The sequence below is a fragment of the Rhea pennata genome, chromosome 8 (genome assembly GCF_028389875.1).
Source record: "Rhea pennata isolate bPtePen1 chromosome 8, bPtePen1.pri, whole genome shotgun sequence".
NCBI lineage: Eukaryota > Metazoa > Chordata > Aves > Rheiformes > Rheidae > Rhea > Rhea pennata.
The window spans coordinates 1895919-1965805 of NC_084670.1; the positions used below are offsets into that span (position 1 = coordinate 1895919).

General features: G+C 42.3%; 1 protein-coding gene across 2 annotated transcripts; it reads left to right on the top strand.

The window, feature by feature from the left end:
- Positions 1-19488: 19488 nt before the first annotated feature.
- Positions 19489-59180, top strand: WLS (Wnt ligand secretion mediator). 2 transcript variants are annotated; one of them, XM_062581717.1, is made up of 12 exons: positions 19489-19731; positions 36888-37160; positions 46481-46605; positions 47818-47979; positions 49115-49251; positions 49893-50061; positions 50250-50347; positions 51152-51215; positions 52157-52300; positions 54006-54092; positions 55603-55756; positions 56446-59180. In XM_062581717.1, the coding sequence occupies exons 1-12, from the start codon at positions 19626-19628 to the stop codon at positions 56553-56555; spliced, it is 1629 nt and encodes a 542-aa protein (XP_062437701.1). In that variant the 5' UTR covers positions 19489-19625; the 3' UTR covers positions 56556-59180. The 2 variants fall into 2 exon arrangements, with proteins under 2 accessions (XP_062437701.1, XP_062437702.1); XM_062581718.1 differs by having other exon boundaries at positions 54009-54092.
- Positions 59181-69887: the final 10707 nt, after the last annotated feature.

Below are 69887 nucleotides of genomic sequence, written 5' to 3' on the forward strand. Positions count from 1 at the left end.
TTATGTTTTAATGCTGAGTGTTGGGCTTTTGTACGTATTCACGTAGTGCTTAGGTATCTGTTTAATCACTAAGATTTCCTATTTGACTCTGTTCTAAGATTTGTTAGTTTCTTACACTAACAGAGTATTCCTACCATGCTACCTATATTTTTTCATCATTTTAAAAATGACTTTTTAATTTAATATCTAATTGTTACCCAGCCTTGGAAGAAGACGGATATTCTTTGCCTTGGTGATCCTGAATTACCCAATAGGAGCTAATTACTGTTTTTGTCCAGTAAGTAAAGTGGTAACTCATATGGCAGAGGATCACAATGATCTTTTTCTGCTTTTATGACTTTGTCCTACAGGATGTGAGGCTGGGGGGCTCCTGCTGTGAAGCGCAGGTTGTGTCCCATCAGGAGCTGCGGTGGGCTGTGGCCTTCACCGGAAGGCACTGGTTGTGCTTGTCGTGGGGCCTCACAGGCCTTATTTTTATATGCTTGCCTATTTTTGTTCTCAGATTTAATTATATCGGTTAGCAACTACGTTGTCTTTGTGTTACCAAGATCTTAGTTTAAATATTATTTGTATCTTACCTTGTAACTTAACTGATCTGCATAAAACCCCCAGCTAGGAAGTCTAAGAATGCTTTTTAAATTGTCTGTAAAGCTAGAGTATCCGGAAGTACAGTGAAGTTTTTCTTTGTATCCAATTCCAGTGACATACAGAGAAAAGCACAGTAAGTGTGGGTATAGCAGAGGTAAGCGTTTTGCATACCCTTGTTCATTACATCACTTCAGTACTGCATGCTGGTTATTTGCTCTCTATATCACTTCCCCCCAGGGGGTTCAAAGAAATCGGCAAATCTCCCACAGCAGAGCTACGAATACCTAGCACAATTCATTCACACGCAGCAGGAAGGCTAGGGATTAATCGGAGGGGGGAATGTTGTGAATTCCAGAGAGTCCTTTCTTTCTGTTGCACAGCTGGTGGCAGGGATATTGCTACATGAAAGCAGCACTGTCAGTATCAATCACCGTTACTTGTGCGGCTACATTCCAGAGAATGAATTGGCCTCATTTGGTAACTCTGGTGCTGTTTCCTTCTGCCAGATTATACACAGGAAGAATCCAAATTCAACTGCACCTCTGTGTTTCAATCTTTTATCTTTTTTTAGGAATTGCAAAACTTCTCTTGAGTCAAAAATACATCACTTCTAATTTTGTGTGTTAGACCATAGCTTCACAGAAACCGGAGAACAGGAAAATGTATTATCAGTCCATTTCTTGCCATTGCAGAGTTGTTCTCTTTCTAGTCTTAAATTTCCCAAATGAGATTCCTGTGATGTAACAGAAAAGCTATTCTTAAGGAGCTTTTTGTGTTTTTAAATAGTACTTTCTTTGTTTAGCTTGGTGAGGTAAAACTGAAAGATGTAACTCATTTCTTTAATATGATGGAAACATGGGAAATTCTGTTTTCTATAAGAAAACATTCTTCAGTTATGATTTATTTTTGTAGTTCCTAACAGTGATAAAATACCATCTGATACAGTTGAAATTTTCCTCTTCTCTTCATAGAATTCTGATATACGTAATAATCGCTTTCTGTTCCCCAGTCCGTACAGCGTAGTCCATGTATATTGTTGTTAAGTATTTGTGCTGTGATCAGATGGAACCCCATGTTGCTAGATGATCTGTTTTGTACCATATTTATCACAAGAATGCTCTATCGGAATGCAAAGAGTAAACAAGTATCAGAATTTTAAGCCTGTCCATACTGAATTGAATTGTTAACACATGTTTTATCCAAATATATCTTGAACCACTGACTACAGTTCCTTATTACTTTTTAGGAACCAAAGACAGTCAAGCACAGTGTGTGACTGCAAGTGTTTCAGATTACGGATGACATTTGGTTATACATATATCAATACCTGTTAGAAATAAGCATCAGTTGGATCAAGTTTCTGTAGTTTTATCATACCAAGAACAAGTAAAAATAATTTTCTTTCACATGCTTAGCTGTATTTATACCTCACTGGCTGTGGGTAGAACTTACGTGCTTGAGATCAGTCTTTAGATCATTTTCTGTCAGGACCAATAATTCATTCCTAAGGTAAGATTAGATTATTTAATTTAATAGTAGTGCTAGTATAAGTAGCATAGCTCCTTCCTCTTGTACACATTGTCTTCACATTCTGCCTTGGATTATGCCAGCACAACTCTTTGTAGGTTCACACAGTGTAATGGATCAAGGAATTGATCTGGGTTAACTGGAGTCCTGCAAAAAAATGTTTGAGGTTTCTGTAGTTGAATGAGTTCCTGGATTTAGCTAACCACATGGCCATACAAACAGTTGCATCAGCATGGCTTAGTACCTTGTGGCAGGAGGGTAGGGAAAAGAGCTGGAGATGACAAAAGGATTATACCTTAAGGCAGTGTTGCCTGTCTCATGAAACCACAACCAAGGCTGGAACAGTGAGCATGGGGATGAGGATGAATGACAGCAGGAAAGAACTTCTTAATTCAGCGTTGCCACTGGAAAAATTGTATTTCCATGTATTTCTACTATAGCCTCAGTGTCCTCAGGCTTCTGTACTGCAGATATAAAGAGCTGAACAGGCCTATGGCTATTCAGTACCCTTTCATGCTTTTCTGTGATTCTCTGAATGTACTTTTCTTGGATATGCATAACTTTTATTTTAGTTATGTTTTTTTTTTCCAACCTAAACTTTGCATTCCTACTAGCAAAGATTTGCTTGGGACTAAGTAGGCATTATTTAAGTGCTTGCTGTCTAGCCTTGCCATAATATTTCAATATTGTCTCGCTAAAGAGAAAAAAAAGGTTATTCATTCTTGGGTTTTTTAGAATACTTTATTCTGACGGTGAAAGCAATTTGTGTGGCTTAACTGTGATGTACTCTCCTTCTCTTATTTGAGTCATACTATCTTATTTTATCCACGTTCTTAGAAACAACCTTCTGAAAAGTTAATCTTAGTTTTGTAATTGGAATTTTGGGCGTTCTTGTAGAAACAGTCTAGTTCCAGATAATCAGCTTGGATAGCATGCCATTCAAGGAAGAAAGACTAACTCCTCCATTTCTGTCCATTTCTCTTAAATCTCTACACAAGTTGCCAGGGCCAACATCTCTGTACAACAGTAAAGTTAATTTGCTCACCTATTTACATTTTTTATGAGGCAAGGGATGAGCAGAATTTGTCTTAATTCTTTCTGCACAAGATAGTTGAACTGGGGGTAATAATTTACTGCAGATACAGACCAACAATAAATTACTACACCCCCAAGAGTCTGGAAGAAGCAGAGGAGGAACAGTGACTCAGAAATGAGTCATGGAGCCTCCCCGGATTTATCCTGGGATGATGTACTGTGTACACCACTCCTTGATCTGGTTTGTCTCGAAAGGACAACCAAGCCCTGAACAGCCCTGAATATAACTGTGGAAAAATAAATGCTAGCTAGCAGCAATCATTCCTTGGCAGCAACAAACTTTGTTTTGTAAGATCTTCCCTGTATTTGGTCAGTATTTTGATAAGAAACTGTGAAAAAAATCCAAGGTAGTGTGCAAGGCAGATTGGTTTGGCTGCTCAGTCAGTCTGCAGTCAGGAATTCTTAGATCACACCTCTGTAGCTCATGGCACTAGTTACCAGAGCTGCTTTGGAGTGTACCAGGGTTTGGTGAGAGATCCCCAAATTTTTCAAGTGCAGGGCAGCAATGCAACAAAGGAACAAAGGTCTGTCGCGCTGTTTCACTGACTTGGGTTTCTTTTAAAGATTCGTACTGCTGAGAGCATTTTCATTGTTCAGCATTGTTGGATGCCAGAGGCTCTGTCAGTCTCCTACCCAACCCCAGTATCTGTGGCTGCTGGCCAGCCAGCTGCCATGCTACAGGACCTATCCTTCTTCTCAGTGTCACTTCCTAATGGCAGAGGAGGATGCCGTTTCAGACTTCTGGCACAAACAAGGCTTACTCTAATCAAAACCATCTGGGTTTGTATGGGTCCTTTTAAATTGGGTGGAAACCACCACAGGAGAATACCAATTGTACTGGAAGCTTTCTCAGTTAAATAAAATTTATCTGAGGGATTTAGACCAGTTCTGTACTGGGGTGTACTGGAACACTGAAGGGGAGATAGCTAGAATGCCCTGCAATATTCTGTGGTTTTGGCTATAGGAGACAGAGTACAGTTATAGCAACCACAGATCTTTGTATGGCACAACATATGGGAATATTAAAGCTACTTCAATGTCATGATCCCTATCCTTTGCCAAAGCACAGGAACAGAGTAGCTGAAAATCTGGAGCTACAACTTTGTCTGTGACAAAATCTTTTCTGAAACTGGAGCAATTCTGATTCAGCATAACCCTGTCAGGACTGAGTAAGCCATGATTCCTTCATAGAGCTGTGGCCTCATTTTGTGTTACTGGGCACCAAAATCAAATGAAGTATTTTCATTGAAAGAACTTTAGTCTCTTTGCAGTGCTGGTCACTCCTACCTGTCAGAATAACTGTACTAGTTGGACTGTGGACAGTATTTGTTGTAAATTTTTACAGATTTTTCCTTGTATGGATCATGAGCATAGAGAGACTGTATGTGTGATTTGATGAGCAATTTAAAAGTGGAAGGTTGTATGCCCTCTTTTTTCTACCTTTTCCTTAGTCTAAGCTTTATGATTCTGCTAGATTCTACTATTCAAAGTCTAGCATTTGCTAGATGTTTTAGTGGGCTGATTTATATTCTCATCTGGCAAGAAACTGTTAGCTCAGCAAGATAAAACTTGTATTTTCTGTTTGGTTCACAATTTGAGGGGCCCAACAAGCATCAGAGCCAGTGCATGATAAGCTTCAGGAATGCATGGCTGTAAGAAGGAATGGTAACTCCTCCTTTCAGTATCAGTAAGCTGTCAGGTCAGCTTACATCATCTCCTCTAACTTCACCCTGAACTTCCCACCATGTATCAAGTCAACAGGTTAGGAAAAAGAGCTCTCAGATGCAGATGTTGGTGCAGGATGAAGGAGTAAGCTAACAACAGAATCTCAATGTCAATGATGAAAATGGATCAGGAGTCCTTATTTCTCCTTTTCTAACAGATACCTTTTTGCTTGTTGTATCTATTTCCTTGTGAAAGTTCCATGATTAAAATATCCTAAGTGCATTAAAATTCAGATATTTTGGCAGGCATGCTTGATTATTAGTTGGGTTTTTTTTAAAGGATGAATGTTCACTTCAAAAATTTCAATTTCCTTCTTTCTGTTGCCTGAGGTAGCTATTGATAACAGCCTCAGAAGATAAAGCCTTCAGTCATGAAATAGTCAGAAATACTAACAAAACAAATGTAAAGAAATAAATTTCTCTTATTCCTATTTGTTTTGCATACATAAAATAACAGTATGCAATGAGAAGTTTGGGCTAAAAATTTCTGCTAAGTTTGATTTGAAAAAGTCTAACAAAGTAACTGTAATAGCCATTGTACTGAACCATAAACTGCGAACAAAAGTAAGTATACCTGGACAGAAATGCAAAATGTATAAGAAACAATTGCACAAGAAAAAATATGTCTCTCATTGTACCAGATGGAGTTCGGTTTCAAGGACAGTCTGCATTCCTTGTTGTAGATATTAGGAAGTTCTAATTGTTGTAACAGTGTGAGATGGTGACAAGCTCTCTGAAACAGTACAAGAATGTAACTCTATATTACTTACATATAAATTACAAAAATTCAAATAATTATATGGAGCAAAGTTTAAGAAGGCTGATTGCTATTTTTAAAATAACTAAATGCAAAATAAGTTGCTACACTCATTAGAAATAGCAATTACAGACAAACCTCCAAATCAGAATGTTATCTGCAGCATGAGACTTGTGACCAGTATCTGTGCAGAGAATGCTACTACACATAGTCATGTCATGGTAAAAGTATGTGGTGTTTGCTTCTTCTGAGCTAGTGCTCAGAATAGTTAGTGCCTCGGTCATTATGCTGAAGTTTCTGTTGGATTTTATTTTCAAATACATACAGAAGAAGCAAAGTCACCCAACTCAATGAAGAAATAATAATAAAAAAAAGCTCTTAACTTCTTAGGTTACATAGCTGTATCATTTACTCATTTAAAGGAAATGACTTCTAACTTGAACACATGAGACTTTATTTTCATTCCAGAAATACTTGCATTTATGCAACAATAAGTTAGCAGATCCAAAAAAAAAAAAAAAAAAAAAAAAAAGAGGAGGAAAAATATGCCTGTATGAATACATGGGTTTATTATTATTATTATTATTGCAAGTCAACAAACAAATATCCCAGATACAAATATTTTTGAACTCAATTGTTTCTATCTGGATCTAATGCTGCCACCTGGTGTCTAGGTGATGTTTTTGGCTGACCTAAACAGGTATGTGAGGGCCATCACCAGATATATAGCTATTTCCATATCTCTGTCATGTAAGAGCCTTTGGAAGAGTGGTCTCGGTAAAAGGAAGAGGGATGGAAAAAGCCTGGCCTTGCAAGCCGAAAGAGCACCTATTTTATATTGAAATGCACAGAAAGCTGATGCCCATCCATCATCCTGTGTCTGAAGCAGTCAGTGAGGAGGCTGTGTTATGAAAGTACTCATGCACTAGCTTTTGTCTGGGTGAACCAGAGTTTTTGTGCTTAGATTCTCGTTTCATCCTCACAGCATAAGCAGGCAGGAAGCGACCCTTGGGGCAGAATGGTACTTAACTGCTGTCGTCTGAGGCCGGTGCAAATCCCAGCAGCAGGGACCTGCTGCCTTAGGATGGGCAAGTGCCAAGCTTCAGAGTTGAAAGGTGTCTGTTAGGAAGCAGAACTGCAGCACTTCACAGTAGCTTGGCAGCTTTCTGCTTACCAACATGGCAGCACAAATGGGTGGGACAAGGGAGAACCAAACTGTCAAGGGCGGGAGGGTTTGTTTGGCCGAGCTTGCTCCTAGCTGTGGTTCTGCAGACGTTTCCCTCTGCAGGCGCTGCAGCAGAGGCCACGTTGGAGGGGCATTTCCTTTGCTAACAGTGATTGATTTAGCAGCCCTCCTGCTTTTCCTTGTGTCATAGTGTGACATTGGTAAAACTGTTTGTGGTGCTATCCTGTGAATTGGGTTAGAAGAGTTAAATAACTTAGCTTTCCCTCCCCCTGTTTATTTTTAACCTCAGTGAATTCCTCACCAAGTTCACCACACAGAAACATTTGTACAAGCGTTTGCACAGCCTCATGATAAACCAGATGGGGAATTAATCCAGCTGGAAAAAACAAAAATCTACATCCCCATCCCAGCAGAACATTATCTTCCAGCCAGATCAATTCCTCAGCCTGTTTCACACTTAGTTTCTAGGAAAGCTGTGCCCTGCTATGCAGAGAATAGTACAGAGCCTGGAAGAAGTAGCTAAATGAGTTACACTTTTAAGTAACCCAATCAGTGAATGTGAAAAACAGCCTAAGGCTACTGCATCCGGAAACAATTTCCTCCTCCTTCCCTCTCCCCCTCCCCCTTTTTTTTCTTCCTCTGCAGTATTCTTTTTAACCTGGATTCATTATGTGGTACTACAAACTGCTTTAACAAGTAATAAGGTAAAATACTTTCTTTCTGCTTATGCCAAGCACTGTCTTTTGCTGTTCTCCAAATATTTAGGTATTTGCAAAATATGTAAACATTTCAACAGTGGTCTCTTTAGCCCTTATTTTCAGCACTTAATGTGAAGTTGCTGTGTTCTATACTCCTAACCTCCTTAAACAGGACTAATTTGCACAGGGTAAGTTCCTGACTTGCCCATACAGAAGCACATAGCCCAATAATATGAGAAACAAACTCACGTGTAGAAATGACCAGAAATATTGACAGCGTCCACTTTACTGCCGCATGTTTGCATATCTGCAATTGAAGCTCACTTACTTATTTCTCTTTTTTCTTTTCTTTTTTTTTTTCCTATTTCTTCCTTTTTCATGGTGGTTAGCATAAGAATTTGAGGTTTAAATGCTGCCTGTCTCTGAATTTTCAAAATATAACAAAAATTTAAGAGTAGTCTGAGAAGGCTGAATATTCATGGTGTGGTTCAGAAAAGGCTTTGTAAGCCTCTTCTCTCCTTGTCAGACACATACTCATGGGTGAGTCCACCTAGTCCTTTCCCCTCTTACCTGTGCTCATCCGACTGGACAGTGGTACAGGACTATCTGACCCTCATGCATATCAGTTTTAACTGCTCTACACATGCATCCTAATAGCAAAGTTAATGTTAAAAACTATACTCAGTTGGTATGTTAAATACTGAGTTCAGTGTTTCCTATACTACTGATGAATCGTTTATACTTTTTAGTACATCTTCTCATCTTAAAATTCTGACCTACTCATTAATGAGCACTAGTGAACACTCGGTTGCATAAGACTTTTCACAGTCAAGGATGAGTAATCGAGGGATTGAATTAACCAACGTTATGTGGTCTATGGCAGCCAGAAGATAGAATTTCCAAGTCCCTGTTACTTCTTCTGGTTCCTGTAAAAAGCTTTCCTCTTATGTATTTTACAGCTCAGTTGATGGCATGTACATAACATGTTACATCTAAACAATATACTATCCAGAAAGTTTGCTATTTTATAAATGTTCATGAATATTTCAGGAACTCATGCTAAGAGGTTTCAGTGCATTCCAGGACAATGACTTCAGTTTTCTTTTTTTTCTCTTAAGAGGAAACTTGGTCGACTGTGACACATTCTAAATGGTTTGCATTATTCTTGTAGGCAGGGATTATTACTGTTACAGGATCAAATGTCCTGAAAATATATATATATTTTTTTGTAAGAAGGAGTATATGGTATTACAGCTTTCTGCCTGTTTTTCCATTCTTGTGATCTTTACATGAGAGGTGGGCATCTTATTTGTCTGCTGTGAGAGTTCTCTGATAGAAATCCGTTCATTCTTTTAAATCATTATCAGCACTGGAGTTGAGGAACTGAGATTGCTTTTCTCATCTTTTGATCTCACTGTATTCCATGAGTCCCTACAGCCAACTTTTAGTTAAAAAGATGTGTTTTTAGTCTTCAGTGTTTTACGAGTTTCAAAGCATTTCTTTGTTTTGGGGAACTGTTTTCTCTAAATATTTACTTCAGAAAAGGTCTAAGCATACTCCTAATTCTAACATGCTAAACATTGTCAAAATGGATGCTTATATCACTTGAACTAGTATATACACACTTGCCTAAAATTCTTCAGTGACAGCAATGCACAAGATAACCAAATCAGTCTTTTCCAGATGAAATGTTTGTGATTCTATTGTAAAATAATTAAAATGTTTTCTTTTATCAGCATATACTATATCATTTGGTAGTGTTAGCTTAATTACGGTATAAATTACACTGAAATATTTAAATGCATCATTTCACTAGTAATCTGCTTCCTTTGCTTATATTGATGCAATTTTATATATCGTAAGATCTCTTAAAAATAATAGCTAGTTTAACAAATATATTTATTCCCTGCAAAGTATATTCTCAGAAAACTGTTTTGTCAATTAAATAACACACAAAATCCATGTCAAGATATGGGCTTGTACTGATAAACACTTGATAGCAAACTAAGGAGATTATTCTAGTTAAAATATAGAATGTGAGAGAAGTTGATATTAAAAAGTATCTAGATAATTTTGTCTTGTAGTTAGAACAGAGATCTCAAAGAATACTGATAGACAAGCTCTAGCTAATCTATCTATGGTAATGTAACATGATATTGCTCTACAGTTGATCTAGGTAGGTTCACCAAAAGTACTGGACTGCTAACTGGGACAGCTGAGATGCAGCCATTTTGCCAGCTTTGCGTTTGGGAACAGAAGGACAGAGCAGACTGTTGGGGTCACTAATAATTCAAGCTACTGCTGCATATGAACGTGAATCATTACATTGATAAATCCTGCTGTCCTCATTCTAGTCAGTCTAGAATAGTTGCTGAAAGACACAGTTAACTTAAGCCTCTAATTTTAATGCAAAGTCCTTTGACCCTCTTGCTTATATGCACATGAAATATTTTTGTTATTTATCTCAGCGAAAAGATGGTACAATAAGCAGTGACACAGAGACAGTGATTTACTACTCTAGTTACAAGGCATTTGGCCAGGAACATAGAGCCCTAACTCAATTACAGGTGGATTAATCTGTGACAACTGAGGCAGTTATTACTGCCAGCTGTATGCTATACTCTTCTGCCATGGATCATCTCCTAGCAGGATTGGGATCTTGAGTTGTGCTTCTTGAATGACTTCATATATAACCCAATATAGTGAAGTAGCTTGGAATCAGTGGCAGTTAACATAAATATGCTAAGGCTGTGAACTGGGATAGTTGAGGAACAGGTTTCTTGAATGGGACGTGCATCTACCATGGCAGAAACCTCTAACGAACACAGCTAGAAGCAATAATAGGCTTAGCCACCCCACCTTTAATCATCTGCTCTTGGAATAAGTTGAGCTCAAATGAAAAATAACAAGAAAACCATTTTTTCTTTTTACATTTTCCTTATAGAATACACACTCTCTATTTTAAGAGGACAAAAAAAAATCTTCCTTTAATTCAGTCCCTACTCCGTGGGGCAGCTTGTCTTGATTACACTGTGCTAAATTACTCATCTTGGATATATTCTTCTCTTTATTTTCTATGCCAAAAGCAAAAATATGATATTATTTGGCAGGAGGAATGTGTATCTAAAACGAAATGTCAAATTACAGCTCATAACTATTACGGGATAGTTTTGGAAATAGTCCTTTGTGATTTCTTCAAAACAGATGTCTCTTTCTAGGAGATCTTTAAAACTAATACATGCTTTATGTTTGTTTTCAGGCTATATTTTGAGAATGTCTCACAAGGAATCTAGCTGGGTATATAGAGAGGTTTGGTTTAACTTTAATTTCTCAAAACTTTGAAGTATGAAATGGTAAAGCTAGATTATATTTATCTTTCTTTTTTTTTCATCTAATGTTACAATACTGTTACAACTGGAACTTAATCAAACTTCTCCTGCCTCTGCCTTCTTAATTAACTAATATCATTGGCTTTTACTAAAATTGAATTACAGCATGTTCCTTCATGTTGCAGTTCTGAAGCAGGTACCACAATCGCAAGTGCTCAACATATGCGCATTTGTTCATTTTTATGAAAAATAGCTGTGGTTTAAATTTAGTTGCATCTGTTAATTCAGTCTTCAGGGCTAAACTTAAAATAGGTTGAATTCATGGGAATATGAAAGTATATGTAAGTATATGAAATGTATATGGAAGTATAACAGGCCAAGTTAAATGGTAAAAGGCTTTCACAAGAAACCCCTCTAAAATGATTATTCATATTCTGAACACTAATAGAACTGTAAAAATTTTAGTATAAACAGCTGTACAATTAGCTGTGACAAGGAATTCGTTTCTTTTAATCTCACTGTCTTGGGGTAGCAGACTTGACATAATTTTTAATATTGAAATGCCCATATCTATTAGTAAAGTTACTGGGTTTTTTTGGTTTTTTTTGGGTTTTTTGTTTTTTTTTTTGTTTTGTTTTTTTTTTTGAGGAGGAGGAGGAGGAGGAGGAGGATACAAACCCAGGGGAAAGGCAGCCTCCCAAGCTGAATGTATGCTTCAAGCCATTTTGATCTTTAACTGCTCCTGCACATGGTGCCTACTTGGATGCAGATTTCCTTAGAGGCCCTTTAGCCAATGGCACCATTTTGGAACAGATACCAGTAATTTCCATCACTGGTGTGAAAGAAAACACAGGCATGTAGATAAAGAAATTGCAGACTGGAATGGTCTCTATGAAGAAAAGTTAGCTCTGGTGATTCCTGGATTCTGACAGCTGAATTTGTTAGTATTACATATTTTTATTTTTTGTGAGGGGCTGATTTTGACTCAAGGTGTGTGGAATTATCTGTGCACTATTGGATCAAGTGCCTGCTAAGGCAGAAGGGGAGTCAGAGGAAAGCAAATAATGCACATACTGCTTGAGGGAGTCTGATTCTGGCTTAGGGCTTGATTCTAGCTATATAACACCAGAGTATCACAGGAGATTCCAGCAAAGACAAGTCTTTGAAAGAGTTTGATGTAGAAGTTCAACATAAGATAAGAAATCCTAGGAGACATTGAGTGACTGAGGGAAAAAAATGCTGCAGAAGCTTGATGTAAGGTAGGAGATTCTGTGGGAGGGAAGGTGGCTGAGGCTAGGACCTCATGCAGCAGATAGAAAGGCCCATCTGGAGTGATAGTCCTAAGAAAAAGAGCAGCAGTCCAGGTTTGCATTTATGAGTCCAGGTCTGAGAAGGAGGCAAGAACAACTAGCAAAATGGTCTGTAATAAAGCCATGAGAGGCTAAGGAGAACTTGCTGGTGATGACTGGTTCACTCCAAAGTCTGACAGCACAGAATTAATTTGTCAGAAATACAATAATGCCATTTGAATTGGTACAGTGTATTTAGACCAGCTCAGCATTGTATATTGTCAAGCCCCAATTTAATATTAGCAAAACCTTCCAAGTGACCTGAATTATGTGGCTTTGAGCTTGGATTAGGTAGAGCTGGGAAGTAAAACTGTGGGAGAGGAGGGGAAGCAAGGAGTGCTTTTCATGAGAAAAACCTTTTCGGACTTTGGATGATCAGTTAATCAAACAGAAGAATTCAAATGGAGCTGTACTTACTACTAGATGATCATTATGCCATGAAAGAGGTTTGGATGGAAGAAATTGGAAATTTAGTGATGGACTAATGATTAATCTGCCCCAGAGTTGTTCAGATATCCTCTTACAGAAACTTTGCACCTTGGTAATTGGATTAATGGTCAAAAGAGGCAGCTTTTTAAGCTTAATTAAAAGGATGAAAATTTAGGCTTTCCACAGTATTGCTTTTGAGGTCTTGAGCGTTTTGACCATAAGGTAATTGTAGAGACTATAAATAAAACTTAAAAATCAAATTGAAACAACCCTTAATGGAAACAAAATAAAATATAAATTATTTTGTTGCACTATTATAGTCTTCTCTTTCAGGACATCACAAGTCTCCACTTTCAGTCTGACAGGCTAAAATGTGTTCTCTGTCAAATTATGAGCTCTGTTTTGTCTTACGTACTGAATGGAAGCCTTAATGCCCCTATTGAAAGTTTATTCTAATGCATTTCAGGCTTTACATTATGTGACAAAGGCTTTGTCATCTGATTGAAGGCATATCACAGGAAAGCTATCAAGAAAGCTATCTAGGGCTGTTCTCTTTGAATGTTTTTCAAATGCTGGTCCACACCCAATGAATAATGGCTTTTCTGACATAGTTAAGCTGCAGCAAGCAGGAATTGGTGAGGAAGAATAGAACGGAGCATTTGACAGAGCCATAGTCAGTGAAGATAGTGGCTCTAAAGATCTTAAAGGAGATGGATACCACCCAACCAGTACTAACTCTTGACAAGTTTTGTGTGTATGCACTGGGTAAGAACAGGCCTGTGGAAATGTATGGTTATGGGTGTTTTGCTGTCCTCAGGTATTTGTGGTTGTGGTGTACTTTAAGATTAAAATCATGGTGGTTAGACAGTTCCTTTGCTGAGTTTGTGTTCCTTTTTTTCTTGCCATATTGTCGTGAAAGAACTTATACTAGGAGTCCACAGTGCCTGGCAGAGATGGAGCTTTGAGTCACACAGGTGAAGGACTGAAGGACACGGAATACTTCCTCCAGTGATAGGACCTGACATTTAGCAGGCTAGATGGCATTTATTGTAAAAGATGTCATATATATATATATATATATACATACATATACATATATATATATATAAAAAAATCTGAGCCTAAGTGTGGATCTAGCTGTAAATTCCCAGAGCTGGAAATAGGAGCAAAATTCAACTTAAAACTGAATGGCCTGAGAAAAATAGAGCTTAGAAATTAGGTACACAACTGCCTGGTGCTCACATAGAGAAATAGTAGAACAGGTGACTGCATTCCCTTTCTGCAGCTTACGTGGAGGAGAAATAGCAAGAAATACAGTGCATCTGTTACGTTTTATTTCTCTAGCATGTTTGACCTGTGTCTGTGTAAATTTGGGACATGAATGAAGGACAGCTGTAGTCAAGTCGGGAGTGAGATAACTGTGATGAGTTACAAAAAATATTCAAATGAGATTGTGTTGATGTCTCAGTTTAGGGGTTGCCTAAAATGGAAGAATCTTTGGTGCTGTGACTGTGTTGGCTGAGCCTCCTCGTGGAGGTGCATCATATACCTAGGTGTTTTCTTGCCAGCTTGGTGATACCGTTTCCTTAAATGGCACACACCAAGCTGACAAAAACTGTCCATTGTGCTGCTACAGCTCTGTCAGTAAGTGTGATATTTTTTTCATGTTCCTAACAGACTAAGTTGTGCTGAAAAACTCTGTAGTGTAGACTTGGTCCTAATTAATGTTGCATATACCCCAATTAGTTAGGCTGTGAAAGACTTGCTTCGTCATACCTGAGTTTCTGTGGCACTTGCTGGTTTGTGCTTACTCTGCAGACACATTTGCAGGGCTTTGAATTCTGTATGGCCTTCTCCTAGCGGAGCAGGAAATAGCAGAATATTTCACAAAATGGAAGATAAATGTGGAATATATGTATTACAATACTTCTTTGTCAGATTGTTGTAAAAGCATTTGGTGTTTACCTGAATTTTCAATATGTTTTCCAGTTCACTGTTAATATAAACCTTTTCATTGAAAAGAAGAAAAGTCAGGAAACAGGAATTTATTTTTCAATCATTTGTGTATAAAATGTATTCCCGGGAAGTTAATTCCTCATTCGTATTAAGTGTGTAAATGTTTAGGTTTGAACTACAGTGGAGCTTGGAAATGCTCAAGATACTTACATTGATTAGGGTTTGCTTGAATGAAATACTGCAACTCTGACAATTTCTTTCTTCCTAATCCTAACTGTAATGGGCAGTTCCAAGTTGTAGATCTCTGCCTACTCACCGATCTGGACCCTTTTTAGGGGTTGGGTGCTGCACTAAATTTTACCTTTGAGTATCTTTACAAACCATGGAAAAGGATTATTTTACACAGAGAAAAATTTTCCCACCTTTTGTGTACTGGAAATAATGCAAAACACCCTTTTCCTGTTCTATGAGAAAATTTTCCATTTTAGCAGTATTTGTAAAGGCAATGTTTAATCAACTATGAAATCAGTCAATACTAATAGTAAGTAGTGTTTTTAAATGTTTACATCGTCCTTCCCCCGTGAGAGCAAACTCCACATTATTTATTACAAGAAGCAAGTTTGTAATTTGTTAGGTGTATTCCAAACTGTGCTTGGTGTTTTCCAAACAAAACAAGAAGCTGCAGTCACGGCATCAGACAAGGCCTCCACGGAAAGAAATAATAGCCTACAAACTGAAGATCAGAGCCAAAAGTGTAGTCAGCTAGCTAATTTCTGTAACCTTTCTGGTTGGATGGACATTTAATCTCTCTAGGTCTGTTGGTGTTATGTTGTATACTGCATTGTACATACAGTAGACAAGTACAAGGAAGAGATCAGAAGTGTATATCTGGTTGTAGATGACCGTAGTTTAATCAGCTTTTTGTCTACTATTACTTGGTATTTTACATTTGGGGTCAGAGCCCACTATTGTGCTGGTATAAACAACAATGCTACTGATAGTGAGAGACTTGTCTTTGTAAAGCAGGAACGACAAAGTTCAATACTAGACTTACATGCAGCAACATAAGTCCAAATAATTTTGGGGTTTTTTTTGTTTTGTTTTTTTTTAAAGATAAAAATCATCACTATAGTCTTGTCATTTTACATCGTACTCCAGGCCATAGGTATTTCTCTGTCAAGCCTTTATGTTGTGTTTGCAGTGTATGTCCTTCTTTTACAGATGTGTGTTTGAAAATTACCTCTGAAGCTAGCATTTTTTCCTAATGATTTCTAATAACTGCCCAAATGAAATGAGACAGCATGTGAAAAAGTAGAAAATGTTGAAACTTCAGAGAGTTTGAGCTCTGTGCAAACTGAGCATCCAGAGAGATTTTCTAAAAGTTTTGCAGTAACTTACTGAATTAGCAAAAATTAATAGATATGTAGCACCAAAAATTAGGAGCTTGTGAAAATCCCCCTAAACCCTTATCTGCCTCTTTAAGCAGCTAAAATCATTTGAAAATCTGGGCTGTAGGCCCAATGCTGCAAAGTGTTCTCTGTGGAAAGCCTCCTGCCTGGAGCTGATTGCAAGATCGGTATTTTAATAGATGAGGCTTTCAAAACAGCCTAAGGCAGTCTGGAAAAAATTATTAAGCAGCAAAGACGTGAGTTCTCAGGTGAATGGTTTTGGAGACTTTGTAGAGACAGAAATTCTGATTTGTAAACAGCTGAAAAGGAAAAGTGATGGCCAGAGATTTACATTTTAACAAACTGTAGGTCAGTTTTGTGAGATTTTGAACATGGTCAACTCTCTGCAAAAAAGAGGTCCCAACTCTCTACGCTGTTGCTCTGTAACCCGTTTCGACAGGTGTTGCAATGCACATGTGATGGAGGTCTCTAAGTTTTGTGGTATTGAAGCTGTAGGAGTGTGGTAGGGATAGAAAGTACTCTAAAAATGCAAAGTATTGTTTTTCACCGTCTTCTCTTCTTTTTCCTTTTTTTTTTTTTTTTTTTTTTTTTGATTATGGTGGGATCTTAGCAGAAGAATGCACTGTGTAACATTTGTAAAGTCATTAAGCCAGATTGATTTTACTGGGAGGAAAAACAGCTCCAGCACTGCAGTATGTGGTGCCTAGTGCTGTGACTACTCCCACAGTTGCTCTCTCAAGGGCTTGACTTTCTGCTGCGGTGTGAGAGCTTCATCTGCCCTGCTGAAACGCTGCCCCTGCGTTTGTGTGGCACAGGGCAGGGCTGAGTGCGCCCCGGGAGCCGAGTGCTGCCCCGAGGTGGGGAAGGGACGGCCTATGCCTGCGTGGCCCCCCAGAGAGACTAAGGGTGTTCTTTACCAGCAGAAGATCTGGCCATGTAGTCACTATAAAGGACAGGCTCCAAAGGATGCTCAGACACAGGGGTCCTTGTATTTGGATAACTGTGGGAGCTTGAATGGTAGCCCGGACCTCTGAGACTTTCTTCTAATCTTCCAGACTGAAAGTAAGGGAACCCATGTAATTCAAAAGTTTTGTTTCAAACATAGAAAATAGTGATAGAAGTCACTCATAAAATCAAAATTGTTAGACACCCTAAAAATTAGTATTAGGTTAGTTATTTCAAAATAAGCATTTTTAATAGCAATTGTTCTCTGTGGGATCTTTTTTTAAAAAAAATCAATATAAAAAAGCTACTTGGCAAAAAGCTATTAACAGGGTTTGATCTTGCAAGCACATCTGTGTACATGATTCTAGAGGATTCATTATGAGTGCAAGTGCAAGGAATCTGTTCATGAGATGTTATTTTTAAGTCATAACATAAAAGTAAAGCTAACAGTAAGCTAAAAAAAGGGTTAAACCTCATATATTCTAGAAGATTGGACTATCTCACCATCACAAACTATCTAGAGTTATTCTGAACTTTTTTTAGCTTTGCAGCTCAAGAAAAGATCACATGTGGAAAAAAAAAGAAGCACATCAGCTTGATTCACTTACTTTTTCAGAATGACTTTGGAAGCCAAAGACTCAGTGCTGTCTAGTGCTTGAAGACCAGCTTAGTCATCTTGGATCACTTGTGCAGTCCTTTCCAAATGGCCTCTCTTGTATTCTGGATCTTGATAGTAGTGTCACATTTTAACATGTGATCCAAAATACCTCATTAATATCACTGGTCGGTCTCCAGTGTTTGCTTTACAGCTCTGCAGTTGCCTCTGGCCCTAATGGCACCCTGGGGGTCTGACATGTAAGTGTTATTTTGAATATAATGAACCTGGAGTGCTAGGTTGTAAATTCAGATGTGGAGTTTACCTACGTTATTGAGAGAAGACATGAATTACCAAGCTGCAACCCTTTTTTTCTGGTCATGAGAAGGTGCAGAGAATGTAAGTTAGGTGCAGTGACCAAGGCCTGATCCTAGGCGGGGGCACGGCACGCACCTTCCCTCTTCCTGAAAAGCGTCTCTTCCGAAGCATCCATCAACAGACCTCTGGTACGTGCAGTGTGTATGTACCTCCTCATGTCGACTATATGTTGTATGGTCAAGGTCTGGAGAAAGTCCATGGGAACATGATCTTTCCTTACTAGGCAAACCCTGAGGCCTCTGTTTCTCTACTGTTCCTTGATTGTTTTATTCATTTTTTCTGATCCTGGAGTGTCCGCAGTTTCTGCTGCCTGTGTTATTGTAGTGCATACAGTGCTCATTACGCTGGAGCCAATGTACATGTGGACACTGATATTGTCTCCATGTTACTTTAAGCCTGGACATTTGGACTTGTGGCTAACATTGCATTGCCAACACTTAGCAATCTCGCTGTGACTTCTGTTGGTCTTTTTGCTTGTGTTTCTTCTAAACTTTTTTTTTTCGCTGAACACTAGTATCAGATTATTATTTGTTTGTGCCTCTGAATATTTGAGCATCTCTCATTTTGACATTTTCCTGCCTGAAACCAGTTGTTTCCTTCTGTGGCTTGTTTTTTCTCAAAGAGTGTTTGCAGCTATTCCCAGTCTAGTTTTAATTGTACGTGACGATATTCTGTAATCAGTGTAAGGATGCTACGCAGGGCAGTATAGCACAGTGGTGTCCCATAAATAGTGAAAGACACCAGTGCTAAAACCCACAGAAGGTGGTGGGGGGTAGTGAACTCGTTCCAGGTCCTCCATGGGAGAGTGTGAGCTGTCTTGGACCGGAAGCAGGCAACGTCCCCACAGCGGTACCGTACGCAGCATCCACATTGCCGAAAATGCTCGACACTTGCCTGAAATTCAGAGGCAAATGGAGCGAAACAATACTCTAATAATAATAATAGAAAGGAAAGCCTGGTGTGCCTTAATGAGATTAGTGGAAGTAGGGTTAGGAGAAGGGTGAAGCACTGCCTGCTAGCTGGCGGGACGGGAAGAAATCCGAGAAAACGCCGGAGCGCGTCTCGGGCGGCGGGGCGGACGTGCCCGCGCGGGAGCGAGCGCCCTCGCCGCCTTTCTCGTCGCTGCTCCCCTGGCTGCGCTGCCCCGGGGCTGCGCTGCCCCGGCTCGCTCGCTCGCTCCTCCGGCGGCGCAGAGCCGCTGCGGCGTTGCGCTGCAGCGCGCAGCCCCGTCCGCGGGGAGGCTGCGCTGCCGCCGCCGCGGAGCCTGCTCCTGCCCTTCACCGGCGCGGCGCGGCGCGGCGGCCGCTCGCCGCGCAGGTGGGCAGAAGCGGGCCAGGGGCCAGGCTCGCCGCCGCGGCTCGGGCTCGGGCTCGGGCTCGGGCTCGCCCGGCGGGGCCGGCCCCGCGATCTGCCGCTCCGCTGAATGGACCGGCGAGGGGGAGGAGGAGGAGGGTATCATGTGATTCGCTTCCCTGCTCCTTTAAAGCAGCCACATGCAGCCGAGCACCGGCCACAATCACAGCTCTCGGCAGAGGGGGAGCCAGATCTGGGCTTGCCTGGGCAATCAGTGCTGAGCCTGCCTCCTTCCCATCCCTGCGGCACTTTCCGAGCCTGAAGTTTGCAGCAGAAGCAAGAAGCGGGGGGAGAAATCTCTGCAAAAATGGCTGGGGCAATTATAGAAAACATGAGTACTAAAAAGCTGTGCATTGTTGGAGGGATCTTGCTGATTTTCCAAGTCATCGCCTTTCTGGTGGGAGGTCTGATTGGTAAGTGTTAAAGGTGCAAACTTTCTCCTTCCCTCTTTCGTCTTGTTTAGCTACTTGTTACAGTATCACTGACTTGCTTCTATGATCTAATTAGCCCTGCTATTGTAGTTAAGAAAACACAGCTCCATGGGCCTCTTTGTGCACATTTCACTCTAGTGCCTACAAGAAAAGAAGGGGTAGAAAAAAAGTTTTTTGGCCTGGTTTCAGTATGTACTTAAAGAAAGAGGAAGGGGGGGGATCTTCAGCATGGCGACTGATCGCACAAGGAAGCTTTGCATTGCAAAGTTGATTTTTTTTTTTTTTTATTCTTTCCTCACTCCTTTCTTACCTTCGCCCCCTCCCTGTTTCTCGGTCTCCGACTCGACTGCAGGAGGAAACCTCATCGCTTTCTCTAATAACAATTAAAAAAAAAAAAAAAAGGAAAACGAGTGGGAGCTCCTCCAGAAGAGGACAGGAGTGCAGTTATTGTCTCCAGTTTGCGGTGGTTTGCGTCTGGATGGCTGCGCGGGGTCTCCTCGAGCAGCCTCTGCGGCTCGCATCGCAGCCGGGCCGCGGGCGAGCGCGGCGGGGGCCGCGGCCGCGGGGCCGGCGCCGCCTCGCAGCCGGGCGACTCCGGCTTTTGTCCCTGTGCGCTCCGCTCTCCGCGGAAACCCTCTCGCGGTGCGCTGCAGGGAGGCTCCTTCGGTCCTGGTTGTGCCTTCACGTATCGCCGGCGGCGGCTGGAGGCCGCGGGGACGGGCGCCGGGCCCGGCCGTCGGGGCCGCGGGGATCCCGCGCCGCCGCCGCGCTTGCCGGGCAGCCCGGCGCTCCGCGCCCAGCCCTTCCGGGCAAAACTTTTAATCCCCCGTTGTTTCCATGCGTTGTCTCGCAGGGGGCCCTGCAAAACCTTCGTGCTAGTGCTGGCGGGCCGGGGAGCCGCTGGGAGCACGTTCTCGGGCGGTGTTTGCGACCCGGCTGGCTGTGCTGGCTGTGGTTCTGGTTCGGGCAAGGAAACGGGGATTGGAAGGAGAAAGATGGAGGAGATCCTGATGCTGGGGCAGTCCTGGAGAATTATTCCTGGTGGAAAGCAGCTGAGTTGCACTACACTACACCCCCACCCCGCTACTTCGGTGATTTCCACCGCTGAGCTCCTGGGCCGCTCTCGCCCAGAAGAGCTGCCTGCGCTCTGGAGGAATTCTGTGGCTGGATTGATTTTGCTCGTTCTGCTGGAGGCGACTTTGGCCCGCAGATCGGCTTGCCCAAGTACTTGCTTTCCTTTTGTAAGGATTCTTATTCTGTGTTATGACTGATACCTGGCGACTATTTTCAGTAAGGGCTGTAACTGCATGTTGGTGATGGCCTTTCAGGGAAAGGCAAATGCTATGGGTAAAATTTGTTAGTTTTTATTTTGGAAATAAAGTTAAGTTATTCTCCAGATAATCTTTGTTGTAGACACACTGAATAAACTTTGACACCCATGCTCCAGGAAGCAGGCTCTTTCTGATGCCCGGTAGTGTTTTGCATTTGTGATATTCTCTTTGTCATTTTTAAATACCATGTAGATACTGCTAAACATAATTTTTAAAAATGTAAGCTTTCCTCATTCTGTAGCTTCTGTTTGTCACTTTTGGTCAATCACATGGGAGATCTGAGACAAATACTAGATTAAAACCCCATTTTTTTCAGCCTTGTGGGCCTCAACCACACAAAATGGGCCTGACCAACGTTGAAGACTCTGAGGGTTGGCTACTTGTGTGTGTGTGTGCGCGCGCACATGCATCTTTCAGAGCTAGTTTGAGCGCTAGTACCTAATGAATCAGCGTCAGTAGAAGTTCCTCGGCCTGTGTTGTCCTAGAGTCAATGTCTGTAAGGGTGTATCTTAAGTGTGTTTCCTGTAGCCTTGCATTTGTGAGCTTATTACAAGCAACTTAAGTTTTTTAGAAGGAAGGTGTTAATCAGAAAGCAGCATTTCTGTGCTCATCTTGGGCCAGGTGTGATAAACAGGCATTTATATTTAGGCTTATGGGGTTTTAGAGATGAAAGAATGAGGCTCCAGTCTTCCATCTTGCATTCAGCATGTTGACGATGTGTGGCCTGGAGGATCCAGAGGATGGGTACTGCCATGCTGAGGGGCACCAGCCACTGGTGGCAACACTGAAAAGCTGTATGTGTGGTTCTGGTAGGCAAGGCCCAGTCTGGCTGACTCTCCTCACCATGAGGACAGTAATTCAGCACTGAGTCTAAGCACATCACACAAACTGAGAGTAGCTTAATTTTGGTGGTTAGATAAGTGCATCTGCTATCTTAGGGCAAGTCCTAGGGGGTTATTGTGGTGAAACTGCTTGTTGGGAAATCCCACTCCTAGTCTTGTAGCAGGCAAAACTGCAGTGATCAATTACCCAAACCAATTTCTCTCTTCCTCACTGTGTACTGCTTCAGATGTATGCAAAGAGTTAATGGGCTGCCCTGGCACAGTGTTGTCTGGGCAGAAACTGGTCCTAGCCGGCAATGGGTCCTAGCTAGCTGGCAGCCTGAGCCTGCGTGGTGCCTGCTAACAGTTGCAGGTTCTTGTGTGGAAACTGGTTGTGATGTGGCTCCCAACTTTTGGTGGAGGCAATGCGTGAGCAGTATCTCCAAGACTGATCTGATACTCCCTGCTTGTTGGAGTCTTCCCTTGTGCCCATCTCTGCCAGCCTGAACTGAGCCCTGGGCTCGCAGCCCATCCCTGGGCCTGCAGTGAGTTCATAACGTGTGGTGTTTTGAGAGGAATCTGATGAAAAATGAATCCCTGGCAGGCATCCTTCTACCAAGCACCTGAAGGAAGGGGCTGGGGCGGGGGAACAGTACAGAAGTAGTCAGACTGTTCAGAGCTCTGACAGTAATGACAGGAGAATGCTGTTCTCCAGAGTATTGTACTACAAGGTGGGATGAGAGCTGAGATGTCACTGAAATAGTGTTCCTGGTCTGGTTTGATCCAGTGCACCACACAAACACTGGGAATCTAGTTATTTTAGTTTATTCAGGTCTAGACAAACTAAAATATGTACACAACTGGAACCCAGCTACAAAGCTAAAACACCCTTTCCTTTAGCAGTGTGTTAGGTCATATTTCAAAACGATGACTAAGTGCTCTATTTTAACAGATTACTTTCTCAAGTCCAAAATACACAAATGCAATGCATTGGTATCTGATACAACAGTTGCAGCAAAACTTCATTTTTCTGAAGTTGTGCCGATTCTCCCTGGTTTTAGACAGTCAACTGTATTAATATCTGAATTTTAATCAGGCTTACAGATTTCCAGTAGCCTGCTCTCATATTCGGAAGCAGGACTTTTATCGACACTCACTTGGATTTTGCGTAGAACTGTTTGTTGACCAAAAAATGAAATGTGTGCTTACTAGATTCATTCCTTATCAGGGTGAAGTTCCTGTGCAAGTCCTGGGAGTTTGCAAAGCTGAAAAGTGAGAAAACACCTCAAAAAGGTGTTTCTTTGTCATACTACTGCAAAGAAATGTTGGCCCATGACTGGGGTTGCTGCTTGAAACCACCGTGTAGAATTTCTGGTGTCTGCTCTGTTTTAAGTATCTTGTTTAAAGTCTGCACTTCTGGATAATGTGTTATATTCCCAGTTATGTTGTATGAGTACTAGATGAAATGTGATCCCTGAAATTAGCTGTAATGAAACCCTACATTCATTTTCCTGATATAAACAGTATCATAACTATATTATGAGAGAGCATGATTTTGCTTAACCAGAAATGCTTCCTGCTGGCATCCAAGGCAATATTAAAATGTTTGTAATAAAGCTAATTTACAATTGTGCCAGCAGTTCCAGGACCCTTGCATACCATGTATTATTTTGCCTTTTTAATGTAGTAGGTGGGTTTAGTTAGGTATCTCACGTTTTGGCTGCCCACAGGGATGCCTTCACATTTATACAGGTTTTAAGTTGTGCTAGCCAGCATGGGAGTGAGATTAGCTCATGAAGGGCTTGTATTCGGCATAAAGACAAACCTGCTTACAGCTGGACCAGCAGAGGCATCTGACCCGGCTTGTTACTGAAAGTTTGGGCCAGAGCATTTCAGCACAGGTCACCTCACAGCTGCTGTCTTGGTGCCAAAGGTGGGCTACGGCACCTTGTGTCCTCTCCTTCTTGCTCCCAGCCAGACACGTTGGAAGTTTTGTGTATATCTGACTTGATGACTATAGTAGGGGCTTTGTGTCTGTGTGGCTTTTTATAATAACAGCTTTTATTTACAAATATATTCTTCTGTAGACTGTGTGGAAAACTGTTGACAGTGTTGCCCCTTAAAAATAATTAAAAAAATCCAGGATGCAAGGGAAATTATACAGTATTTATACTTAAAAAGAAATTAACTCAGAGTTGTACCTTTCCCATTCAAATCCCATTCCATTCCATTTCATGGAGATGATGAGAACCTTATTTGTGTTAGTCTTAAATCCCAAAGTGACAGGCACCTTCTGTAAGGCTGTCTAGCTCTGCGGGTCCCGTGAGGCTCAGAGCTCACTAGCAGCCTATGGGTGCTGCTGGGACTCGAACGTTCTGTGCGCCTGTGTGGGCTTTGCATTGCTCCCTGGCCAGTACAGAAGCTGGGCTGATGTGTCAGCCTGGGATGTCTGACTCTGCTAGGCTTGCTGATTTATTATGAAGCTAGTTTGTGCTCCACCAAATGGCTTGCTCTGTTATAACGATCCAGGGTTAAGAAATTGTCCCACTTTCTCTTTGGCTTTATCTCTGCTTTGTGTGACTGAAGTAATATGATGTGCTTCTTACTGCTGTTTTTCTGGTACTGTGGGAGGCTGTTGTAAAGACCAAGCTTGTTGGGAAGATGAGCAAGCTGCAATGAAGGGCACAGGAGCAAAGCAGGCAACAGAGCTCTGGACAGCAGTATATCCATTGCAAAACTGTGTTTTTGTTTCCCTTAAATAAAGAATCACTGCAAAGTTGTCTGAGAAGAGTTTTACGTGAATTACTTAAGAGACTACAAGGACACCTCACAACAATTTGCAGTTTTTCTTTACAATTCCATCGAGATGACTTGAATTCAAGAGGATTTCTTTATAGTGAAGACAAAGTCAAAGAGCAGGCATAGAGCCAAGTCTGCATAGAGCATAAGTTGGAAGTCCAGTATCCAACCATACATTTTACTAATTTAACTGATTAGAAAAAGTGGAGGTTTATTATTTTAGCACATAAATCCCCTGAGAAGAGAGGGATGCATATGAGAGTGTGAAGGCTCACTGCTTCCTTGCATTGGCTTAAGGTTGGAAAAAACCCTGAATTGTTTTGACTGGAGGAAATAGAACTTCTGCTTGTGTGCCTTACCCAGAGAGATAATGAGTCATGTGTTTAAATGGCTGAGCAGCTATCAACAATTCCAGTTCATTATCTAAATGTCTGATTTGGCTGCTGAGCAGTGAATTTCCAGGATTTAATTTTCCTTCTTCGGATTTCATTACCTTCTTAGGACTGAATTGATCTCCTGAGGAGAAATGCTCTGGATTATAAGGTAGTGGATGCAGACTCCTAAATAAGAATGTCTGAATTCTAGGACAAAGACCATTTTTATATGCCTGACTTTCTTTCATTGCTAGCCTCTCCAAAAGATGGGCAAGTTGTGCTGAATAGGTCCATGCTGTACTGTGGACATGAATGCCAATAGACTCCTCTGTATAGACAGATTCCTTTAGTACTGCAATCTTGGCAGAAGCACTGGGAGCTGATGAAAAAGCAGACATGAAAGGTCATGTCTATTTAGTTTAGGTCTACTCAATTCTTCTTTTTAAGGGTTGTAACTGTAGCTGAATGGGCAAATGTGCCAGAAATTGACAGTTCCCAGACAGAAACTTCCGTGCTCAGGCATTTGAGAAAGGGGCAGTAAAGACTAAATCCTACCAGGTAACATTTTTGCTCTTCTTGCAGTTGAATCACTTTCAAACTACAGTTAGCTTGGGAGATAAACATAAGGGGAATTTAGTGCTTCATAGTCTGCATAAAGTAAAAACTACTTGTGCGTTGCTTTTGCTTTTTGCTATACACCTAAATAGATGGATTTGTTTTTTAAACTTAATCTGAACACCACTGATCAAGTGGTGATGGTTGTGTTGCCTCTCTACTCTTTGCAAGGGATAAAGCTTTAAACAGGAAGTCTTCAGTAAAAAAGCGCTTCTGGTCTTTGAAGTCAAGTTATAACTCTTTCATGTTAGCGTTAGAATCCCTTTGAAGAGAGAAGGTGTAACACATCTGCTCCATGCAGATGCACTGCATTTCCTTAGTGCTAGCTCTGGCATGTGTGAAATACGGGGCTAATATATTTGCTCTAAGAGGATCTAATCCCTTGTATTCAAATGCAGATGAAATTCTTTACATATTTGAGTATTGGCAGTTTCAAAGTATCTAGTTATCTATAGTGTGCGACTTGCAGAATTTCAGACTGTCACTCAAAAGAAAAGCTTCTCTTTAAAAGCAGCATTGGATGATGTTGGTTCACTCTTGCTGTTTTAGACCTTTGTTTCCAGGGATTTTATATCTTGCCTGGATGGAGCAGGAAATGCATTTGATGTGAGTTGAAAATTGACAGAGAAAGCCTTGGAAGAAGATAAAAATGTCTTTGTGGCATTTAGTGAATCAGTTTTACCTTTTTTCTTTTAAGTAAAATATTTTGTGTGTGTGTATGCATTTATGGAACTGGTGCTGCTCTTGTTTGCTTCATTTATATTTGTCCCTGCTGCTGGGGGGGGGGCATATACATACGTATATGTATCTTGGAGGCCGTTTAGCTAGTTCTCCCTGATACGTATACTCGTACTCTACTGCCTCAAAAGTTTTTCTTGCTTTGAGTCTTGCCTGTGGCTGATGGGAATAATCCATTTTCTGTGAAAACAAGATCATTCCCCAGAAGCACCTGGATATGTGTTTGAAGTCAGCAGCATTACAAGGGTCTTTGACTTCTGTTTCCACAGCAGGGATCCCAACTGCACTTTCATTTTTAAAGGTTCTTGGCATAGCTACTACAGTGGCTCTTTGAAAATTTACTTATGAAAGAAAATCTTCAGTTTGTGTTACTTTAAAGTTGCTGTGCTGCATAGACAGCTTCTTCTGGAGGACTTCTTTCAAAGTTGCACAGTGTACCATTCAGGAGCAAATTTAAAAAAAAAAAGACACACAAAGCAAAACCCATACACATTTATCTCAATATTGCATGGCTATAGAAAACTTGGGGGGTGGAAGGGAGGGAAGCAGAAGCATAGCAATTAATAAAAACCAACAGTAGCACTAGTTCAGTGATCTCCGAGTCCTGGCTGCTCGTTCCCACCTCTGTGCATTGAGACAGTAGTCTTTAGTTTGGCAGAAGTGTGAGCTGCTGTTTATGCCACCTAGTACTGTTTTTCATTGAGCCATACAGTAAACTTGAGTCAGGAATCATGCCACTTTGCAAAGGAGGCGGAAAAGATAACTACTGCCGAAGCTGGCAGCGTGGCAGTGTTGCAGAAAAGGGTATGAGCCTGAGTCCGCGTCTGTTCTCTGCCGTGGAGGTAGAAGGCCTGGCTGGAGGATGCAACTCAGGTCAGCAATCTCCACAAGCTGCGGGGAGGAGGGTCTGCTTGTTCCTGACAATTTTTTTTTTTTTATGATCTGAGACCAGAAGGACTGAGAAACATATAGTAATAAGAAATCTACTGGAAAAGAGGTAAACAGGAGTGTTCAGCCGTAGCAATGTCTGTGAAGTCCCGTTATAAATATTGATGAAATGGTGGCCATTTTATGAAAAAAGTGCCGCCTTGACAAGGAAGAAAAATACTTTTCCAGTTACAAGTCTTATTTATGCAGTCTTTGAAAGCAATATAGTTACGATTTCAGTAAAAGCAGAATAAAAGGCAATAAAACATTGCAGGATATATTTTCTGTTTCTGGCAACAAAGCTAGATGGGTAAGGCACTGTACCAGAAGTTGGGACTATTCTGTGTGTGTGTGGTGTTTTTATTTAAAGGTGTTTATGGCTCTGCTGCTGACTTGCTGTGCAGTTGTGAGCCATATGGTAAACCTCTGCCTTCTCCTCTTTTCTTATCTATTGTATTTGATCGATGCCTAACCAGGGCTGGAGTCCTGGGCGGGCTGGAGTCCTGCTACATTTTTATACAGTCTTTGGCAAGTCAGGGCTGTGATCTTGATAAAAGCTCAAAGCCAACTGATGATACAGAAAAGGAATGCCTTTGGCAAGGAGAGTGGGCTTTTAGCAGAGTGTGGTTGCTATTTCACAGAGTGGTTGAGGTTGGAAGGGACCTCTGGAGATCTAGTTCAACCCCCTCTCAAAAAAATTATGTGAACAGCCGTTCTGTATATAAAGGCCGCTGTTTTCAGGAAAAAGACTTTCACGTGGCCTTGTGAAACAATAACTAACAATAAAAAATATTAATATAAAGATTGTATGACAGGTTGCTGTCAAGAACATTATATTAAACTGCAGCATCAAGGTCAGGAAAGATGAAGGAAGAAAAGATCCTAACTTTCATATTGCAGTAAATATATATATATATATATATATAGTATGTTATTCAGGTTCTTGCTATTCTAATCAGAAAACCTTGGTCTGTCTGATGATAAATTAGCTTGTTTATTCCTATCCTGCTGTTGGTTAGTGCAATGAAGCAGAAGTCCATTGTATGTGCTCATTGGGTAGTGATGGCCCTGCACAGAAGGGGGTAATTGAGTAGAAAAGCAGAATGCTCTTGGTGCATGGGAGAAGTTAACACCACATGAGGTCACTAGGATTCAAGCTTTAATCAATGTAGACACAATGCAATTGAGATTTTCTAAAGGGCTTGTTTATAGTGTGAGAGCAAGGGTCAGTAGTTAATTTGAAATACTGTAGGTCTTCTAGATGATAAGGTACAAAAATATGTATCATAGAGGTAAATATGCTTGTAGTAGAAGAGAGTGGATGCTATTATACTTGGGCTGAATGTCTCGTTTGCATAAATATGGAATAGGGGAGAAAAAAGGAATTACACGAGGGGTTATTATAACAGTTTAGTAAATTAAGTAGATATTAAATTTGAATTAATATATTGAGTAATAGTGACTTTTGTAGAGATTTATACATAATATTGTAAAATACACCAATAATTGAGCTCACTTATTCTGTGGTAAATCTAATGTCTTGTTTTCTGCTTTTCTTTTTGGAAAAAGGGGAAATGGTTGTTTTCTGCTTTTCTTTTTGGAAAAAGGGGAAATGGTTGTCTACGTTAAATGAAGAGAGATTTCTTCAAGGACAGTTTAGTTAAAAACAAATGAAAGATAATAAATGAGAAGTACTTATTGCTATATTAGGGATGCATTAAATGATTACCATCTTAACTAGCATCAAAGTTTGAGTCAGGAACTTCCAAATTTTAAAAATAAAGCTGTATGGCTGATCAGTGTTATCTGCTAGCACTTTGTGATTTGGATCCAGGTATGAAAAGAAGACAAACTGATGGTTTGTATTTATCCATTGTGTTTGAAGTATACTCTGATTACTAGATGGTAATTCTAGCCAGGTCAAAAAAAATTACTTCCCCCCCCCCCCCAAAAAAAAAAAAAAAAAAATCCTACAGTTCTAGGCTGTAAAAAGTAATCTGAGGACTATTGAACTTGAGAAAGATGTGATCGTGTTTCCAGCTTTTTTCTGATCTTAACTTCGCTTGCAGGATGGGTCATCAGCTACAATGTTTTGGAGGTTGTTTGAACAAGAGTTTTCTGTTTAATTCATTTTCTCTTTCTCTCTCTCTCATCCTGTGACATACTATCGCTAATGTACTTTACTGCAGAAATGATCCTAATGTTCATCCTTTATTTTGCTTTCTCCCTCTTAAAGACTTATTTGTTTTAGCTCCCCCCCCCTTAGAAATCTGAAGGTGAAATGTTGTTTCTCCCACACTTGAAGATTCGTTACAGGCTTATTGCTATCAAAAGGCCTCCTTTCTCTACTGTTACTTACTCTCGTTTTTGTGTTCTGCTCAATCAGCCTGAGTTCTCAAGCTTTTTCTGTAATGGCAGCCTGGAGGCAGCTGTAAATGCACCCAATAGAAGAAGGGAGGAAGTTGAGCAGAGAAGAGTAGAAACATCCATGTGAGTGAGTGAAGAACAGGATTTGGGACACAGCACATGGGAGAACTGGGAGCTACAGAAAGAAACAGCTGTAACTCTTCTGAGTTGAAAAGTGTTGGAGGTTATGCCGAGCCTTGCTGAGTGCTCCCTAGGAGACACTCTCAGTGCAGTTACCAGTTAGGCAGGTACTAGATGCACTTGGTTCTTGGCATAGGCAAGCTGCATGCTTGCGAGGGAGAGCATAATTTTTCAATGTTTGTTTCAGTCTGCTCTAAAATAACACAGAATGGTAAAACTTTGATTATAGGAACAGCATAATGTTGTCCGGAATGATCTGTGACCATTCGAGATAGGGCAAGGGTTCTGGGTGTTCAGAGGATAGAGCAAAGGAAGAAGAACTGGAATATATATTTGTTGTGATTTTTGGTACATACTCATTATCCAGCTGACAGTAATTTCTATCTCATCTAAGCTCTGCTACGACCACTATACAACGACTTAATGTTAGGCTGGTACGTAGAGTGCTAAAAAGGGGGAAGAAGGATCGACAAGATCAAGAACGTACCTGCATCCCAGGAGCAGTGCATCAGTTTCAAGATGTGATGGGATAACACCCTGAGCAACCTGGTCTGATCTCCTAGATGACCTGCTGTGAGCAGGAGATTGGATTAGAGCCCTCCTGAGGTTCCTTCCCACTTACTGTCTTTGAAATGATTACTTTTTAAGATACCATCTAAGGAGCCATAATTCTGTAATATAGAGCTTTAGTTTTGCTTTAAAAATTAAGCTGATGAAGATCAAGATTAGGATTTTGTGATTAGCTGATCAGACTCTCTTATTGTGTGGAGTAGTGGTGGGGTTTATTTTCCTTTTTAAGCAACCGTAACTAGAGGGTTAAGTCTGAAGTAAAGCCTTTGCCAAAATGAAAAAACAGTCCTTTTGTTTCGTTTATATGGCCATGGTGTTCTATTCATCATGAACGGAATTCAAGATTCCCGTTCTGAGGATTTCTGAGAGCCACTGCAAGAATGATGGTAACTAAGATCTAATCGGGTGCTCAAGAAGTTAAGACAGCTGTTCAGGAAAGGCCTGGAACTGCCACGTTTCATGTCTCTTGAGAGTATCTCCTCCTTTACCAAATTGCTAGGTACTTTGAATAGGGTGCACTCAATTTCTTAAGGAAACACAGTTGTATTTTATTAAAGAAAACATGTAGAGAGGGAAACAGTGCCAGCTAGCTCTGAAATTTTGTAGCCATCTGATTGTGTTTGCTCTTTGCTGATGTGGAATGAAAGAATTCCAATTCCAGCTGAGATATATGAGAATAATTCTGTGTACACTGGCAATGAGGATGGCTGCCTGAGCGCTGAGAAACCAAATTATGAAATCTTCAGTGAAAATAATATCTTGGTATCTCTGGACGTTCCTGTCCGTAGATACAAGGTATTCAGAGATGCCTCCTTCAGCTTCTCTTATTTGGAGTAACTCTGTAACACTGTCTCTTAGTCTCAGGTGGAACACAGTCACCAATTCAACATGAAACTGAGCAGTGTTAACACATTCAAAGCCTAAAAAAATTCAAACTTTTATGTTCCCTGCTCTCCCTGCTGCAGTCCAGCACTAAATGCCTATGTTCATTTTAACTGCTGCTATCTTCTGTGGATACAGCTTTATTAAAGCTATAGCTTGGATATTTGCTTGAGCCAATGGCTAAAAGAGTATTTTGAATGTGAAAAGTGAAACAAGTCTCACTGGAAATTTATATACAAGAACTACTTCAATCTGTAGCTGAATGTGAGGCATCAGCTTAAACAAAACTTGGCTTTTAAAGTTCATCAAAAATCCCACTCAGGAAATGGTGGGCATATTGATGAAGATACCTGGATCTACTTGGGGCTAAAGGACTAAAAGTATCAAAAGGAATTGTGGTTCTTTGGCAGGAAATAGAATAGTTTGCCTAACCCTGTGTATTTTGTGATATCCTTGGGGCTTTTGCAGTGAGCAAGGCATCTTTGAAGCATTTTCCTGGAGAGATGGAACAAACTGTCTTCCTAGTTCCTCTGACACATATGGCCAGACTGCTTTAGCCAGTCACTGCATACCTTTAAGACAAATATGTTTATAATATATATGCAAACAAGCTTTGAAGATGGTAAATGATATTCACTTCCCAAACTAGTATGAAAAGCAGTGGACTGCAAAAGACAGGCTGCTGAGACAACCTTGGTTTTATCTTAATGTGCGTGCTTGCCTGGTCTTTTTAAGAAAAATTTAATACTCATTTTTCCTGTTAGTGCTAAGGAGAGCCTTGGAGGTGATATCCCCTTCCTCCCCCCAGCCTGTTGTCTTCTCTGCTAGTGCAGGCATATCAGTCCTTGGAGATCATGCCAGTCACACTGGAAGTGTTTTCTGTGAATATCTCTAACCTTGTATGTGGAAGGTTTTTGCCCTGTGAAGGGCAGGCACTATTCACCAACAGTATTAGCAGCTCTGAAACGCTCGCATCTACAGCTTTCTGGCTGTAGTTTCCACATGCAGCGCTACTTGGAGCAAGTGGTCTCAGCACAACGTCCATTTGCATTTGTTGGAGCCAAACAATCTTCATAAAAGGGCTCCCAACACAGCTAAGTCTAGTGATGCTAAACAAGGTATGGAGAAGTATTTCCTGTTTAAGTTGCCTAGTGGAAATCTAGGTTTTTGAAAAGTTCTGTGAAATGTCTTCTGATAAAAGCTCTACTTGGTTGCTTCTGCTTACCGATGTAAACAGTTACTGCTGCATTATTTCTCATCACAGCAAGCAGACTCAGAACGCGGTCTAAGACTTCTCCACTGTGTTATGCAAAAAATGCTGTTTAATTATTTACAGGCTGACATAAATGGTTCAGTTTTACATATTACATGATATCCCAACCCCCAGACTGAAGGGTTGAAAGCAGCCTGCTTGGCACCGTTTTTTAGCTGAAATCCCTTGATGCTAGCTTTGTTTTGCATAGCACTTTGTAATACTGTTAGTTGACTTGGCTGCAGTTTCACAAAGCATTTTTTTTCCACTTGGTTCAACACTCAGTCGAATTTAATGGGAATGGAGCCAAACAAGTAATGTAAGCCAAGTGCCGACGTTTGTTTAGTGTGCAGTTCCTGACAAGAAATATATATAGTAATTGTCTCTTACTCCTCAAGGCTGTAACTCTGGCAGAGGGAATGCTTGAGTTAGCATGCCAAGTATTTAAAATCATAATCTGTCAGTGATGAAAACATGTATTTATGGCTATAATGAGTTGCATCAAAGCAAGCAACGTTATTTTTTTTCTATAGAAGTAACAATGTTAATTCAGAAATGCCTACTTTTAAATCACACACAGATCTTTCACAGTTAAAAAGCTCTGAGAGCTTGCCTGGAAGGTCTAGCTTATTTCTCAGCAATATTCACTTTACAGCTGCAGTTTCAGTCTTGGTTACGAGATGCTGCATCATGCCATCGTACAGGAATGTCGTACTGTGTGACTTTGTTTTAATGCGCTTATTTTCCATCAAAGCATTCTGTGATCATGGATTTGCTGTCAGATTTCTGGTTTGTTTTGGTTTTGAATGCTTAGTTTTGCTCAGTTTCCTTTTGGCTTATCGATAATTTGCAGTTTTCTGGAGCTGATGGACTCTCTCTGAGCTTTCTGTGCTTCCCCAGAGACTGCTGGACGCCGTGAGCAGTTGAAGTGCGGCAGTGCTACGTATCTGGTACGCTGAGGTTGTGGGTGGCTGTCAAGAGCAGGTATGATGCGTCTGGGAGGACTCTTACTCGAGCAGCTGCCTCTCCTGTTAGCCCTTCCTTCACGACTTCATAACTGCTGCTCTTCAGCTAGAAGAAAACCAGTGCTATCAACAAATAAAAAAACAAAACAAAGTTTATAAGCCACCACTTTTGAATAGCTTTCTTGTGGCTTGCACACCTGTCCGACACGCGCCTGCGGAGGTGGTGCGCTGGCGAAGAGCAGCGCCGCGCTCTGCGGAGCCCCGGCCGGGCTCCTGCGGAGGAACGTGGCTGCGCTGTTGTGATGCTGCAGCCACATTACCAGGGAGACGGGGCTGAATCACTCGGGTGTAGCGTGCGTGGATGTCCCCGGCCGAGACGACTACGTGTCGCGGGGGGCCACAAACCATGAGCTGGCCTCCAGCAGGACGCGGCCAGGGCCGGCCTGGGGGTGGGGGGGTGTTTTGTTTTCCTTATAGAAATCGTTGAATTTTCTACGTGGGGTATAATTGCTTGCTGCCGGTGTTTTGGGTGGGCTGTGATCTGTTCAGGAAGTCTCTGGCCATCTGTCAGAACGCTGGTGGTGACAACGTGAAAACAGGCTGCAGCGGGAGCCGGGGGCTGCCCGGGCTCTCCCTCCCTCCCTCCCCTGCGGATCTTGACGTTCAGTCTCCTGGTATTCTATAACCTACTTCTGGTTTAGTGGGTAGTCTGGAAATATTTAAATGCTTATCATTTGCATTAGAGCACTTTGAGTTATGAGATTAAATTAGATTATTTTGAATTCTGAGTAGTAACAATCACATTTACACACACACAAAAGATAGGACAGTTTTTTTAATAACTGAAACTTCAAATAAGACTAGCATTACGTATCTTCAAATTCCAGTGCAAACAAAAATAAAAGCTAAAGTTTTCAACAGCTTAAACAAAAGGCTTAACCTGCTCCTGCTGATTTCCAAAACCTGGGAGGCTGGAAGAAATTAATTACAGTGTGTCAAATGGTAGCTTACTGATGATATTTCAGAAAATGGGACAGTTCTGTTTTAATTGTAGCAAAAAGTGTTGGACATTAAAATTAGACTTTAAATCCATTAGACATTAAAATATGTTGAGCTGGCTGTTGTGGAAAAAATATTTCTGACAAAAAAAAAAAAAAAAAAAGAACAGCTCTATAAGGGGAGGAGAACTGTTACTGAACACCCAGTTGTTTGACTTGGCCTATGTAGAAGCCTCTAAAAAAACTGGTGGGTAGATCTAGGCTGGGACAACTCCAGCCCTGCTTGTCTTCATGGCTTACAAGGTTGGTGATGCATATATGTAGTATTAAAATATTTATTTCCCAGATTATATTAGAAACAAGGCAGAACTGTTTTCATAAGAACTCTTGGCATAACAGAGCTATGTTAGAAAAATATATTTGAACTTTTAAAAGCTTTTCCTTTCTCTTAGAAAGATTTGCAGGTTTTGTTTTATGCTGAATTTTTCTAACCTCCCCGTTTTAGCTTAAGAGTTTCTGTTTCCTCACTGATATAAAGCTAAATTAGTATAATCCTTCATAGTTTCAGTTCTCTGATTTAGGATGTTCTGTATTATCCTGATAAAAGAAAAACAAGGATCTTACAGCCATGAAACCTGTTAGGGAGCCTGATGACTGTGGTGAGGGGCAGGGGAGCTTTTTGAGAAGGAGTGGTGTAAATCTCGCTTGCTAATTTTTCAGAGGTAAGATGTCTATTCAGCTTCTCTGCTGGTGATAGCTTAAAAGATTGTGGCTAGGGAAAAGGGCATACAAGCCTTTGTTTTTGACATACTTATTAGTTCACAGCAAAAGAACAAATGCTTTAATGCAAAATTCTTCTTTTCAATTAACAAAAGTGGATGAGCAAGGAACTTCAGAGGTCAACTTTCCTGATGTTTTTCACACAGGAAAATTTTTGTGGGGCTGAGACTGTAGCTGGCACAAAACACATACAGTAAGGTGCTTGTGAGGGAGAGCTCTGAAAAACAGTCTGCAGACAAGAGAGGTCAGTGATGGGGTTGGGGTGGGTTAGATGCAAGGTGTTCCTGCTATGTCGCCCAACCAAGGATGCAGATTAGTCTGCAACAACTCTGCAGTGGTGTGACAGATTAGGACCCGCACAGCTGGAAGTGATAAGAGAAGTGGCAAAATGCGTGTTGTTGTTCAAGATAGTGCTGGCTGGCCGATGCTTTCTCTAGTAACAAAGGTAAAATTGCAGGAAAACTGCCTGTTGCAGTTGGTGCCAGTGGTGATAACCTCATCCAATAGACATTTCGTTGCATTTAGCTTGGTTTTCAGAAGATGCTTTCCTCACTTGACTAATCTGAGCTTTGTTGGGATCCAAATCTCTCTCCCTGCAACGAGATCAGGGCTCTACACAGTGGACACCTTAGGCATGTGGCAGCTGTGCCCTTCTGTGATACACCGCGGTGGGATTTGGCAGGCAGACATGAACTCGCTCAGCATGGGCTCTGTCAGCCAGATTTAAGCCAGCCCTGACATGGAAACTGTGTTAGTGCCACACGGAGCTGAGGCTAATGAGCCCTGTGGAGAGGCTTGTGTTGTCCTGTGGAAGGTGGTGTGGAGGTAATCGTAGCTGATTACGGTTGCATAGAGAGGGCCCAACCTTTTTACTTTGCGCCTGCCATACCAGATCACTTATGGGCATGAGAATGAGTTAAAAGAGGCAGCAGCAATACTTGATGTTAGTTCTGGGAGCTCTTTGCTTCCTTGATGTTTTCCAGATGGTATGATAGCTTTGGACTCTCAGCCTGCTTTAAAAAGAATTGTCTGATTCAGCAGTGAGGGAAAAACCTCCTTGCCCAAGTAGCTGGCCCAACCTATGCTTGGTTCAAATCACTGGAGTTAGCCTTTCCCAGCTCTGCAGAACTTCAAGGGTTAGGATTCATCCATCTCTCTGAGTTAGTGCTCTGGGTACATGCTTTACAGATGGACTTAATTGAGTGAGTAAACTGGAAGGGTATATACACAGGAAAAAAAATACCAATAATTTTCAGTGCAATTTTGGTATAACTGAGGTATCTGAGACTGAATCAGCTCATTCCCATGGTTTCAGCTCATCTTAATTTGATCCCACTGCAAAGTCAGTAATATATCTGTAGATGTAATGAACTTAATTATTTAACTGCAAGATGAAGGAGCTGTGAAGGAAAAATCATTTGACGTGTTTATTTTAGATTGCCTCCAAATAACCGAATGGAGAGCTGCATGTTTTGGTGGAGAAACTGTTGGATAAGATACTCAAAGATTTAAGAAAAAAATGTTCTCTTTCATTTTCAGCTCCCAGTCCCACTACAGCTGTTCCTTACACGTCAGTAAAGTGCATTGATGTAAGAAAAAACCACCACAAAACCAAGTGGCTAGTGCCCTGGGGAGCTAACCAGTGTGAGAAGATCAAAGACTTCGACGAAGCAGTGAGCAGGCAGATAGAGGCCAATGATATCGTGTTTGCTGTTCACATTCCTCTTCCTGGCAAGGAGATGAGCCCCTGGTTCCAGTTCATGCTTTTCATCATGCAGCTGGACATCGCATTCAAGATGGACAACGACCTAAGTAAGTGACTTTGTGTCATTCATTACATGCTGACTGTGATCTGTCTAATTTCCCTATGGCTGTATTTCTCCTAAAATCACTTTTATTTAGCACCATATGTTAACTGCTAGAGTACAGGAAAGGGATATTGCTGCTCCAGCTTGGATTTTTCTGATCTGTGTGGAGGTGGTGAAAAGCAGTGTCGTGAGATTATTTTTTTTTAAAGTCTCTGCCCAAGACCTGCTTTATGCAAACATTTGAATTGGTTACTAGTTTACCCAATGCTGAAAACTGTAAGTCATACTGTTTTGCTCAGTGTTTGCCAAATGCTTTTAGGTGTTGAGTTCCTAAACTGCAGGATGAAGTATTTGGAGATTTAATCCGCAAGTTCACCTGCGAGGAGCTTGTTTGAAAGAATGCTTATGCCTGAGACAACTTTTACACAAACATTTTCCATCAGGTAACAGTTGCAAAAGAGACTGTTTGTTTACTGAGGCTTTGTCATCTTCTGAATAATTTTAATTCTTCTGCAGTTTGAGTTCGTTCATTGATGAACTGAAATACTTGCACTAAGTTCTGTCACTCATTGAGATAATCTTTTGCTAGGATTTGATAAATGCAGATGGAAATTACCTTTTGGCCTTCAAACTACAGTGGCTGAAACTTAATGGCAAAACTGTGTAGGTACTGGAACCATGGAAGAAGGTGTCTTACTGGGATTCACCCTTAAGCAGTACCTGGAAGAAGATAAAATATGTGAGGGGAAAAAAAAACACCCTGCAAGACAGATCTGCAAAACAATGTCTGATTAATCAGCCCTTTAACAAAAGAGCAATTGTAGGTGTGCTTGTATATATATGTGTGTGTGTATTTTTTTAAGGAAAAATCCCTTTTCTTTGAAAAACTATTTATTCATAGTTAGGTTATAGTTCTTGATAGCTTTAGCTGTTTTAAATTGGGGCTTCTCTAGCTCTTTCTCTGGCTGTACACTGTCTCCCTTTTCTTGAGCCTGGGACTAGTGTTCATGTGATCATGCGGTAGGTTGGTTTACGGAGCAAATCTGTTTTAAAAATTAGTTGCTTTGCTCAGGATCTGGATCAGCTCCCTAGGCTGAGTGATCATGCAAGCAGTAGTGCTGTTGTATGGGAGGGAGCTGGGTGTACGCACTGTGGCGGCTGCAGCAAGGTCAGGTCAGCTTGGATCTATTTAAGTTTCATGAAATCATACTACTTTGCCTTGTCTGATCAGTGTGGGCCTGTTCCTTCCCAGCTATGTAATACAGACAGCATCATTAAGATAAGTTCAAAAAAAAAGCTTGCTTTTTTTTTTTTTTTTTTTTTTTAACTATAATTACTTATATGGAGGGAATTATACTTCATAGCTTTGCTAGGGCCTCAGCTTCTTAGACTTTAAAAGATTATTGTGTTTAGGAAAAAAAAATTCTTTTTGTTTCTAAAATCAAACCAGTGAGCTGGAATACATCACTGGCTGAACACCTGGAACCAGTCTGTTAAAATACCAAACAAGCTTTAGACCATGTTCTCTCCTGTAAGTGCAGAGAGAACCTTCTCATCATTATTTGTGCAGTTCAATGACCAATTCCTTTAAAGCTGGGGTTTGTTTTTGAGATTTAAAAGCTGGAAAAATCTTTTGCTACCCCTGGTTAATAAAACCAAGGTATTCAGAGATGAGGTATAGTGCCTCTGTGGTTTCGAAAGATTTTGTTTCTGGTCATTATCAGTTCAATAGCTGCTGGTGTTCTTTCTTTATAAGAAGCATTTTGAGACAAGATCTATTAATACTTATTGTGTAAGCTTATTTGGCACATCTTGAAGGTTTTCTTTCATTGACTGCAAAAAGCTTTAAACTGCTGTTTCCCTACACTTTGTGCCAAGCTGAAGTCATATTTTAAATTAAGTGTAAAACCTGTCTAAGAAATGAGTGAAGAACAAATTTTTTGCTTCCTAGATTGTGGTTAAAAACAGATAATATTAAGCAAAGTTAACCAAAAAGATGGTTAACCCAAAGTTATTGGAAAAGTACAGAAACTTAATAACTTGGCAGAGTTTTAAGAGCTTTATTTGTCAGACAATTGAAAACAGCTTTTCCAAATAGGTAACATTGAAAATGTGAAATAAAAAAACCCAGAAATTAAATTTCTGTTTTTTAAACTGACAATTTAAGTTTCTTCTCTCTTGAGCCTTAATTTAAGATCTCGGACATGTCTGTCATCCTGCTGTAGCTAATGCCAATAGGGGTTGGTGCCAAACCAGCAAAGAGTTCTGGAAGGCTTCACAGTTGTTAAATACGTTGTCAGGCACCAGTATAATAACCGTTCTGCAGCTGCCTCGGATCGTCGAGGAAAGCAGCACAACGTAGTAACTGGCAACGTTTTTATCCACGCGAAGAAACTAACTGCCTCTGTTTGCCCAAGGAACACCCCTGCGCTCGGCGGCTGCTGACGCCGGGTGGATGAGATGAGAAGGCGCCCGCCGAAGGACGGGGCGGCTGCTCGTCCGCACTGGGCTCGGGAGGATTCCCGCGTGCTCCCGGGGGCTCCGTGGCGGGAGGGGAGGCTGCCGCCGTGAAACGGCCGAGTGACTCACGCACTTGACGCAGGCTCTTCCTCTCGCCACTGCCGCTTCTAAAGTTTGTCCCTTTGGCCGCAGGGCAAGGCTAATGGGAGGCTAAGTCACAGCTGTACCACAGTTCAATTAGTGCTGCTCTGCTTGCTTATGACGCATCGCTGGGTGTGCAGAAAGCCAAAAATCCGGCATGTGTGTCAGCCCTTTGAGTGCTGATTTGGTCATCAAGTGAGCAAGGGTTTTTCTGTGGCAGAAGGAAATGTCAGCCCTGGCAAAGTGCCCCTGGCGGGATCGGAGAGCAGTCATCAACCTCCATGGCAAGTGGCTCTGGACCTTCTGAAGCCCACCACCAGAAACGCTGCGTGGTCTTTATACCCTTCCAAAGAGAAACATGACATTAACTTTTTCGCCTCCAGAATGCTGTTCTGGGCTCCAGAAGCTCAGATACTTACAAGCTAAACTATTCCCTTGTATTTAGCTCTCATGGAAAGCCGCAATACATTCAGATGCTATTTCTCCGAGGAAGAAAACATTTCTGTGTCCACGCTGTGTTAATGCATTCAGCCACTGAAAGGAGATGCTTTCCGGAACAGGGAAAGAAGGTGGAAAGAGAAACCAGATGAAGTTGTTCTGAAACTTTCTGTACCTTGATAATGAAAGCTCCAGTCATAAGAGTTTGCACAGTTTGTGAGGAAGAGAACATGTGCAGGCAGGACCCTGCTCTTGCCTCGGTGCAAAATGCCTCATTCACCCGGACTGCATGAAACAAATGCTCTGTATGAACAACACTGGCTGCTCTCCAGCAATAACACAGCTGTTGAAAGAGCTTAGTCACCAGGGCGATGGATGCAGCTCTGCGAGGGAATGTTTGTGTGCAGTAATCTGACATTTAGCTGGCTGGCAGCAGCCTTGGAAGTGAAGTAGAATTAGTGGAGGAGCAGTGGCGATAATCTGGTTTCTGACCATAAGAAATCTCTCGTGTAGAGCTAGCACAAAAGGCTTCTTTTGAAACTTTTAAGTGTTACTCTGTTACTGTGCAATTAGATCTTATTTCTGTCATTGAATGTGAGGAACACTGGGCCCTTCTAGGGAAGGCATAAAGGCCATTTAGCTCATCAAAGCCCATTCTCCAAAATAGCACCTGTCCTCAAAGTCCTGTCCCTCCTGTAACGCTGTACATGCTTGGCTAAACTGTCACTATTCATTGCGTTCTTCCTGGCTCTCATTTCTGGCTTTGCTGCTTCCTGGGACAAAGCAGCAGTATTGCTGTCCACAGGCAGTATTCCTGGTTGGGTAGGCTTTCAGGAATTGCTTAAATTCCCTTTCTTGTATAGGCTACGTTAATCTGTTTGTTCTCATCATTTTAGGTACTTCAGTTTCACTTCAAAATTGCGCGTGTGCATGCACACTGCCATGGGTCTAGGCCCTTTGCTGTTGGCAAACTTTAGTGTTTGTAACGGGGAACATGAGTCCTTCCCTCCAAGCCGCCTCCCAGGGTAACCTTTACATGCCAAGAACTAGTTATTTGTATTCATTCGTAGTTCGAGCAGGGAGTCTGGGGGCTGCTCGATCACCGGCTGTCCCAGACTCGCAGAAGTCCACAAAGTCTTGACGTTCATCCCGGAGCTTCACCTTGAAGAAGAAATGAAATTGCTTGATTTGACATCTATAAACGAAATGTTCCTTACAAGTACAAGATGACTTGTATTATGTAGTTGTACTGTATTAGATGCTCAGTAACGATGCCCCCATTTAGAGGATGGTAAAACGATGTGGACAGGCCTTTGAAGTTATATTCTGAAATAGCATTTTATTTCTAGGGAAAAAAAATATTCCTAGAAAATTTAAAATGTTAATAAGTGGGAATGACTTCAATTTGCTGTTCAAAAGAAGTTGTGTGCAATTGTATGGCTGAGCATTATGTATTCCTGTGCAAATCTATACAAATTTGTCCCTGTGATAGGTTTGGTAATTTTGGAGGACTAATAAAGAACGAAAGCATAATCCAAATAATCCTATCTTTTTTTATGTGTTTGCATAGACTTCTCTTCAGAGGGCTCTGTGCCTGCTGCAAACTAATACAGCTGTCTTCCTAAACAACTTCTCTATTTTTAGAGTATTGTAGTGTGAGTGAAGACTGTGTGCTGATATCGCACTTTAAAGTGGATCATGGAAAAAATCCTGGATACTGATTGCTATTATTAATAATATTTTGCATTTTATTGGCAATGCTCAGAGTATGAAGGGTACCAAATAGTGCCACTACACTGGGCTCTCACAGTTGTGACCTACTTTATAGTGCGGACGAAGTATCTTTGAGAAGTCTTAAGTGCTGGAAACTCCAGCAAAAGCATCTTGTTATGTAGCTAGTTGTCTTCAAAACACATCATTATTAAAACAAACTGTAGTCTTATTTTTGTGTTTTAACATAATCCTAGTGAGATTGTCACTCAGCAACTCAGTTGCTAATCAGAGGTGGTTTTTCCAGTCCCCAAATTACCTAGGCTTTATTTACACTGCTGTACCAAACAGCTCAAAGTAATTATGATTAAATGGCAAAAACTCTTTTTCAGTGCCAGTGACTTTTTGCAAGACACATCTTGATTTAGCCTTGAGGAGGTGTTCTGTCATGGTCTTTGTGAGATGCTATTTCCCAGCAAGGAGAATTTCATCATCTTTTGCTACAGAATAAGATGGAGATTTTTATCTACCTTTTTCTACTTTTTGCTGTTGGGAAGGTCTGAAAAATCTTAATTACCATGCATGGGGGAACTGAATAATTACATTTCCTGAGCTGAGTATGGATATGTAGCTTTTTCTGTTCCTTTCTTGCCTGTTTGCTTACTCTTCTCCCTGTTGCATCCTCGCTATGTGTTGTGGCTCAACCTTGAATACATAAAATACTGTCCTGTCACTGCTTTTCTGTATTTATCCTCTCTACCAAGAAAATTAGAAAGTTGTTTCCTTCTTCACTGTCTGTAGGTGCTACCATCTACCTGAGATCTTGTTAGGATTTGATTGCTGTAATACTTCCTGTTCCAAAAATACCATGCATCCCTCTGAAGCGAAATGGAGACGATGATACTGAGCAGAAAAAAAAGGAGCACTGCAGGACAGGAAAGGGCCCTAGACTTGGCAGTGGCACACTCTGGCACTTGGTTGTGTGGCTGCAGTTTCTCATAGCCTATGACTTTACACCAATAAGAAAATTGCTTTTGCATAACTTGTGCCTATTGTTTCTTTTTTTTGCCTTTTTTTTTTTTTTTTTGGATGTCCCATGCTGTTGATCTTCATTCTTCTAAAGTACCTGGTTCCCGGGCACAACTGTTTCCTTCTGCCTGAAAAGAAGCTGGTACAATTCCCCACCCTCCCCAAAAGCAAATACTGGCTCAACAGCCAGTCTTCAGCCTCCTCTTCCCTCCTCTTGATGGTAAATAACACTTAACCTTTCTTTTTTGTGTACAGTGGACTGTCAGCTCTGGTCTCCTGCTGCCCTCCCTGGCACACAGGTCCACAGGACTTCAGGAGCAGTAATGCTGTGCCTGTGAAGCACCCCCTCACTGTCTAACCTCTGTCTTACGTCTTGATATCCCTGAGACATAGCGTCTTAATAGGTATGAATAAGTCGCGCATCTCCTGAAGATTTAGTTGTCTGCCAAACAGTAGGTCGTCGTCCTTGTTTGTTCCCCCCAGGCAGTGGGAAGCGCCACTAAAAGTGGCAGAGAGTGCCCTGATGTAGGGGTATCAGTCTGCGGTGCAGAAATGCTGACTCTTTCCTGTTTTGTGTTGGCAGTCCTGGGTCACTGTAACAAATTCTATTCTAATGGGAGATGAGATCCCAATATAAGGATTAGTGGAAATTCAGAGGGAGATTCTAATTTACATTTTCATTGGCTTGGAAAGATATGTGAGTATATCTTTTGCCTTCTGGTTTTCATATGCAATTGTGGCAGCAACATTTGGATTACAAAGATGAAATAATAAAAGCTGTTTCTGTTGGATTTAATCCCAAACATTCCAGCTGGTTTTATGGTTTCTGAAATAAAATTTGTAGTTCCCTTTAATGGGGCCAAGTTTAACCTTATGTTCTCATTTATCCTCTTTCACTAGACTTCTAAATAGCGGATCAGAGATGGAAAGTTCATGTTTCATGGAAACCTATCTAATGGCTGCTGCAGAAAAGAACTTGCTGTCAATCTGGGTAGTATAGATCATGTGTATACAAAAAAAAAATGCTCTGAAAAATCTTGTTGCACCCACATTAAAGCATAACAGAACCACCTCCAAGCACTGTATAAATAGCAAGTCTGAACCGCAGAGACCATCCACACCCCTTCCCATCATTTTGGATGAGTGTACCACCACATATTCCCAACAAAAATATAACTGAAAAAGATGACAAATATATGGGACATGTAGAGCTTCAAAGAGTCATGCTTACTTGTAGACATTAAACACTTTCCCTTCAGAATTATAAAGGCCAGTTTCTTCTTCCAGAATAATGAAGCACTGTGTGCCAATTTCAAAATTGTTAGGTGTCAGATACTGATTTTTCTTTGCAGTCTATTCCCATATGAGGAATTGTGCTGTGAGAGCAGGTAGCTATTTTTCACGCACAAAGCTCACAGTTAAAGGCTCTGGCCATTGATGTTTTGTAGTCATTCAGCTTGGTCTGCTCCACTAAACATGCTGAAAGTTCAAATATGTATCTCTAGTGATACAGTGCATATGGTGTCTTACTATCTAATGATGCAGACAAGATGGAATTGGGGGGGGACAGGATTCACCGCAGAGAAATTTCTGATGTACTGAGTTCACCCGCACGCCCCATCGTGCTTCCAGGGAACTTCAAAGTATGAACTGTTTGCAACAGCAGTACGGTATTCAGCACTGGCACAACGACGAGTGAACAGTTCAACGGTTTTTCGATGGCTACAGCTATCTGGAGAAGGCAAATTATGAAGAAAAGGCAAGGTTGTAGCGTGCGCGTGTTCATTCGGAACGTGTTCCTCTCTGAGAGTCTTCCCTTGGATTGATGCCTGGTAAATAGGAGGATTTTGCATTTGGTAAAGCTGGTACAGACTTGCTTTAGGTGTTTAAACTTGCTGCGTGGCAGACTTGCACTGTAACTCTTTCAATTTCATGGACTTGCTCAATTATGGTATCTAAATAAGTCTGTTTTAACCCCATTTCCTTCTTAGAGCAATGATTTCGTAGCAACATCCCAGGAGTACGTCTGAAAGCAGTTACATGCTGTATAACTGCTCTGAACGCATCCAGGAAAGGACAGGTTGACTATTTGCGTGTAACAGGAAGAAACTGAAGCTGTTGATACAAATACTGATGTTTCGGGTCTACTGCGTGACCTGTTGCATGTCTCGTGATCTGCAGTTTGGTAGAGATTTGCTGGCCTATCGCAACGTTTCAAACACAGGAATCCTGTTCTTAGCCCTCCTAATTATTAATTTGCCCTTCTACTTTATTCTCCAGGCAAGACTGTTGAGACAAATCTTATACACCTAGATAAGGTGACTACATAAGTGCTCTGTTAAGTGCACATTGGTGCCTCTGTAAAGATGGGAACAAGCCAGTGCTGCTTGTGGGCTGTGTTGGGGGGGAGGGGAGGGGTTACAAAATCCTTCAGACAGGCTCATGTGGAATGACTTAAGCTAGATGTTGCACATCAAAAACATCATCAAACATCATCATGTAGAGACTGTTTTATCTGAAATTACAGGACTTTGTAGTGTTTCTTATTACTCCAGGAACCCTCATTTATCCAAGGATCCTCATTATGATTAATTCTAAAGCGGTTTTACTTTCAGTGATGCATTTTAACTTTTTCCCAGCAGTGTCTCTCCATGCCTCACCACCCCCAAAAGATCTCTGTGAGCCTTCTTTTTCTTTCACATAAAATCTCTCTTGTAAAGTATATCTTTGTCAAATGCCTCTTTATTTAAGAGTTTGGGCTTGTTTTAATGTTGTTTGATGGTGTTCAGTAGAACTGAACTTGTTCAGCTCTTCAGGACAGTGCTCTTCCCGTTAGGTGGGTGGATGATGATCCTAGCTACCAGAAGAAATCTAAGGTTACATTGTTAGATGATTTTTGATATAACGTTTAATGAACAAACTTACCATTAGTTTCTTATTCATACAGTTCATCAAACAATGTACAGTTACGTAGTTTATCTTTTTTTATGTGTGTAGGTTTTTCTTCCCTTTTTTTTTTTAATTAAACAGAAAAATCAATGTCAGCTTGAAACGTATTTTATGATACGATCTAGTTACTTCCTGGAAAGGAAGGATACCTGTTTTATATCCGTAGCTTAACTGCAGAAGGTCTGTATAAAAGCTTGTCTTATTAGTCCGTCTGCCAACTTCTGATGAAACGTCTTGGTTTATTGTCTGTCTTTGCAGCAGTCTAGGTTCCACTTCTGTGTGAACTGTAGCTTCTAATACCATATGAATAATGATCTTCACCCACAACCATGACACAAGCTGTAGGTCATAAGCGAGCAAGATAGCAGACTCTTATGACCAATAGAAATTAGGCTCTTACTTCTCTACTAGAAAGGAAATAAATGTTTTGAATAAAGGTAGTTTGACCTGTATTGTTTGGAATGAAAATGTTTCCTCCTCACTATAACTTTGTACCTCTTTCATAGGCCCTTTCAGGATTTAGAGGCTTCCACCTTTCTGATGTTCTGTACCATTCCTGTCCTGCCTAACAAGCCTGATGTTTCCTTACTCTTGCAGAAGAAAATGCAGAAATTACACTGGATGTGTCGTTAGCATATCGTGATGACACGTCTGATGACTGGGAAGAAATAGCACGTGCAATAGAGCTCAGGAAGCTGAAATGCACATTTGGCTCACCAAAAGTAAGGTGTTCTGATGATCCTGGAAGTGGGGAGGTGTGGGAGCATGGTGGGAGCTGTTAGCTTCTTTGTTGTTGTTTCCTAAAAGCTCTGACTGAATTGTTCAACCATAACTTTCAAAGTTGTCAGCTTTCTTTTGGCTCAAAGTCTTGGAAAACCTGATCAACTCCTTATGCAGTTGGTTCTATTTTATGATGTAAGAGAAGGGGCTGAAATCAGAGATGTGAATCAAGACTGTAAGGAAGAAGGGGCTGTGAGATCAATGCACAGGTCTGAGTACAAACAGAATTGTCCTCTGCAATTTTGGACAGGCTGAAACTCCAGCACTTTTGAGATCTGTGCATCCTAAACCATTCTAGAAAACTTGGACCTCTCCATCTGGTGCTTCTGTGATGGACAAAACCTTGTTCTCTAGGAATGGCAAGGAAAATAACTCATCAGGGACACTGCAATGATCAAAGAACAGGGGGAGGCAGGGCCAGAGTTTCTTGAAATAGTTGCCTAATGCCTCAAGGTATAAAGCTTAGGAGCAAAGAGCACAAGTAGCAGTGAGAACAGAGTTTCTTGTTCAAATAATTTTCTTTTTGTGCTACAGACTGTAATTCCTGTGCTTGAATTGATCTGGTGTCTTCACCATGCGTTGTTTTTCAATTTTGTGCCTTCTTCTCCAATTTCACAATCCCTTTCAGCAAACCCCTTACACCTCCAGTAACACTTGCACTCTTCCATGAAGCCATACATACACAGTAAATAAATGTAAGGTGAAGAAGGGAATATTGCTGGTAGAACAGGAGTTTAGAAACTCAAGACCAAGATACATGTGTGAGGGGGTTGCATGTATGTTTTGGCTCAAGTTGTGCCTGCTGGGGGGAAGGTTTGGGTCCCGGATGAGACTACCATTTTTTGAAAGGCTTTAGTGACTTCCAGTGTGTTTAAGAACCTGAAATAGGAACCTGCTTGAGTTCATATGCTATTGATGCAATGACCTAAAACAATCAAAAGCTTGTGGAAGTTCCCAAACTGCTGATACATATCTCTAGACTTGCACAGACTCTCCTCAGCCTTGGGAAGAGGTTGGGGTTAGCAATAAAATCTGACTCGCCAAGTAACATTCCCAGCTGCATTCTAAGTTGGGGTTTTACAGAAATGCACGATGAAGGATGTGCTCTTACATAAGAGTCTAACCACTATTGCTGCTCTGTGCCCTTTCACTAGACCCTCGAGTCTGAAGGCCGTCACTATGACTGTGACTTCCTTCCGTTCATGGAGATTGGAAGTGTGGCTCACAAGTACTACCTCATCAACATTCGTCTTCCTGTCAACGAGAGGAAAGGCATTAATGTGGGGATTGGGGAAATAAAGGATATTCGCCTCGTGGTAAGTGTCTGTTTTGCCTGTATCGATGTTTCTTGCCTTGCTTTAGGGAATTACTGTACTGTGGGGTGTTGGAGTCAGCAGATGCTTCCAGACTGGAACTGTTATTGCAGAGTAACTACTGCCTCTTGCAGTTCTTTTCTTTTTCTCCTGTTTGATCCACAGTGAAGGTCCTACACTTCTTCACAGGTATCTCCTGCCTGTGAATGTGCTGGTCTGTGCTCTCCTGTGCTGACAGGAGAGGAAAGTGCTTTCTCTTTCTTGCCCAAGGGATCTCCTCTTTGACTGTCCTCCTCCAAGGAGCCCTCCCTGGTTCCCTGCCTGAGCTCTGAGCAGTGCTCCCTCCTGAGCTCCCTAATCACCAGCTCCAGAGCCAGGCTCTTCCCATGTTTGTGAGGGCTTCTTTCCTTTCCTCCTCTCCTTGCAGTGAGCTAACTCGAGTATAGAGCTTTTCCAATTAAATCCTGCCTCTTGTGGTGAAGAGCTGAGGAGTGAGGGAAGGAAGAGAAGTGGAATAATAGGGTTCGGAGGGTGCCCAGCTCTGTTAGAGCTGGCTATCTCAAAGCAAGTGTTTGGAAGGGCTGCTGGCTATCCTCCTTTCTGCACTCCCTCGGGATTCAATGGTTGTGGCTGCTGTTGGCTAGAAAGCCTCCAACCACTGTCTCTTTCAGCAGAACTTGTCAGCCAGCTTGCTGCAGTGTTTGCAGATGGGGTGGGGAGGGCAGGTGTCTGGAGAAACACATTAATTTGGCTGATGCTCTTCCCAACAGTGGTGACGTAGCTTTGTGTGCATCTTGTTACTTTTTGGGAACAGTTTTGTATGCTTTTCCATGTTGTGTCGGAAGTGCCCCTCTCTCAGACCACATTCTTCCTCATGACGAAAGCTGTGCGTTTTGGCTTTAATTTTCAGGACTTTTGAAGTCTGCTTGGATAGTCTGGGTGCTGAATAGGCAGCTGCTCTTTCCTGTGCTGAACAAACTGTGTCTTTCAAAGTGCGGTTGCATCTACATGTTAAATACTGCAATGTACGTGCCTCTCACGTCAGCACAGGAGAAAAAGCACAGAATGTAAGAATAAGCTTAAGAATAACGATGTTAAAATGTGTACAGCTGTTGCAGTCAACCTCATTCTTCCCTAGGGTATCCATCAAAATGGAGGCTTTACAAAAGTGTGGTTTGCCATGAAAACTTTCCTCACCCCCAGCATTTTAATTATCATGGTCTGGTATTGGAGACGGATCACGCTGATGACACGTGCTCCTGTCCTGCTGGAGAAGTGAGTACAGGCGAGCACTGAAATGATAAGGAGGCCCTGAGGCAGGAGACCCCAGTGCTGGTCTCCCCAGACTCTGACCTAGGTGGCTGCTGCTTCAGCCCCTCTGATGGGGGGAAAGGAATTGTTTCTCTTCTCCCTGTCCCCTCCCTTCACCCAGGCACCCTGGAAGCAGGAGAGCTCCATGGCATCTCCTTTCTTTTCTTTCCCCTTAAGCCTGCAGAATCGGCAGCCACACTCCCCCTTTCCCTGTGAGAGAGTGGAGTTGCTGGGCTGCTCCAAGTCAGGAGTCATGTGGGTGGTCAGTCTGTGTTCGGTAGCTTTTGGGACACGAGAACCCCTACCTGGGGTTCATGACAAAATCACGGCCTCTACTGAGCCTGGCCCAGCCATTCCCCCAGGGGGCACATGGGCCACACTGCTTCCTCTGGGGCTGTGTTTGCCTGTGGCTACTGTGTGAGGGCTTAATCCCAAAGGGTTTGGTGGAAGGTGGAGGTGCTCCCCCCGGGCTTTGGAAGCAGCCCCACTGCCACCCATCCAATGCTGCCTGATTCCTTGTGTCACTGATCCTGCTCTCCTCTGGCTCTGTCGCTCTGTATCCCTTCCTTGCAAGCTAGAACAAGACGGTATTTCTGCTTCTCCAGGGTCATCTTTGCTCTGGGAATTTCCATGACTTTCATCAACATCCCAGTGGAGTGGTTTTCCATTGGATTTGACTGGACTTGGATGTTACTGTTTGGAGACATTCGACAAGGCATTTTCTATGCCATGCTCCTGTCATTTTGGATCATCTTCTGTGGAGAGCACATGATGGTAGGTATGACACAGAATGGAAAGTGGTTTCCAACCCCACTTGGCAGCAGTACCTGGGCAACCTCTCTTTACTGGCTGTGTGTTGGAAACGGTGCTGTGCGGCTTCGTTCCAGATCAGATGATTACATGCTAACCTGCTGTTCTTGGTTTCTCCTGCTCTCCTCTCCACCACTTGACCCTTGGATTAGGATCAGAATGAACGGAATCGTCTCGCTGGGTACTGGAAGCAGGTTGGACCCATAGCTGTCGGCTCTTTCTGCCTGTTCATCTTTGACATGTGTGAGAGGTAGGTGAAGGCCCTGGCTTTTGAGCAGTGTGTCTGCTCTGACGCGAAAGGCGAGTCTTTCCTTAACAGCGTGCAGAGGAGGCCTAGGGGGGCACCTTCTGCAACGGCGAGCAGGAGTGCTGCAGCACTGGAGGCTCAGCATCTGAATCCAGCAAGCGCTTGTGGACCTTGTTGTGTGCACTGTGGCACGTGGGGAGGAGAAGGGCTGAGCCTTTATAGCCCCTGTCTGCTTTTAAGGACACAGTTTCAAGGTGTAGTGAGTGAGTGAGCGAGTAAATGGTTTAACTTTTGTGGCTGGATATGCGAATGTCTTATGTGCTGCAGTACCTTTTTTGTTTGTCCTCCCTCCCCGGTGGAAGGATGTGCATGGAGATGTACAAGTACTTATTCTTTCCTCTGCAGGTTTTTCTGAGGGTCAGTGAGAAGCTCTTGATAAACACGGGTGTATTTTTGCAGCACTGGAAAGGGCCAGATCAACTGACGAGACCAAGGGGGTCATGCGCACAAGCACAAACATGCAGGCGCACACAGATGTGTGCCCTGCTGCCAGCTGTTGCCCTACCAGTTAGGGGGGCAGTCTTTCCCCATGATGAGAGAAGAGTCTAATGAACGCTCTGCACTATTATGGCATGTTGGAGCAGTGTATCCTGTCCCCTGGGGTCTAAAAGAAATGCTTCCCACCTTGCCAGCCCAGAAGGGCAGAGCAGGGTTGGTGGCTCTTTCCAGGCTGCAGAGCAGAAATGTGCTTTCCTCTGAGCTTTTTAGGATCCTGTGGCAGCACCATGTTTTCTCTCGCCTTTCCAGGGGAGTGCAACTGAAAAATCCCTTCTACAGTATCTGGACCACTGAGGTTGGCACAGAGCTGGCTGTATCCTTTTGATGGGCTTGGGGAAGGACTCTTGCTGCTGGGGAGAGAAATGCACATTCCCTTCCTGCAGATATTCCTGCCAGATACCTGCTGGAGTTGGCAAAATCCTCTTCCTTTTGGTAGGCCAGGGCTGTCAGGTAGGGCTCAGGGTTGTAGAAGGTGCCGGCATGGTTTTGAAGAAGCTATCCCACCTGGGGACCTGTGTGGGCTGAGGATGTGCTTGGGGAAGTAACTGGAAAACAGAAGCTGTGCGCGCTTTGGGGAGAAGCACGGGAGGATTCAGGTCCCAGGAGTTGCCGCAGTAACTCCAGAACAAGTGCTGTTCCAGCAGCACCCGCTCTGCTCCCCGCCTCGTGGCCTGAGCTGCAACGGGGTTTTCTCCAGGGCTGTTTGTTTTGCTGCTCTTACTCAGGTGCTCGTTGCTGACGCATTTCTGTGAACTGCTATCTGAGCTGCCTGCTCCTGCTGGAAGCGCCTCCACTGCCATTAATTTTTATCCCTGGGCCGAGATAAGCTAACGCGATTAGTTCCCCTTCCGCTGCATCCCAGCCCTCTTGCCGGAGTCTCTGCAAAGATCGCACGCTGGTTGGCGACTGCTTTGCCACATCTCCGCTGAGCCCTTGTCTCCTCCTGCCATTGGAGCAGAAGAGGCAACTCCGGCTCAGCCTTCCTAGCTGGCAGGCATTTCAATATTTTATCCCTCGTTAATGGCACGGCGAGCGCTTGGGGGAACATCAGCGCGTCAGCGCCGAGACTGAGCTGGGGAGGGCTCGTCAAGCGCGCTGCCTCGCTCACGTGGGGGCTGCAGTCCATCTTTAATGACTGCTGCCGTCAGAAAGTTTAACTGTGATCTTTGAGATATTATTAAGTGAATCGCCTGAATAATATTTTCTATCATTTCTATTTAGCTTATACTGTTTCTTTTAACTTATGCTATTCAGATGGCCTTTATTATAGTTGCAGGCATTTGCTTGTGTCTGTATTTTCTGTTCCTGTGTTTTATGGTCTTTCAAGTGTTCAGAAACATCAGTGGGAAACAGTCAAGGCTCCCAGCAATGAGCAAGGCTCGCCGTCTTCATTACGAGGTAGGAACTCGTTATTGCTTAGTCTCTTTATTTTTAAAATACATTTTCAGCTTTATTTTGGTTTTTCAAGAGCATACTGAAAACTTTTCTATGAATATTTTCCTGAACCTGGAAAATCTGATTTTTATTGGCTTTCTTATGTTACTCAAATCTCCCTAATTGCCTTTGTGTTCTTTTGGACTGTCATTAATGATGTTTTTTTCTTTATTTGGATCTTTAGCCCTGATGTAATGTTTTGATCTCTCAGGAGGGTATGTAAGCTAGCTCTCATTTTTATGAGTAATTGTGATCTCCTAGTTTACTGTCTTTTTGCTCCGAACAGTGTTTGAGGATAGAGAATAATTCCCCAAATTACAGTTTAAGCTACTATGAGAAAGCCCCTGAGGTCTCTGTGTCCCAGTTTCTCCTTCTGCAAGATCAGTGATTGTGTTTAATGGAAAGTATTACTGAGACCTTCCTGTTTTTCCATGGCACAAATTCACAGATTTATGAGGTTATTTTTCATAGACAAATTACAGGAGCGAAGCTGTTAGAATAGGTTTAAAATCCAATATTTTCAGATAATTATCCCCTTTTTAGCCTGTGTTTTTGTATGTTGTTTCTGTCCTAGCTGTCTTTAACTGCTGCAAAACAAGAGGAGCTCGCTTTTATGTGCTAAAGCTGAGAGAGCCTATTGTTTTCATGGGTGTGTAAATATTTATCACCAATATTGTTTTGTTTAATAATGATCACTTCTGATTTGAACAGATTGGTTATCACCGATCAGAAATGCACATAATTCCTTCTGCAAAGAAGATAGGATCTGAGACAATCAGGACAAGATAGTTGGCTGCTTCCCCCCACCCCCTGTCGTTCCCTTTAACAAGAGGCTCAAGACTTTAACTTGTTGCAGTGCTCCAAATGCGAACATCTAGCAGGCCTGAATCTTATCTAGAAGAGTTAAATTAATAGCTATTTGTTGTCATTTTATGGCCTAATATTTAGGCACACACTGACATTTCCATCAAAATTTCAGAAACAGTTAAAAAGAAATTAAAAAAAAAATTCAAACTTTTTTTGTTAGTAAAATTTTAAAACTAGTAAAAGCAAACGTGTGGTAGGATTCCCAAAAAGTGATTTTGAGCCATCAATTGTTTGTCTTATATTCTTTTGCAAAACACAGACTAATTTTTGACAAACATTTAGAATTGCTGTAATTTCCTGACAGATATTTTTGGGGGTGAGGATTAGTCTGCTTGTGCAAACCCAGAATCATTGCTCTAGAAACAGAGGTGCCTTGCTAAAATGTAAAATCTCTCTGCAGATGTTACTCTAGACCGAAGGCAGGTCTGTTTGCTGAACAAAAGCTGTGAGCTATCAGATTTGCTGTTCAGATAACGAAGCCTCTAGCTTAGGCTGATGTGCCTCCTCTTTCACATCAACTCATAGTAAACCGTCACAGAAGCGGGTGTAATGGAAAGCAAGAGCTGTCCAGACATGTACGCCCTGCCCGGTGTATTGGGGAGGAATGCAGACGTGTGTGGGGAATGGAGAATATTGGCTGTCAGGAGCACAGTACAAAGGAGTGGGCGGAAGTTGTTTTGGTTTGGGGTTTCGTGGGTTGGACTTTTTTTTTTCTTTTTCTTTAACTTGTCTTTTACACGCTAAAAACAAAAATGGGTTTTTGTGGATTCTGTTAATGTGACCAGTGACATTTCTCTCTAAGCAGGGGCTGATTTTTAGGTTCAAGTTCTTGATGCTCATTACTCTGGCTTGTGCAGCAATGACAGTCATCTTCTTTATAGTGAGTCAGGTGAGTGTGCTGAAATTCAGCTCCATTTGAGAACCTCAGCCTCAAATTCTCCAGCTACTAACAATGTCAGCAGCTTACAGTTTAGAGAGAAAAGGTCTGCATGCCTGTTCTAGGTAGATTTGCTTTTTAAGAACTTGTTTTCGTTTGTTTAAAACACTGCTATAAAATCATTTAGGCTGAAACTTTCACAAAGGCCTCTGGCTCATAGTAATGTGTTTTTTGAAATATCAGCCAAAATAGTTCAGTCGCTTCTGAGAACCCAGCAAGAGGAAAAATGATCTGTTCGTGTTAAAAGAATCTTGTGGCTTTATATACCCACAAAGAAACATTTAAAAAACAAAACAAAAAACACAGAATTAAATATTTCCTGTTTTTTGACTTAGCAACCCTATTGTTTCTAACAGCATATCGGCCTCTGTATTCTGAGCTAGGATGCAGTCTGTACAAATAAGCTTTCTGTGCAAACGGCCTACTGTTAAAATTGCATTTGTCTCAAAGATGTCATTTATGGTTATTCCTAAGCACAAGCTGCTTGCAGCTTGAGAGAGACAGTGGATACAGTTTTGTGAACTGTCTTTTTACCACATACTCTATAGTATTACATGTTCAGGAGTATTTTCTCACTCTCTGCACTGTTTATGCTTTGGGGTATGTGGTGGGCCCTGATGGAAAATATAGCAGCAGATAATTTTGGTTGAAAACTCTATTAGACTGAAGCAAGGATTTGAGAAATGGCACTTTGCAGTTGAGTGCTTCATTGAGTATTAATGACCATAACTGTCACTGTTCATGGACATAATGCAAACACTGTTGTCCAGCTCTTCCTTCCAAGCTAGTCTGGATTTCTGTAAAGGCAAGGTCTGTACTATTGTGTCTTCTCTTTGGAGCAGAACTTCCTGTTGTTTTCTAAAGGGAAACTCTCCTTATCAGGAAAAGGCATGCTGTCGCCCTGTGTCTTTGTGAACAGTCTGTATATCTTCAAGTAATATTAATATTGATAATATTTTCATAAATTTTGACATATCTCTGTATGTCTAAAGCTGATGCTGTCAGCCTAGGTCTCTGTCATAAGACAGAAGCAGCAAGAAAGCATTCAGCACATTAGCTTTTCGCATTATTCATGCTGTTTTTCCTTGTATAAAAGGTCTATTTATAGAAGTCTAATGTTCTCAGATGTAACTAGTTGTCTCCTAGGTACTGCCCTTTATGTGACAATCTTTGCAGAATTCCTCAGTTATGATATATTGCAGAATGTGAGAAATTTTGTCACATTTAAGAATGATAAATCAAAAACTGTCAGATATGCTCCTTTAGTTCATTTTTTTTTTCCTGCAGATGGAGGCTAACAAAGAGTATTCTAGGCTAACGTCTGTGTTCCTGAATCTATTATACATCCATTACTTGAACTGACATTTTCTTATTAATTTACTCAAAGCTAGTGCGGTAGAGCTCATTTCTGTATCTTGTGAGCTGCTGTGACATATCAGTGTGTCTGGTGTCTCACGGACAGGTGACCGAAGGCCACTGGAAATGGGGGGACATGACAATACAAGTGAACAGCGCCTTCTTCACGGGCATCTATGGGATGTGGAACCTGTACGTCTTTGCACTTATGTTCCTGTATGCTCCGTCACACAAGAATTACGGTGAGGACCAGTCGAACGGTAAGTGGCTCTAAATGATCTGCACGTGAAAGCTATCATGGGAAGAAAGGGGTATCAAGCGGGTGATGCTTGTGTGTTTTCTTTTTTGCTGAAGTGAAAGTTTATTGTCCTGAAATATTATTCAAATGATAGTTTGTTTTTCAAAACGCTTTTGTTCTTGCGGACGTTTTATTGGATGACTACATCAGAAAAGTCTGAGTACTTAGTCAATGCTTTCTAAAAACAATCTAGCTGTTCCTCTTTTTTAATATTAATTTTAAATCATACAAAGCATTTTATAGTGTGGATTGACTCATTAATAGGTGATTTCTTTGGATTATTGCTGAAAAGACTTTTTTTTTTTTTAATAATTACCAAGAAACTGAAAGCAATCAAGAGTGTTTTGTCCAACTGTAATTCCGTTAGTCAAATGGGGGAATGGGGAATGGAGAAAATAGAAGTCTGGGCAAGTGGAGAATGGCAATACTGTTGGCTGCCTTATCAGAGTCTTCAGTAGCACAGAAATTTTCATCTTCAGATATGCTTGTATTTAAATAGCTTTAAATAAAAGGATTAATAGAAGTTTTACGTAGTCCTTAGTTCATATGAGTGCTCCTGAGAGGCAGTAGTGAATAAAATTTATCCTTTGCTTTCTCGCTGTCCAATGTTTTATTGTCAGACCAGCCTAACGGAATGACTTTGTTCCCCAGGTGACCTGGGTGTAAACAGTGGTGAGGAGCTTCAGCTCACCACCACGATCACCCATGTGGATGGGCCAACAGAGGTTTATAAGCTGGCTCGCAAGGAAGCTCAGGAGTAACACTGAGAACATCTCAACTGAGACACAGAATGAAGTGGAGTACACAGGACGACACAACGTCCTCCTTGAGGAGATGTGTCTGAAGTTACTTGCTTTATGAATGCCCAGTATCTAGTGTATTTTCACAGAGCAGTGTGACACCAAGCAGAACATTTGTAAATTCTTTAATATGGTGTAGTCATTTCTGGGGGGAGGGATATGTATATTGTGTTACACTCAAGCACATAAAGATCTAGAAAAGCATTAAGGTTGCAAAGTCGCACATTCAGAAGTTAGGAAGTGGCAGACCTGACATTGGGTAATTTTTACTTGGCTACTTTGTGCCTGTGCATACAGTGCAAACAGTGAGTGGAGCTCAGTTAATGAGCAGGTGTTCAATATTTTGAGTTTTTTGTATGTGTAATTTCTTAAGGTGTTGAGCTTGGGGTATGGACTAAAGTCTCGCTCTAAAAACATTTAATTCCATCACATATAATCATATTGACCCCACCTGTGGTCTGTAGTACAGCCTTGTAACTCCACAGCAAACCTCTCATCACTTGAGTGAAGCATAACTGGGGAAGGGAGTAGATTGTAATATATACGATTTAAGTAGTAGAAGAAGAAACAACATGCTTTTTCAGTAGGTTTTACTGCTGTTTGTTGAATATAGGGAAATGTAAAAACTTGATGCCTGAATTCAGTTTCAGTCGCAGGAGAAATGTGTGCTCTAGAGCTCCTGTCCTGAATTCTTAAGAGTTACCCAGCTACCTATTTCTCAGTCTCTTTGGCTCTACTCCCTCTGGTTGTTTTCCTTTATCTTACCCATTTGTTATGGCGCTCTCGTTTTTATGCTGCTTATGTGCCTTGAGGAAGGACAGAAAGAGCGCAGGGGAGGGTCTGTTCTCAGTTTTCATGCCTGTAAGTTGGGTAGAGGATCTGCTGGAGAATCCTGCTTGTCCTTGCATTGCCAGAATGCAGCGTACTTGGTAGAGATAGATTTTTCTGATAATTTACAGACTTGAAAAATCCACCTCTTATGTACTAGCATGGTTATTTGCTTTTCAGAGGAAAAGCAGCAGTGGAAAATGAGATCAGCCCCCTTCCATGAATAAGTGGAGCTGACTCTTGTGAGATGACTAGCAGTGGAGGAGAATGGGCACTAATATGGGATGGAGGCTTTAACTGCACTGTGCTGGGGACAAGTTAAAAGAGAACTTTTCGATGGCCTGGGCCCGGACCAAAGGGCTCAGGACGTGCATCCTTCCAGGACCTGGAGGAGAGCCTGATCCAGAGGGCCTCATTATCCCATGCTAGTCCGTGTCTGTGTTTCTTACTAGTTATGTGCATCTCAACCTCCCTAGCCCAGTTTTCCCCCCTGCAAGATAAGAATCTGCTTCCATCAGCTGCGGAGGTGTCCAAGACTCTCGAGAACCGCAGCTTCCGAAGCTGCCGACAGTTCTCGAAGATGCCACTGGAAAGACTGTTCTAAAAAAGGTGACGTTGTCCTTGGGTTGTTAAGATCTCTGAAATTACATAAAGGTGTAAAATCAAAGCATAATTAGGAAATACCAGAATTAGTATGACCTTTGTAGCCTTAGTTCATCTCTAGCCAATGTATGCATTAAGACATACAATTAAAGATTGTTGCATACTATTTTTAAAATAAATTCTGTTTTGTATGTGTGTTTTGGGCTCTGGGCAGGAGTTGAGGCTGTGAAGCTAGGAATCCTGTCCCTACCAGTGTCGCATTCAAGAGACATTGGGTCAAACTTGAGGAATGTTGAATGCAACACTCCAGATGAAGTCATTCGCATGCTGCTATGTTTGAACATATGAAATCACTGTAGCACAAAAAAGTGCTAAATACTACTTTTAAAATAAAAAGTAGCTTTGGATGATTTTGAATACTTGAACTGGAAAAGTAAACATTTTTGGTAAGTTTATCTTTTTATAAAGTGGGATAATAATGCCCCTGTACTCAAAGGAATTCTTATTTAAAAAAAAAATAAGGAGGAGGGGGATACTTAGTTTATGTGGAATAAGTGCTAGGACCATACTTTCAACAGTGATGGCAGAATGTAATTTGTTAGCAATTCACATAAGGAAGTAAGTGATGGAAGAAAAAATAGTGTACTGCAGTAGTTCTTCAACTAGGAGGTGAATTAAATTAACGCACACAACCATCATTCCAGCATTTTCCTGGCTGAGTGCTCGACTTTGCAACTTTAACATTCTTTTTACATTCTTTTTACATTGGGTTCTTATGTAGTATTTATGTTGTTTGAATAGATGTGTCCATGATTTCTTTTACAGCTTAGTATAGCATTGCATTTTGTAAAGGCTCTTTACAAATGGGGCATTGCAGCTTTAAAACCAAATTTTGTGTCAAACACTAATGGTTTGTTTTGGGGGAGGCACATGTGTGTGTACATATATATATTATATATATATACATATATATATATATACTTTTTTATTTCTTAATTCCTAAGCCCTTCTCATATGTCTCAGAAGTAGTCCATGGGTCTTACTAAAATATATCCCTTTTTTGTTTGATTGTGTTCACTTTTTACAGAATGCTTTAAGCAACCTGGAAAACATACAGATTTGTTAATTTAAATAAAATAAACAGTATTGTGGTTTTGTTGTTGTCCTGGTTCACTGAGTGAGAAGAAAGCATAGCTTTTCTGGTTGTGATCTTGTTTACTTTTATTTAGTCTTATTCTTGAGGCAAGAGAACCAGCTGTTAGTAGTTTCCTCTCGTATAACTTGTTGCTGGGGGAAATGATTGACTTAGTTCAGTTTCGTTGCTCTTTGATTGCTTTCAGGTGCAGAAAAACAGCCCTGACCAATGCCTTTTGTCTTTTAAAACTCTGCTTTAGGACTAATCATTCGCAGAGTAGTTTCTGCCTTGTTTATGGAGAGTCTGTTCTCAGTCCCGCGGAAGGGAACGGACAGGGAAGCAGGGCTGCTCCCTGCATCGCAGCTGGTGTCCTTCTGTCAGGCTGACTCAGCCAGCCTTGCGTTTCGGGCTGGCTTCCCACACTAATTTAGACGTGCGTGTTTGTATGAGACGCTGAGGGAAAGGGAGTGAAATCTTCTGTGAAAAATCGTGAAGTGAGATAATCATCCTTCTCTTGGACCTAACGGCTCTGTCAGGGCACAGTGCTGTCAAGAAGCAGCTAGGGCAAAAGAGTTAGGGCAAAACCAATTTTGCAGCTCATCAGCGATCAATTCAGATGCTAGCAGGCGAGTTCAGCCTCCTGTGAATACGGGATCTCGAGCTCCTCTTCTTTTTCTGCCCCTGCTAGACACTACCGCTCTCTTTTTCCACAGTGGCAGAGCTCAAAAGGACGCGGGGTCCATGCGTCTTCCCTTCTGCCTGCGTGCGAAAGCCGCCGTTTCGGCTTTCCCAGCCAACGACCGTGAGTTCGTTCCCGCAGCAGCTGCGAGGTGCAGACAGGTCTTCCCAGCAGGCTGGAAGCGGAGCGCTCTCCTTTGCCTGGGCGCTCTCTGCAGCGCAGCCTCTCCGCTCGGGGAAGGATCCTGGGGCCTGCCCTGCCAGGAGCGAAGAGCCAGCAGTGCGGCTCCCGCGCAGAAAGCTGCCGGGGCGGGATGGAGCGGGAACGTGCGGTGGCAAGGCCGGTTTTCCTCTGCGTCACCTAGGGTATGAGATTTGAGCACTGTGCACACGTGCCGCCCTCCAAGCAGCCTGTAAGGCAAACGAGCCTCTGGATCTTTCCCAATCTACCCCAACAATGTTTTTAAAGCCAACATAATACAGCAGAGTTATCTGGGTCGTGCAGTGTGGTGCAACTGCTGTGTTTTCCATCAGGTTTTGTACGTTAGTTTTGCCTGTCCAGGCTCTCTGGCCCTTGAATTTGTCACAGCTATGCTGCGGAATTTATAGGTTGCAATTCGATGACTCTCTTGAATGCTCCTGTTACTCTACAATGACTTCAGTGAGATTTTGGTAGCCTCGTCTGGCACCGTGTTAGAAGGCGCTGCCTCTCGGGTCCTGCAAGCCGCGCTCCTCTTTGTTTGGAGCTTGCGTGTCCTAACAGACCCCGATAAAATCCAGTTTATTTCTGCAGATTCTGTTAGTGCAGGCATTTCAAACCACGCTGACAGCTTTCGGTGACCCAAGGCTTCCACTGTGCTCAAATCTCCTTAACAGGTACTTATTAATACAAATAGGACTGTCTCTTTCTGGTAGCCAACAAATTCTATCTTCAATATAACTTCTGAACAACAGAAAGAGATGCTGTACTGACAAAAAAAATGTTTTTCTTTCTATTATTCAGGGAAAAAAACACGTTTCTCAGTACTTGAGCTTCAGGAATAATGGAAAATTTGACAACAGATTAAGTGCAATAATCAACAGCTTGAAGTTGGAATAGGAAACTGTCTTTATAAAATCGCACATCAGAGAGGAGCTATGCTGATGAGATTGTTTCATAAAGAGATCATGACTCCGTTTCTGCTAAAACCGTGTTGACTAAAGCTTTTCTTTCTCTTCCACCACAGAAAAGAACCAGGCTCCTCAAAGACAAGCTAGAAGGGAGTACAGCACTTTCAGGATCTAATGAATTTCAAAAGAGCGAATTCATGAATTTTAAATTACTGTAAAACCACTACCACCCTCCCACACTGCTTTTCTTCCCAGATTACTTATGTAGGCTTTCTTTGTTACTCTTCGAGGATGTACTCCTTACAGTGGAAGTCCTTTGCTGCCCTCTGCTGACAGGAGAACATCTGGATTAATCTGGATTAAAAAAAAAAACGCTAATGTGTGAGAAAAATGCTTCTTGGTAGAAGCTCCTACAATTCACAAGGTGCTTTTCAGGTTTAAAGCTATTCCAGGAGTTTAGCACATAGGTGCAGCTGGGCATGAAAACTAGAGAGGAACAGGGAAAAGTACCTGATTTTTTTTTTTTTTTCCAGAGGGTTAACTGGTGATGCTGTAAGCAGCTGGAATTAGCTGGGAGAAACTGAAGTGGATTACATTAGACCTTTGTGGGTCAGTTGGGGGCCATGATTCTGGACAAAATAAGCAAATGATTTTTTAGTGGAGAAAGTCATGACTGTTTTTCTTATTAGATCTCTCTGATTGTTTTCTTACAATACTGGGACCAGAATCTTCTGCTCTAAAATCAGCCCCTAAATGGATAGTAAAGGACGCCAACAGGCTCCAGTGCAGCTGTGTTTGTTATTCCTTTCCTCCCACTTGCATCTGTGTAAACTGAGATATAAGTATGCAACTCTAAACTGATTCACCTTCAGACAGAAACCTCAGACTATCATGACATTTCCACGAAGGCCCTTCATCAGCCTGAATGTCATTTAAAGTACCAAGGAGCAGAGACCAGAAGAATGTCCTGAGCCAAGCTGCAGCTCCTGATGGTTTTGCTGTTGAGATTGTCCATAGCCCCAGGAGGAGGCCGTGGCTTCAGGCGAGCCTCCTTCTCCTCCTAGGCTCCCTCTCTCCCTACTGTCTGTGGTGCTGCTTCTTGCAAGGACCTTTGGTCCCAACTCCCTGCCAGTTCTCTCCTTCAGCCAGCTTCCCAGCTGGGAGCTCTGCTGTGTCCTCAGCAGCTGAGAGCATATGCTTCAGCTCTGCCTGCACTCCTGCAGCCTGGGGACTGCTGCACAAGTGGAATAGCTCCTTGGGGACAGGAAAGAAAGCTGAAGGATGTCTGCTCGGGCAGACAAAATGGCATTGATCTCGAGCCGCGGTGAGCTAGCCCACTCCCACCAACTACTGTGAGCCAAGTTCAAAAGTGCTAGCCGTGTTCTAGGGAAGAGCTTGTCACGTTCTTGCTGTTCCAGTAAGTTATGTCCCATGGGGATTTTGGCTGTAAGGGAAGTATGAGGTTTAGGCAAAGTCATTTACCTAACAGTCTCAGATATGCGCCTTCACATATCTGTGTGATATGCACAACTACGGGGAGAGCTGATGCACAAGCTTCAGAGGTGCCAACAGCCTCACTAGCGTTTGTTCTTGATGGCTTCGTTCTTGGGAACGAGCAAATGCAGATGGTGTACACGACAGGCTGGATTTGTAGCCCTTCTTGGGCTACCTTGTTCTTCCTCCTCTTCTCAGAGCCACTGCTGGAGGCACAATATTGGTCTGAACCAGCACGGCCAGTCTCTTGTAATACCAACCAAATACTTCATGAAGACAGCCTTCATGGGAGGTGGTTCAAGTTCCTGTCATCAACACTGCTTGTTACCTACTCCTTCCTTCCCCTGGATGGGCAGGTTTCAGTCTCCCAGCAGTGGATGGAGACTGTCCCTGGTCTCTGATGGTGCTGATGAATACTGGCTGGGCAGGAGAATGGTTCCTGTCCTTTTTTAAAGCTGCTCCCAGCTTTAAAGTCAGGAAGACAAATCAGATTTAAAGGAGGAAAGTCAGATTAATAAGCCAGTTAAGTGCTTAGGAGGCAAATCTGTCATTTGTGTAGCGCTTTCACTGCTAATGTAAAGTCCAATGTTATGTTTGGGGCAATTACTGAAAACATGAATACTAAAAAGCTGCACTTTTCTGGAGGAATCTTGCTGATTTTCCAGATCACTGCTTTTCTGCTAGGAAGTCATACTGGTCAGTGTTAAAAATGCAAGTATCCTCCATCTTTCTTCTTCTCTCTTCCTCGGCATTTAGCTAGCTGTTAAAATATTAGAGCTTTAAAAAGCCTCTTTGTGTACTGAGAAGGAAAGAGCAGGGGAAAAAAAAGGCAACTGAACAGTTTTTCCTGCTTTCATTATCAACTTGGAAAGGAATGGAGTGTGCAAAGAGAGGTAATTAGAGTTCTGTCTCTTACCTCAGCAGCTGCAGGGTTGCTTTCAGACAAGAATATCTTTTTTGTTTAAAAGGGGGGGGGGAAGAAAAAAAAAAGAAAGAATGTGTGTCATTTTGTACTGGGGTCACTGCTTTCCTATTTTTTAATTTTAAAGTCTTGACTGTGTATTTCATTTAGGAAGCGGTACTAAGAGGAGTCACAGTAGGACACCTAACTCTGTGTGTTGCACACTAGCATCTTCCTGTGAAGCCAGTTTGTAGCTTCCCTGAGTGAGGAACATGAGCAGGTTTTCATGTAGGAGGAAATTACTAAGAGATTTTCCTTTTCTTAAGTCATGCTAAGTGATGTGTCCTCTAATAAAAGCTCTTTACATATCAGTGAAGTGCACTGATGTAAGAAAAAAACCAAGTGGCTAGTGCCCTGGGGAGCTAACCAGTGTGAGAAGATCAGAGACTTCGACGAAGCAGTGAGCAGGCAGATAGAGGCCAATGATACCGTGTTTGCTGTTCACATTCCTCTTCCTGGCAAGGAGATGAGCCCCTGGTTCCAGTTCATGCTTTTCATCATGCAGCTGGACATCGCATTCAAGATGGACAACGACCTAAGTAAGTCACTTTCTTTTATGAAGAAGTTTAATCAGCACAACCAGCCTTCTATGCCTTTGATTTCATCTTTGGAAATCAAATTTTTGGAAGGTAAGCAATTCCTTTCTTTCTGTTATTCAGCATAAGAACAAAATCTGAACTCTGTCCAAGATGGGGTCCTGACGCAGACCAGCTTGGGCACAGTAGTCAAGAAGAAAGCAGAAAGCTGAAACGAGAGCTGGTCCACTGTCTGGCTTGCTGCATTCCCCTAAGAGCACCTAGGACTCTGTCTGTGTGAACATGAAGTTAGCTATGGCTTTGCCCACAGAGGTCCCTGGAGATGGCGCTTCCCTGGGCTTTGCAATACTGTATGTGCACACAGCACTAGGGATGTCATGCGCACACGTGTGACACGGCTCCCAGAGGACGCGGTATTTCTGTGCCAGTGAAACACTCCGCCCTGGCCATTACTCTGGTACAGTCAGCATGTTTAATGAGTGCTGGTCCTGAGCTCCTGCTGAAGACAGAGACCAGACGCTCCTCCAGTAGCAGAAATGCAATGAGCCACCTCTCAGACTTTGAGGAAAAATAAGTAGTTCCTCGCATGCCTTGGTCTTGTTCTTTCCCCAGAACTCAGGCTTCTTTATAACAGAAAACAGGTTTTTTTGAATGCTATTACTGATATGCCCAAACTGGGTATTTGTGAACCAAACTGCACCCTGCTCAAAGCATTTTTGTGTGGTTGGGGGTGGGTAGGGGAGTGCCTGAATGAGAAACTGTTTATCCTGCCTGGCTGTTGTATTAGGCCTGGGAGAAGTCATGCGAAGGCAATTAGTATGTTCTGGGGATACTGAAACACATTTGCTGCCCTGCCACTGATCCTGTAGCCTTAAAGCTATCGAATGGGATTTTCTTAAAATGAAAATAAAGGAGTACTTGTAGTGCAAGGGGAAAGAATTGCAGGAGAATAAACCATTAGAGACAAGACCTACACAGCTAGAGACTGCTGCTGAATTCTGCTTAGTTTGCATATTATAAATGACTGTCATTCCTACTCTCAAAGATAAGACAAAGTCTATGCATTTTCATGGGAGTAAAATAAGCAATAAGCAGCAATGGTGTTATTTTTGGAAGGGTTTGCTGGGTAGCTGACAAAAGTAAGTGTTCCATTGCTCACAGATCTGCTTTTCTACTTAGCACCTGACATGAAGCTATACAACAGCCCACAGCTTTTTGAGTTCTTTTTCTTGTTAAAGACTATTATGGGAAATCAATATGAACTTTAGATCTATAGTTTTAAATAAAATAAGAGATCTTACTGCCACTGTAAGTAGGTGCCTCTTTTGTTGTCTTTTCAATACTTAGAGGCTCTCCCATTTTCTTTATCACTTCTGTCCTAACAAGCTTGATGTTTCCTTACCCTTAGCATATCATGATGACATGAGTGATGATTGGAAGAAATAGTACAGAGAGATGAGGAAACTGAAACACACTGTGGCCTAGCTGTGAGTAAGAGGCTCTGACGCTGCTGGAGACAGGCCGCGTCCTTGGAGGCTGCGTGTGCCCGCGGCTGCAGAAGGGCTTCCCCCCACAGGATGTGCTGCCGTGCCGCTGGCTCTCGCTGTTGCTTCCTAACAGCCCTCGTTCCTGGGACAAGAGCTTTGCCAGTCCCCAGCTGACCTCCATTTGGGATGGGAGCAGGCCAGCAGCATTGCCAGTGCTTCTGGTGGGTGGGGTGAAGGGAGAACTGATTCCTCCTGGGGCCTCTGCAGTGTTCTGGCATGTGTACACGGGGAAGTAACTGGAAAACAGAAGCTGTGCGCGCTTTGGGGAGAAGCACGGGAGGATTCAGGTCCCAGGAGTTGCCGCAGTAACTCCAGAACAAGTGCTGTTCCAGCAGCACCCGCTCTGCTCCCCGCCTCGTGGCCTGAGCTGCAACGGGGTTTTCTCCAGGGCTGTTTGTTTTGCTGCTCTTACTCAGGTGCTCGTTGCTGACGCATTTCTGTGAACTGCTATCTGAGCTGCCTGCTCCTGCTGGAAGCGCCTCCACTGCCATTAATTTTTATCCCTGGGCCGAGATAAGCTAACGCGATTAGTTCCCCTTCCGCTGCATCCCAGCCCTCTTGCCGGAGTCTCTGCAAAGATCGCACGCTGGTTGGCGACTGCTTTGCCACATCTCCGCTGAGCCCTTGTCTCCTCCTGCCATTGGAGCAGAAGAGGCAACTCCGGCTCAGCCTTCCTAGCTGGCAGGCATTTCAATATTTTATCCCTCGTTAATGGCACGGCGAGCGCTTGGGGGAACATCAGCGCGTCAGCGCCGAGACTGAGCTGGGGAGGGCTCGTCAAGCGCGCTGCCTCGCTCACGTGGGGGCTGCAGTCTAAAGACAGTGGGGTTTTTTTAGACTTATCAAGCTGAACTGCGATACCACTGTACAATGAATTCTTTGCCTAGACAGTTTAAATAATGTTCTCTTTTGTTTGGAGTCAATGAAAGTTATACGCAGTATAATAGCAGGCATTTTTCCTTTCTTCTTTTTCCATCTTTGCTTCGCTGTGTCAAAAGCCTTCCAGAGTTTCTGTAAGGAGGACTTGTCCCATTAGTGGATATGCAGGGCTGGAGTGGTTTCTATCCTAGACAGCGCAGCTCAGTGTGTGGGTGACAGCATGTGCCCAAGGAGCACAGGCATTACACTATTTCCTGCCTGTGTGAAATCCAGCTGCTGTCTTGCATACACAGCTGCTTCCTGGGTGCCCCAGAGACACGTAAAAAACAAGTGGTGTGACCTAACAGGGACTTTAGGAAACAACAACATGGTATGTGGCAGGAAGAAAGGGACAAGGAACCTCTTTTACTGATTAGATTTCCAGAAATTGGTAAGATAAATCCACTGTATGGATTTCCAGTGCTTGAATTTTCAGTTTTGTTGGTGGGGGACAGCCCGGTGGCACATGACCAAAGCCTTCAGTCCACTCAGCTACTGCTCAGAGACACAACTCCTGGGGCTGTCGGAAAAGCTGGGGCAGGAGCAGGGGAGGCAAAGCAGCAGACAGTGGCTTTCTTCTTGCTCTGCACCTGTGCTCTACTGTGGAGATGGGGGCTCTTGCAAACAGCTAATTCAATTTAACATTTCTTTCCCTGAACTAGTCCAGTCACTAGTCTGGTCAGCTCCTGTCTCATCAAATCCTAACTAACAGTGGAAACTGAGTCAGCACCTCATGGCCATGTCCTTGCTGGATGGGTTTGCCTCAAGAAAGAGGAACTACGAAGCATAACACTCTTATTTCATCTGCTTTCCAAGAAGGCTGGAGATGCTCCCACTCTTCTCTCTGATAAGTTGACTCACAGCTTCTTTCTTACTCTACTTACTGGAAAAGACTCAGAACTCTTTCCCTGAGCAGAGGAGCCTCTCTGCTTTTCATGTTGTCTGATTCATCAAACAAATATCTCTGAGAAAGAGTCATCTTACAGCTTCTTCTGGTCTGGGCTCAGTCGTGAGCCTTGCAAAGTAGGATTTAGCCGAACGACAGCCGCAGCAGGCGGCACTGGTCTGTGTGTCCAGGAATCGCAGGACTGAGGTAATGCACACCGGACGTGTGGCAGGTCCTTCATATGTGGTCAAGGACTAAGCTGGACAGGGAAACACAGAGAGCTCAGGGAAAGAGATCCCACTGTAACTTTGGCTCCTGCAGTCCAGCAATCAGAACGAGCCCTTGCAGGGCAATTGGCCATGGATGTTCACAAAGATGTCAGCTGAAAGTGACTGCTAGGAGGCCAAAAACAAAGAGTGAGGCTGCCACAAAACTTGAATCTTTCCTTAGAGCAGTGGGCAAGAGGCAGCTGCTGAGGGGATGGGAAGAAATCCATCCGTGTAGGCCTGGTCTCAAATTCTGCCCTTTTTTCTGCAAAGAAGGGGAAGGGAGAAGCTAAGACATGGTGGTATGGAGGAGGGGGTGTCAGGAATGGTGATGAACAGGGTTCATTAATTGGAGGAAACCCCCCCCCCCAAAAAAAAAAAAAAAAAAAAAAAAAAGAAGAAGAAATGAATGTTTTGCAGTGAACAAAAAATGGCTACAAAATAGAATTGCTATTAGGCCATCTGCCAGTTCAGGAGGGCCATCAGGCCGGAGAGGAAAAATTCAGAGATACATGGATCTGCTGCACACAGCCTGATCAGCTGCCAAGGTCCAAGCACAAATAAGTCTTATTTGCAATAGGTGCTGCAAAGTGCAGCAGGCCAGCAGGTTGGGGCTCTATCACTACAATGGATCTGCCAAAGAGAGAGAGATCCCTGACTAAATGGATTGAGAGAGGCAGTGGCTTGCAATGTTAATCTGTCCAAAACAGAGCAAAACTAGGGAAGTTTGGTTTGAAAATAGGATATCTGCATTTGAGCAAGGAAAGAGGCTAGCTGAGAAAGCAACTATGCTAATAATTAGTTAGCATTTCATTGTGCCTAATAAATACCAGAAATCATGTGTTATAAATCATCTCTGAAAAGCCTCATTAATGACAGGATGCAGGTGAAGTGAATCTTTTGTAGGCAATTAGTGAACAAGTCATTCTGCCTGGAAAGGCAAGAACTGTAAAAGCAGCCATATTAGGTACAGTATTAGCTTTCCAACACAGGAAAGGTGAGCAGTGACTACATCCTGATTCTGAGCCACTCTCAGCTCAACAGAGGTATGAGAGATAGTTATGACATAGCCCAAAGGATTCAAGTGTATGTTCCTGCAGAAAAGTCATTCTGTTTCCCAAAATAAATCCCTGTGGGGATTAAATGTACAGGACACTACATTGCATGTAGTCAGGACAGCCCAGGTACCTCTACAGCACCTTTGGGGTCCAGGAATACCCAAGCACACTGTCCTGGGGAGCTGGAAAAGCTACAGTGTCCTGATTTCACAGGCTTATGCAGGTCTGGGCACAGGTGCAACCTGCAAGTCTTGCTTAAATGGTTTTGATGGAAGCCTATGTGCAAATTGTGGCAAATGGAGGTTTGAGCCATAGATTGCCCAAGAGAAAGAGCACCTGCGGCTTGCAAAGGCACCGTCATTCTTGGGCTGGAAGGGAACATGAGGGAGCATTCAAGAAACTACAGCGCAGCTGCTCTAAAAAAAATCATACAGCAAATGCAGTCAGTCTGAGAGCCAGCACCCCCCTCACTGTATTATAGGAACAGCTTTTGTGTCAAAGCAGGTGGAAACATGGACTTTAAAGGGAGAATATTCTCTCTCTGAGAACAGAAGAATAGGAAGAGTCAAGTGAGAAATGGGCCTAGGTCAGCTGATTGTGCCAGGTACCTTGAAACAGGGTATTTTAGGATTGCATCTAGATTTTAAACTGTAAGATGTTTCAGAATTGCAGAAATGTTAACCAAGCAAAGAGAAAAATGCTGCTTATGTGACCAGGCAGAGTCCCCACAGGTTCCTATGCAGCAATGCTGGCTACAGCTGTCAACACATATGGACCTCTGACCATGCATCTCATGCATCGCAGAGCTATAGATTACAGCCTGCGCTATAAACCACCCTTAGAGCTGTGGATTGTGGCCTGTGTTATAAACCGCCGTCAGGTTTCCTTGGTTCCTGAGAAGGGACCAGAAGTGACAGTTCCAGTTGTTACTTTGGCTAGTCAACACATCTCACAGGCAGGAGTGTCTGTCTGCACTACCCTGTGTGTAGACAGGGTACAAAAAAAACGGATGGTTGCAGCAAATAGTTGAAGAGGTTGCACAGAATTCACCCAGAAAGGGAAACGTCAAACACACTCATCTGATCGCAGGCCTTCAGGCTTCATCCTGAACCTCGCCCCTAAACTGTGTCTAACCTGTATCTTCCAATGCCAGGCTCTTAACGCAATCATCTCAGCAAGCCTCTGCTTTGAGATGCCCCCCTGCTGTGGCTGCGGGATGCACATGGTGAAGAAAGAAGTGAAAAGCTCTCAGCACCTGCCCCAGGGCAGATGT

Excerpts from the sequence above, each read along its gene's own strand:
- WLS (XM_062581717.1), top strand. The coding sequence starts at position 19,626 with ATGGCTGGGGCAATTATAGAAAACATGAGTACTAAAAAGCTGTGCATT. Across the intron at positions 50,348-51,151 it reads ATCTTTGACATGTGTGAGAG|GGGAGTGCAACTGAAAAATC; the intron begins GTAGGTGAAGGC and ends TCGCCTTTCCAG. Across the intron at positions 51,216-52,156 it reads AGGTTGGCACAGAGCTGGCT|ATGGCCTTTATTATAGTTGC; the intron begins GTATCCTTTTGA and ends TATGCTATTCAG.